Source organism: Juglans microcarpa x Juglans regia, chromosome 6S (assembly GCF_004785595.1).
Source record: "Juglans microcarpa x Juglans regia isolate MS1-56 chromosome 6S, Jm3101_v1.0, whole genome shotgun sequence".
NCBI classification, from domain to species: Eukaryota; Viridiplantae; Streptophyta; class Magnoliopsida; order Fagales; family Juglandaceae; genus Juglans; species Juglans microcarpa x Juglans regia.
The window spans coordinates 16,622,499-16,692,362 of NC_054605.1; the positions used below are offsets into that span (position 1 = coordinate 16,622,499).

At 34.8% G+C, this 69,864-nt stretch overlaps 8 protein-coding genes and 1 pseudogene across 15 annotated transcripts; 5 read left to right on the forward strand and 4 right to left on the reverse strand.

The window, feature by feature from the left end:
- The first annotated feature begins 6,861 nt into the window (after positions 1-6,861).
- Positions 6,862-8,418, forward strand: LOC121236511 (protein DMR6-LIKE OXYGENASE 2-like). The gene is made up of 4 exons (XM_041132954.1): positions 6,862-7,203; positions 7,316-7,563; positions 7,714-8,035; positions 8,122-8,418. Exons 1-4 carry the CDS (start codon positions 6,982-6,984, stop codon positions 8,377-8,379), a joined length of 1,050 nt encoding a protein of 349 aa, XP_040988888.1. The 5' UTR covers positions 6,862-6,981; the 3' UTR covers positions 8,380-8,418.
- Positions 8,419-11,554: 3,136 nt separating this feature from the next.
- On the forward strand, positions 11,555-14,182 carry LOC121237859 (caffeic acid 3-O-methyltransferase-like). The gene is made up of 4 exons (XM_041134763.1): positions 11,555-12,127; positions 12,232-12,545; positions 13,468-13,532; positions 13,756-14,182. The coding sequence occupies exons 1-4, from the start codon at positions 11,700-11,702 to the stop codon at positions 14,056-14,058; spliced, it is 1,110 nt and encodes a 369-aa protein (XP_040990697.1). The 5' UTR covers positions 11,555-11,699; the 3' UTR covers positions 14,059-14,182.
- A 4,267-nt stretch (positions 14,183-18,449) lies between these two features.
- Positions 18,450-20,664, forward strand: LOC121237860 (caffeic acid 3-O-methyltransferase 1-like). The gene is made up of 4 exons (XM_041134764.1): positions 18,450-19,011; positions 19,122-19,432; positions 19,921-19,985; positions 20,210-20,664. Exons 1-4 carry the CDS (start codon positions 18,581-18,583, stop codon positions 20,510-20,512), a joined length of 1,110 nt encoding a protein of 369 aa, XP_040990698.1. The 5' UTR covers positions 18,450-18,580; the 3' UTR covers positions 20,513-20,664.
- A 4,372-nt stretch (positions 20,665-25,036) lies between these two features.
- Positions 25,037-27,583, forward strand: LOC121236662 (annotated as a pseudogene).
- Positions 27,584-28,123: 540 nt separating this feature from the next.
- On the reverse strand, positions 28,124-32,813 carry LOC121237857 (metal tolerance protein 1-like). 4 transcript variants are annotated; one of them, XM_041134762.1, is made up of 2 exons: positions 32,673-32,813; positions 28,124-29,523 (listed from the first exon to the last, which is right to left on the reverse strand). In XM_041134762.1, the coding sequence occupies exon 2, from the start codon at positions 29,521-29,523 to the stop codon at positions 28,282-28,284; it is 1,242 nt and encodes a 413-aa protein (XP_040990696.1). In that variant the 5' UTR covers positions 32,673-32,813; the 3' UTR covers positions 28,124-28,281. The 4 variants fall into 4 exon arrangements, with proteins under 4 accessions (XP_040990696.1, XP_040990693.1, XP_040990694.1 ...); XM_041134759.1 differs by having other exon boundaries at positions 32,354-32,745; XM_041134760.1 differs by having other exon boundaries at positions 32,470-32,732.
- Positions 32,814-34,054: 1,241 nt separating this feature from the next.
- LOC121236663 (heavy metal-associated isoprenylated plant protein 42-like) lies at positions 34,055-35,135 on the reverse strand. Its single transcript, XM_041133098.1, has 3 exons — positions 35,109-35,135; positions 34,929-35,007; positions 34,055-34,779 (listed from the first exon to the last, which is right to left on the reverse strand). The coding sequence occupies exons 1-3, from the start codon at positions 35,133-35,135 to the stop codon at positions 34,055-34,057; spliced, it is 831 nt and encodes a 276-aa protein (XP_040989032.1).
- A 1,472-nt stretch (positions 35,136-36,607) lies between these two features.
- On the reverse strand, positions 36,608-40,104 carry LOC121237861 (50S ribosomal protein L11, chloroplastic-like). 3 transcript variants are annotated; one of them, XM_041134767.1, is made up of 4 exons: positions 40,089-40,104; positions 38,621-39,072; positions 37,207-37,403; positions 36,608-36,881 (listed from the first exon to the last, which is right to left on the reverse strand). In XM_041134767.1, exons 2-4 carry the CDS (start codon positions 38,919-38,921, stop codon positions 36,810-36,812), a joined length of 570 nt encoding a protein of 189 aa, XP_040990701.1. In that variant the 5' UTR covers positions 38,922-39,072; positions 40,089-40,104; the 3' UTR covers positions 36,608-36,809. The 3 variants fall into 3 exon arrangements, 2 of the variants coding, with proteins under 2 accessions (XP_040990701.1, XP_040990700.1); XM_041134766.1 differs by lacking the exon at positions 40,089-40,104 and having other exon boundaries at positions 38,621-39,661; XR_005935002.1 differs by lacking the exons at positions 36,608-36,881; positions 40,089-40,104 and having other exon boundaries at positions 37,186-37,403; positions 38,475-39,661.
- Positions 40,105-41,289: 1,185 nt separating this feature from the next.
- Positions 41,290-44,742, reverse strand: LOC121237862 (subtilisin-like protease SBT3.5). 2 transcript variants are annotated; one of them, XM_041134769.1, is made up of 10 exons: positions 44,387-44,742; positions 44,210-44,301; positions 44,009-44,106; positions 43,766-43,921; positions 43,022-43,680; positions 42,846-42,937; positions 42,518-42,760; positions 42,323-42,437; positions 42,050-42,242; positions 41,290-41,946 (listed from the first exon to the last, which is right to left on the reverse strand). In XM_041134769.1, the coding sequence occupies exons 1-10, from the start codon at positions 44,510-44,512 to the stop codon at positions 41,378-41,380; spliced, it is 2,343 nt and encodes a 780-aa protein (XP_040990703.1). In that variant the 5' UTR covers positions 44,513-44,742; the 3' UTR covers positions 41,290-41,377. The 2 variants fall into 2 exon arrangements, with proteins under 2 accessions (XP_040990703.1, XP_040990702.1); XM_041134768.1 differs by having other exon boundaries at positions 43,022-43,692; positions 44,387-44,741.
- Positions 44,743-52,441: 7,699 nt separating this feature from the next.
- LOC121237842 (beta-1,6-galactosyltransferase GALT31A-like) lies at positions 52,442-65,115 on the forward strand. 2 transcript variants are annotated; one of them, XM_041134741.1, is made up of 13 exons: positions 52,442-52,454; positions 59,849-60,211; positions 60,525-60,583; positions 62,268-62,370; positions 62,451-62,512; positions 62,664-62,875; positions 62,974-63,037; positions 63,138-63,210; positions 63,824-63,944; positions 64,032-64,119; positions 64,204-64,329; positions 64,407-64,516; positions 64,809-65,115. In XM_041134741.1, the coding sequence occupies exons 2-13, from the start codon at positions 60,155-60,157 to the stop codon at positions 64,955-64,957; spliced, it is 1,224 nt and encodes a 407-aa protein (XP_040990675.1). In that variant the 5' UTR covers positions 52,442-52,454; positions 59,849-60,154; the 3' UTR covers positions 64,958-65,115. The 2 variants fall into 2 exon arrangements, with proteins under 2 accessions (XP_040990675.1, XP_040990676.1); XM_041134742.1 differs by lacking the exons at positions 52,442-52,454; positions 60,525-60,583 and having other exon boundaries at positions 59,716-60,211.
- Positions 65,116-69,864: the final 4,749 nt, after the last annotated feature.

Consider the following 69,864-nt stretch of genomic DNA (forward strand, 5'->3'; position numbering starts at 1 on the left):
GGTTGTCAACGATATAAGATAGCGAAGGGATTGCAAGCCACTGATCAGACCAACCTCAGTTACCAAACTTCTACAGCCACTGATGGTACACAGACTAAGAAATTGGTCATCCCTCAATACAGTGAGAAGATGTTGAGGGACATGCTTGCAGAGATGATAATTACTGATGAGATGCCATTTACCACAGTCGAGAAAAGAGGCTTTAGAAAGTTTCTAAATTTTGTTGAGCCACGATTTCCCATTCCATCACGGTATACAGTGATGCGAGATTGTATGAAGAGGCATGCGAAGGACAAGGAGGAGATGAGGAAGATGTTTATTACCACTGGCCAGAGAGTGTCTTTACGACTGACACATGGACTTCCATACAGAACGTCTGCTACATGTGTATCACAGCACACTACATTGACAGTGAGTGGATTTTGCATAAAAAAATTATTGGTTTTAAAGAAATTGTGGATCATAAAGGTGCATCCATTGGAGCGAAGATGGATGATTGTTTAAAGGACTGGGGAATTCGAAAAGTGCTGTGTATTACAGTTGACAATGCCAGTACGAATGAAACAGCAATTGATTGGTTTAAGCGGAACACGACGGTGAAAGATGATGTCATTCGGGCCCACGAGTTTATTCACGTTCGATGTTGTGCTCATATCATTAACCTCATAGTTGTTGAGGGATTAAAAGAGGTTCATGATTCCATAACCCGAGTCCGCAACATTGTACGATATGTGAGGGGTTCCCCTCAAAGGCTTGCCAAGTTTAAGGCAATAGCAGAAGATCTGAAGATTGAATGTTCTAGTATGTTGTGCTTGGATGTTCCGACTCGATGGAATTCTACATACATGATGTTGGATGTGGCACAGAAGTACCAAAAAGCATTCGAGCGGATGGAGGTCGAGGATGGGGGTCTGAGGTATGCTTTGTTGGAGCCAGCAGGACAGGGGCTCGGTGCGCCGGACGCACATGATTGGACCAGTGTGAGTTATTTTGTTGAAGTTTTAAGAACTTTTTATGAGATAACCATGCGGCTATCTGGATCCAAATATACGACTGCGAACTCATTTTTCAATGAGCTCTCGGAGCTTCACTTTCAGTTGGAAAATAGTTGTACTGACTCTGCTGGATTGTTATCTGCTATGGCTACGAGGATGAAGATCAAATATGATAAATATTGGGGGAATATTGAGAAGATAAATAGATTGCTATTTGTGGCTGTGATCCTTGACCCCGAGTTAAGTTGGCCGTTCTAGAATTTTGGGTAAATTCCGTCCTCGGGGCAGTGAAGGCTGCAGAGTTTATTAAATTGCTAAAAAGTGATGTTGATGACTTATATCATCACTACAGTACTAGTGCTCAGCCTTCATCCGCAGTTGGTAGCTCCTCACATTCGAGGCCGACAGGATTGACAGTTTCCTCAGGTGATACTGACCCATCTGTAGGGGTTAGAGGCAATCGTATTATACAGCAGTATCATCAATTCATGTCAACAAGGAATATTATGCATTGTATATCTGAGGTTGAACGATATTTTATGGAAGCTGTCGAGGCACCTAGTGATGTATTTCAGTTATTAACTTGGTGGAAAGTTAATTCCACCAAGTATCCAGTCCTTTCCCGTGTGGCCCGAGATGTGCTAGCCATTCCTGTCACTACAGTTGCCTCAGAGTCGGCATTTAGCACTGGAGGTCGCGTGTTGGATGCTTATCGGAGTTCATTGTCACCGTCAACCGTGGAGGCCCTCATTTGCACACAGAATTGGATAAGTGAAACGCCTATTGGACTAGATACCGTTGGCGTTGATGCCGAGAGTTATAGGCTTGAATCGGGTAAGTTTATATATTTTAAATGATGATTTAATTATTTTTAATGTTTCTAACTTCTAATTTTTATGATTTTATAGATCGAATTGTGAACCCTAACATAATTACCGATGATTGAGAGTCTGGAACGGACGCTACTTGAGAGTTGAGATGGAGTTGGGAGAACCTCCTTTCTTGATAAGAATAAAATTATTCTTTTACCGTATTCAATTTTTTATTATCAATTTTTTTTCATCTATTGATTGCTACTTTCTATCTTCATTTCAGGCTTGACCAATGGAACAAAAAGTATTTGACTGAAATCCGTGTTTAATCGAATTGTAGTTATATTTCAAATTATAGTCATATTGTTATTACGTTATAAATGAGACTGTTATAACTTATGGCTACATCATACATGTTATTTACTTTTTAAACTATTTATATAGTTATATTTATGTAGTTATATCCCGAGCAAAGACGTGAGATAAGTACTCTTTATTCTATAATTTCTATTAGTACTTATTCATCCTCTCTCAAACGTTTAGAATTTATTATCCAACTGAAATTAATCGAATTATAGAAATTCGTACCATCATTCTTTTTTATAAAATTTTAAATTTATGTAATTTTCAACTCATGAGTCATGAGCACTTTTAATGCTAAATTTCAGGCGGACATAAAACAAATTAAAGATATAATCAAAATTCAGTAACAAAATCAGAACGAATATTTAAATTATTGAGAACTCTTGAATAAACCAAATATTTGTAGATCGTTTCACTTTTAAAAAAAATATATATGTTGCTCACTATCTGAAACGAAATTGAACAATAAAATTTAAATAATAATAAAAAAAAGAACAAAATTTTGTTCAGAGTTCGAAAATTTTATTCGGACTCGGATCTCCGAACTCCGATCGGAGTTCCGATCGGAGGTCGGGGCTCCGACCTCCGTTCGGAGTTCCGATCGGAGTTCGGGGCTCCGACCTCCGATAGGAGTTCCGATCGGAGTTCGGAGCTCCGACCTCCGATCGGAATCGGACTCCGACTACGTTCGGAGTCGGAATCGGAGGGAAAATTCGACTCCGACTTTTGTCAGAGTCGGAGGTCGGAAATGCCAACTCCGACTCCGTCGGAGTCGGAGCCCACCCCTAAATGGATATTCATTAGACATAATATGCATTTTCCTTTTGACTTTCTTTTGGAACAAAAAGGGGTACCGGATTGTCAACCCAGGTTTCAGATTTAAAACCCAGTACTTTGATCGGGTGTATCTGGATTTTTCTATGTGGGTATTAGCCTAGATTTATTCCGAGTTGAAACCCAATTATCCGAGATCTGGATCGGGTCGAGAAAAAATCCGACTCGGATGAACATATCTAATGGAATTAATTATCCAACATCCCAATATGTAGTTCGGGTTCTATGGTTCTATCATACTATATCATCCGATTTTGCTATAGATCAGATATCTCAATTTTTAAAACTGATATTATATATATATATATATATATATATATATATATATATATATTATTTTGGCCAATTAGATTATTCCATTGATAAAAACCATCATGCAGATATTTAATTTAATTTTTTATTTTTTTATAAATCAAACCGTATCTTGTAAATATTATATATATATATATATTCATATATCAACTTAAAATAAACTATAATAAATTAAATAGATTAAAAATATAAAAATGATATTTACAGTATTAAGATGTGTACATTTCGTATATTCAAATTGAAAAAAAGTGAATAAACATAAGATCCACATAAAAAAATAAGCGGTGCTATTCTGCCGCCTGAGTAACATCGTTCATTTTGACCGCTAGTTCAAAATTTTGTTTTTTTTTTTTCATATTTTTTTATTATTTTAAAACATTTTTAAAAAATATAAAAAAAATATCAATACATTAATATTCACTTCATTAACTATTAAGTAAAAAAAAATAAAAATAAATATATGAGGTGTCAAAATGAAGGGGCAAATGAAGTGGGCATAGTAGCATTTTTCTAAAAAACATATTTTTTCAATAATAATTTTTTTTTAAAATATTTGTGATTATTCGAAATCTATATCTAGTATTTTTTTTTTTTTTTTTTTCAGAGTTACGTGTAGACGCTTGTTAATGTCCATCAAAGTATTAAGAGCATTGGCATTGACTTTATTAAAGTTATCTCTATAATTTGATAAAAATTACATGATTTCTATAAATCCAAAACATCTCTAGCCATAATCTCACTTGAGTTAGCCATTGAATTCATTAAAATAATAATATAATATTATTTTTTTAATAAAAAAATATTTTTTTTCATATTTTTTTAGAAGTAATTTTTTTTTCATATTTTACAATTACACTAATCATATGTTAATTAATAATTTGATGTGATTCTTACATTATTATTACAAGACGGTTGGATATTAAACGTGAATTAAAAAGACATTTGGAGATTAAAAATGAATAAAAAATAGATTTAATCGGTGAATAATAGTCTTTCAAATTTGAAAAAACTCATCCATTTACTGTAACTCAAAATTTCTTACTTATCTCTTTGACTAATCTAATACAGTTCTATTTTAATAAAATTTATCATATTTTATATTTGAATAAGTTTTTAATAAAGCCAATACGAATGTTCTAGGCACCGTTATTGACAAGTGACAGCCATGTCCGATTTACGTACCATATTTTGGCCGTGTCTTTCTAGCCGCTTCCCTGTTAGTCGACCACGTGTTTGGTGCACCATTTTCTGAATCCGTTTCAAAAGAATCAAAACGCTCTTTCGGTGGAAAAGCCAATTTTAAAACGTACCAACTCAAAAAAGATTATACTTTTAATGAGAAAAATTAATTTTCATACTCTTTTCTAGCAAGTTACGGCTTAATTAGGGGCTGTCTTTCAAGATGAATAAATAGTCATGGAAATCATTATAAATATAAAAACTCTTTTTCTCAAATAATATAAAATTTGGTTCTATTTAAAATTTTAAAGTTTAAAATAGAAGATAGATAAATACATAAAATAAATTCCATTTAAACATAATGTTATTCGAGAAATTCATTCTAATAATTATAAATATTGAAAGATCCATTTTATATATCTATTCTTTTTAAATAGTAAAATCTGGACAAGAAGTCTAAAAGGTTTTCCTACATGTCAAGATGATCGATGGTAAAAGAAAGGTACGTAATAATCTTTAACAAAGTATGTCTTATGAAAAATAAAATTCGAGCTAGATGCGAACCGACCTATGCTATCATGGCCGCCTCTCATTTCCAGCTCCGAGTAGGACCATGATTCTTAATGTCATTTATTTCTGGCTGAATGACGTTTGGATGGTGATGTCAGTACGATGATCTCAAAAAATGTCAACTTCGCATTTCATGTGCACCATGATAATGGTGAGGCAGCATCGTACGGGGCACATCACAGACAAATCATATCTCTGTACTATGTGTAGAAAATAAAATAAAAATAAAAATAAAATATATTTGAGAAGAGAGGAGGGATAAATAATTTGCAGGTTATATTTTTGTTAATTTTATTTGTTGTTGAATATATAATAGGGGTGAAAATCAACTTATATAATGGGTGCGGTTTCAGTTCAAAATTGACGCCACACCGATGAATTTTTCACGTGTTTAAAAGCGACCAAACTAGCCGATTGGGGGGAGCACACTAGTAGCCTCCTCGATGTTGGTGTGATTTTGCTCGACTCTTTTGTTTACCGGGGGCGTTGTGAAGGAGTAGGGGAGCATAGTGTTGTGGTGCTACAAGACTGCATGTGAGAGAGGAGAGAGATTTTAAAGAAAGAAGAAGAACTGAGAAAAAGAAGAAAAGGGAGGAGAGGGGCTGGCATTTTACAAATATAAATATATTATATATATATATATATATATAATCAGCCGGTTCAATAATTTGAATTAAGTTTAAATTGGAACTGAACCGGTTAATATTGATTTTTATATTTTTCTATCGTCAGTCGACCGATTCTTTGTTGGTTTCAGACTTTGGTGGCCAGTTCGTGTCAATAATAGCTGGTGTGGTTGGTTTTTGTACCGTCCTAATATATAATATCTATTCGTATTTATAAGCAAATGAGATTAAAGAAAAAATATAAATATAATAAATAAATGAATATACTAATTGACTTATACAATAAATCAAATATGAGAAAGAATAAGTCATATTATTATAGATGTACTAAAATATTATTCCAAGAATTTGTTGTTAGTATTTCCCATATCGTGGAAAATGCTACCACAGACGGAGATCAGAATCTTCGTGCAATTAAAACGTGAAAATATACAAGTGCCAAAACCTGGCTTTGAGTCCGCAATCAACGAGTTCGATTATTGGTATATCTGCCGTCTTAATTTCTAAACATTAGTATGAGGTGTATAAAAAGAATTAAAAAATTATAAAAAGATAATATTAGATATAGTTTTAAGGTGTGTAAGTTCTGTGTATTATTTTTTTTAAAAAGTAGAATCCGTCAGTTATTAAAAAAATAATTTTTTTTCAAATTTTCAATTTAATTAACTTTTTTTTTTTTTGAAAAATAAAAATTCAAACCTTACATTATAAAACTGTAGGTATCATTTTTTATTTTCCGTTCAATGCAGCTTATAGTTATCTTCTTGCGTAAGCATATATATATATACGTCAGCTAGCAAATTCTCACTTGTCTTAAAAGTATCAAAAGGTACCATCTGTGTTTCCGTCTAAGAAATTAATGAATGAAACACCACGACCACGCATGTGGTTATTAGCATTAGCTCATCCACTCAGAAGCACATCATCATCATGACATGCATGCCACATAAAATAAAAAAATAAAAAAAGAGTCACGATGATATGCATGTATAGAATAACGCTAGATGCAGTTTTTACAAGTTATGCCTATTTTTTTTTAAAAAAAAAAAAAAGAAGTTTATTATTAAAAAATAATTTTTATGTAAATTTTAAATTTAACTATTTTTTATAAAAAAAATACATGAGACTTCCACATTGAAATTACAAATTTGATTTCTCATATATTTAATTGTTGCGTCATTTTGCAATGTTCGTGTATAAATAGAGTGGGGGCACGACCTCAGTTTTCGCCAACTCATATTCCTCATAATACAAGCAGTTCGCAGGTTTTGCTAGCTCGCAGTTGCATTAATGGACACCACTAAGCTCCTGCTGACCGACCTCGCACCAACTGTGAGCCATGTTCCCTCAAATTACATTCGACCCATTTCCGACCGGCCAAATCTCTCCGAGGTTCAGATATCTGATCAGGGCTTCATTCCTCTCATCGATCTCCGAGGCCTGGAGGGCCCCAATCGTAAGGATATTATCAAACAGATTGGCCAGGCATGTCAACATGATGGTTTCTTTCAGGTACCCAGAATTATGTGTGTATAATCCATTGTTTGATCATAAAAATTTATATTTTTCGTGATTTATGAACTTTTTTTCTTACGATTTATTGCATGCAATGCGTTGATCTCAGGTTAAAAATCATGGAATACCAGTGGCAATTATTAGTAAAATCCTGGGCATAGCAAGAGAGTTTTTCCGATTGCCAGAGAGCGAGAGGTTGAAGAATTACTCCGACGACCCTTCCAAAACCACCAGGCTTTCCACTAGTTTCAATGTTAAGACAGAAAAAGTTTCCAACTGGAGAGATTTCTTAAGACTCCATTGCTATCCTCTCGAGGACTATGTGCACGAATGGCCTTCATATCCTCCGTCCTTCAGGTGGGTTAGAGCTAGGATTCATATCCTCCATTGCTATCCTCTGGAGTTTTCTGCTTAAATTGAAAGTTTTAAAGGGCAATTGACATAAAAAGAGAGAAGTTAATCGAGTATTTTGATCAAAAGTGGTTAATTGAGTTGTTTTTTGTGTAGGGAGGACTTGGCTGAGTACTGCACCAGTATCAGAGGGTTAGTGCTAAGACTTCTCGAGGCCATATCCGAGAGCTTAGGCCTGCAAAGAGACTACATTGAGAAGGCATTGGGGAAGCAAGCCCAACACATGGCATTGAATTACTATCCACCCTGTCCGCAGCCAGAGCTTACTTATGGTTTGCCTGGCCATACTGATCCTAATTTAATAACAATTCTTCTTCAGGATGATGTTCCTGGATTGCAGGTTTTAGGAAATGGCAAATGGATTGCTGTCAATCCCATTCCAAATACCTTCATTATCAACATTGGAGACCAAATGCAGGTAGAAGAATTAGTTTGTTTTCTTTGAGATACAGAGTCATGATTCCTAAAGTTGCATAAGATTCTAAGGTTTCCTTTTGTAATCAGGTGATTAGCAATGATCAACACAAGAGTGTGCTGCATCGAGCCGTTGTGAACTGCAACAAGGAGAGAATATCCATTCCAACATTCTACTGTCCATCTCCAGATGCTGTGATTGGACCTGCTAAGGAGCTGATCAACGATGATCAGCCAGCAGTGTATAGAAATTTTACCTATGGGGAGTACTATGAGAAGTTTTGGAAAAGAGGCCTTGCAACTGAATGCTGTTTGGACATGTTCAGAGTGGATCTAGCTAGTGCTTGAGCTATTATAATGCCTCTGCGATGCTGCTAAGCAACATGTGCCGTTCTGCGCGCAGACATGTTTCTTGACATGTTCAATCATTGTCGATCGAGCAATAAAAATCGATGTAAAGTTGATCTTCGAGCAATTCTGAACTGCCTTTTTTATGATGTAATCACAGTATTCCTCTATATTGCTCCTTTAAAACTAGTGAATGGTATTAATAAAATTGGGTATTTTTTTAAAAAGAATGACAATTCTGGACTAACTGGAATAATATTATACCTACTGGAAATATCAGTCAATTATATTCATGATCACCACCATTAACCTTACAAATTTCTCGAGGACTCTTACCAGTTTTATAAATTATGTATAAAAGCTCCAAAGTTTAAAGGAAAATCAAACTCTCAAGCATTGCTCACAAATTTTATAGAGATTCAAGTCTTTTTAAGAAGAGGACCATTACCTTTTTTTTTTTTTTCCCTCAAAAAGAGTAAATCGATGTAATGAACATATATATATGTGTGTATGTATGTATGTATAAGACTCTTGTAAAATGCCCCATTCTCCCTTCTTTGCAAAGAACTCAGCTATATATGCTATTAACCTATCTGAAAACCTAAGTAAAACAAATGCACAAACCAGCTGATTTGAGTACTGGAACAACATCTTCATCACATTCAAAAGCTCCAAATGAATCGAGTAAGCACTATTCAACCAATCGATCACGTATTTTTTAAAGATCATCTTTTGATCACATAATTAATCTTAATTACTTGGTAGTTAGACCCGCTTGGTCCAAATATTCCCTCGGTCCAACTTCCCTATTTTTTTCATTCCCACTGCTTGTGTACATTTACCTTCCTCTCTCTTACCTTTTTATTTTATTTGCTCCTTAAAAATATTATGGCAAGATTTTGTAAAGATTATAGATCAGAATATTTTATAATCATGTATTGATTATATTTTATTACGTGCCCCTAATTAATCACTCTTACAACTAAACACAAGTACTAATTAATCATCATAATAACTTTATTAGGATCCTATATAGTTAGCACCAAAGCTTATTGCATCGGAAATAACTAGGAGTATAGAATCGGATCCAGATACTCGGCCATAGTTGGATCTGGATCCAAATTTTAAAAACCGGGCAGTTATATTCCTGGATAAGCCGGAAAAAATCCAGGCTATAACCCGATGTAAACATAGATATCCGAGTTTATTAGCTTTTTTTTTTTTAAACAAAAAAAAATACTTTTTAAAACTTTTATTTTTTAAAAATTTTTTTGTAGACCTTTTTTTTATTAAAATTCGGATATCAATTATATATCATGTTTAATACCCATATTTAAAAAATATATATATTTTAACACTTTTTAAAAGTTTTTTTTAAATCTTTTTAACAATTAAAAGGCTTTTTTTAATAGGCCATTATATTTATTATTTTCTTTATATAAAATAACTATTAATACATCAACACGTACAATACATTTAATTGCCATTACCTGTTAATTTTCTCTTCACTTGGTAGAACAATTATTTTGGCCACACATGGATCAACTCGATCGGGTGCGTCACGTTGTGTGAGCTAGGAGCTTATGGAATAGTCCTTTGTTTAACTTAGGAACAACGACACAAAATAATAATTTTGACAAAAAAAGAAATTACATTTACAAATTGAAATAAATACACAAATCATATCAATTTAGTATTTTTTTAAATGTAAACCAAACATTTTTATTTTCTTTTATTATATATTTTATTATTATATTTTTTTCTGTTTTTTGATGCACAATTGTGCTTCCACTAATATGAGATGGCGTGGAAGAGGCACTTATATTATGGCCAGATTGTTATAATAGCACACCAAAGCAAGAATATTACAACCTTTTTAATTAAAAACAAAACCTAACACTGAGATTATTTTGATGACTTCATTTTTATAAAGGGTTGGATTTTTCAAGGTTTCACTATTAAAAATGACTGCAACTTCCTTTGTAAAGACGAAGAGATTTTCAATTGAAAGACCCTACTCTGGGTTTTTTATATATATATTTTCCTGTCTTTTCATACGTATTCTCTTAAAAAAATAAAAAACCCAATTACAGATTTGTAATCGGATCTAGATTCTTCTTATCCGCATGGGTCCCAATCTAAGCAGAAATTACCTGATTTACTTGGATTTTTGGGTTTCGGGTTAGACCAAAATTTTTGATGCACACCCCTAGAAAAAGCATCAAAATCGCAGTTAGAAACTCGTTGGGTCTAACACCCTTTTTAAAGGGTGACTGCCAAGAGTAATATTTCTATATATAACCGTAAAATGCATAAACGCGGCGTTTTGAAAAAGAGTATGATCCACTATTAAAAAATTAATTTTTTTTATGTGAGTGCTATATTTTATTCATTTTTTTCAAAGTGATTACGTGGCAGTTACACAATTCACAATTACAAATATATTTTCTTAATTGCCAAATGTAGTAATTAAACACCATGGCGATGAGACGTACAGGTGAATCGATTAGTATGATTAAAAATTATTAATTATGCTTCATTTAGATACAGAAACACTTATAACTCATCTCATTTCATTATTACAATTTTTCAAATTTACATACAAAATATAATAAACAATTCAACCTTTTTAAATCTCAAAATAATAATAATTTTAAAAATTATATTCTAATAATATTTTATTCAACTCATTTAGAGTCATATCATCTATGGGGAGGATGTGCGTGACTGAGTACTCCGCCAATATAATATATGGAGTCAGATTTGCGAGTATGTGTGAAGACGACAATTAAAATAATATTGCATTGAAGTTTGTGAAAATGAATAAATAAAATTAAAAATTGTTCGAATATGATTTTTTAATATTATTTTAATTTTAAAATTTGCAAAAATTGTATTGATTTTGAAAACCATGCTATGATCTTAAAGTTGTCAAGTTTCGGCAGTTCTTTTGAAAAAAAAAAGTAGATACTACATAAAAAAATTTTGATTTTTTTTATGGTACAATCTATATTTTTTGTACGGGACAAATTTATATATTTAAAACTTGTAGAAATCATTTAATCATCTATACTATTCTAAATTTAGTTCTATGCTTAAGCCTTTAGAATGGAATCGAGAATATTCGGTAGTCTTGAAGTTTTCCATTTGGAGGGTTAAAGAGGTCAAACATGTGCTTTGAAAATCATGCTCTAATATCTCACATGGTTTTGAAATATTCAATGGTCTGATTCCTATAAACACGATCCCTGCGGCTACCTAGCATCCTCAAGCTCACTCATCAAATTTATTCACTCCTGTTTGATATCAAAACCACGTACATGAGCTTCAAGGAAAGTCAGATGGGAACATCCTCTACTGAATATCAGGAGAGTATCTCCGAGTATGCTATGCAACTAACAAGTGCATCGGTGCTGCCCAGTGTGCTGAAAGCAGCAATAGATCTTGGTGTGCTTGAGATTATTCGGAAAGCAGGTCCTGGAGCCCTTCTCTCTGCTTCCCAAATAGCATCCGAGCTCTCCACTCACAGCAACGACAACCTTGTTTCGTCTTTGCTTCTTGATTGTATGCTACGCGTTCTAGCTAGCCATTCAATTCTCACTTGCTCTATCACCCACCAGAACGATGGCCACGTTCTCAGGCTTTACGGTTTGGCTCCTGTCTCAAAATACTTTGACCGAAACCAGGATGGTGGAACACTGGCTCCCGTATTAGATTTTATGCAGGACAAGGTCATCATGAGTATCTGGTATTACAAGTTAACAAAAGCCGATTACTTGTGTTTTGATTGTTGACATCACCACCATCTTCTCTCTTTTTTTGCATAATTTTTTAATGAAAACGTCATAACAGGGACCATTTGAAAGACGCAGTTCTGGAAGGTGTACTACCCTTTTACAAGGCTCATGGGGTGAACATGAGTCATGAGTTTATGGGAAAAGAAGGAAGACTCCGCGAAACTTTTCATGTAGCCCATGGAAGTTTCAACCAAGTATTTATGGAGAAGATCCTTGAGACGTACAAGGGCTTTGAAGGTCTGAAGTCACTTGTGGATGTGGGCGGTGGTGATGGCACCATCCTTAACATTATTATATCCAAGTACCCTTCCATCAAGGGTGTTAACTTTGACTTGGCTACCGTTATAGAAAAATTGCCCCCCTATCCTGGTATGGATTTCAATATTTTTGTCAAATAGTTATGTGCATAGAAGCTACTACTTTTCATATCAACTATCTGGAAAAATTAAGGATGGCAATATGTGACATGTGAATAATGATACGAAACTAGTAGATTTGAGTTTTGTACAAATAGGTTCAGGTTAAAATGGGTTGACCCATTAAGACACGAATATTAATAAACAGATTAATCCGCAATAACTCGTTTAAATTTTATTTCAAAATGACAATTTTATTATTGTTATGTTGTAATATTAATATTTTTCAATATGCTTATATTTTTATTATTAGGATTGTAATTCTAGACTTACGCTTATGTTTGTTATTGCTGGATTTGTAATATTGGTTTTATTATAGGTTAAAATTTGAAAATATTGATTTTTTTGTTAGTAGGTAGTCTTATTATTTTTTTTATAGATATTGTGGCATTAATAAATATAGATTTAAACTTTTATGTAAAATTATGTTAATCAAATCAAATAAGTTATGCAAGTTAATTCAACCCCTTTACATAAAACGGGTTGAAATTAGTCGTATTGTGTTAACTTATTTCTAATTACTTATCAAAACAGGTCAAAACAGGTTATACCATGTCACTCGTTATTTAAATAAGTTGTATTATAGTTTGAAAGTCTAATCAATTTAGCTTAACGCGTTGTGTTCCGATTGATCCATATAATTAAATGTTCATGACTTGATATGACATGACACGAACACGACCTACGAATATGAATTGCCACCCCTAGAAAAGTGATGTATGCACTGTGCAATGAGAGCTAGAAATATCAATTGTCATGCTTTGATTTCAAACCCAGCCTTGAGTTATATATGGCATCTGATGAATCTTGGGGTAGTGTATCTCAAATGATTATTTAGCTGTGTTAACGTTTTGAGAAATCGGTTTAATTTGCAGGTATTGAGCACGTTGCAGGAGACATGTTTGTAAACATTCCAAAAGGGGATGCCATTTTCATGAAGGTTAGGTTCAATACTATCAACACCAATTGAAACATTGGCTATGTCGGTCGTAAGACAACTGAGATTCCTCTAAAAGTTGCTCTTTGTATCTTCCATGGTACTATAGAGAACAACAAACATAAATTAACATATTTGTTGGTTGCGTATTTAATTGAATCGGTAATTTTTAGTTGTTCATTATGTATAGTTTCTAACTGACATAATTGAGATGTGAATGAAACAGTGGATGATTCATCAACACGTCGACAAAGATAGCTTGAAGGTACTAAAAAACTGTTATGAAGCGCTACCGAAACGTGGGAAAGTGATAATGGTTGATATGGTGGTTCCAGAAGTCATTGAAACTAGTGCTGCTCATAAAAGCTTGTTTCAGTTATATTTGTTCCTGCTGAATTCTAACTCACAAGGTAAGGAGAGAACAAAAAGAGAATTCGAAAGTTTGGGAAAAGCAGCAGGATTTTCTAGTATTCAGGTGGGAGGCTTTGCTTATGGCTATTCACTCGTGGAGTTCTACAAGAATATGTAGCATTTTGGTCGTGACATGTTCTATGACTGTATCAATACCCCTATGTAATAACAATAACAAAATCCCCCTAAGGAATGCAATGTTCGAACTCTGGCTTATATCAATATAATTTTTAGTTTGTTGACATGTCTGATCCTCTTCACTGTGTTGTGGTGCGATGGAGTTTTTTTAGCTCAGTTTTGGTTCTTGCTAGGAGTGCTACTTGTTGCTGCTATTGCTTTTTGTTGATCAATTTTTGTGATTTTTTTGTTGTCATTCTAAATAGAGTTGTAAAATATTTGTAGACTGGAGTTGTAAAATATTTTTAGAATCCGGATCTGGATCTCGTTATGGTCGGATATCCGTGTTAACGTCATGTTTCACAAGCCTTTAGGCCAGGCCCCAGCAACTCAGGTTTTTAGAGTTGGGCCTCGATCGGTATTGTGTGGAGCCCCCGGCAGTAGTCTTGTGCGGTTGTACGGTGTTGGTGCGTACATTCATACGATGAGCAATATTTTAAATGCAGAAAATAAAGAGAATTAATACACAGATTTACATGATTCGGCACTAAGCCTACATGCACAGGAGAGATTGCATTATAATAAGCTTGTTTACAGTCTCGCTTGTTTACAGTCTCTCAAAGCCTCTCATTTTTCACTGTACAATAGAAGCTGCATATCTATTTGTTGGAGAAAAAGTTCTCTTTGGAGCTCTCTTGCTAAAGAAGAAGTGCCCCCAAGTTCGAAGATATCGAAGTTGTCCCAAAGAAGAGTCTGCAATCCATAGGTTCCACTTGCCTTTTATCTCCTGTCCCGACTCCCCCACTTACTTTAAGTCACTTCCCTATTTTTTCTCTCCTAACACCTTGTTTTTCCTTACTTTATGTCAAATCCACAATTTTTCTCTCCTGACACTACTTTCTCATGCCTCCTAACACTTCCATACCTTAGTCTCTTATTGTCTCCTCTCATTTTCTCACATATTTTTTTACCTCATTATTAGTCTACATGGACAGTTTGGCCGTTTGGTCCAAATATCGACAGATATATTTTTTTAAAGAAGATGACCATTGCCCTTTTTTTATTTTTTCTTTTTTTTTTTTTTTTTGGTTCAAAAAGAGTACATGATCCATTTTTATTGATTACCTTCATTTATAGCTAATGAATATATTGTTCAGATAATAAAACTTGTGAGTTACAAAGAGAAAAACTAAAAGCCCAAAACCAATTTAGTGCTAAAAAAATATAAAGACTTTATATAAATTTTACAAGAAGATTAAGAAAAACCTAAAAAGTTTAGTGCCCAATAGTAGGAAAACTTGCACAACCTAGAGAGAACAGAGTAATCATATGCTTAAGGATTTGAACGAGATATGAAAAACTTACCATATGTCCCATGTCGCCATAATTTGCTAAGTTGTTTGCAAGCACATTATGCTATTACTTTCTCTGTAAACATAATTAATACTGAAGGAAAAATCATTCTTAAAATGTAAAATACCATCCTAAATGTCTGAGTAAATTCATGGGGAGAAGAGTTATTATTAAGACAACTAACCACAATGAGGGAGTTAGTCCCAACAACCAGATCAGTGATGCTCAATTCATAAATATCTAAAGTTAAAACAAATCTGAAAGCTGACAATTCTGCAAAAATGTTAATACCAACACCCAGAAAACAAGAGAAACTAGCAATGATAGAGCAATTATTGGAACAAGCTAAACATACATGTTATTGCTACCAAGGGTGCACAGTACTATTGTGTAAATTACAACTAATATAAGATTAAAAAAGCAACACACTACAATTATCTACATCTAATATACAAGCAGCCAGCCCTTTCTAGGTGAGATATATAGCCTTTGATTTCCTTAAAAATAGACATATTATATATATATATATATATATATATATATATATATATATATGTATATGTATAAGACTGTTGTATATATAATGCCCCATTCTCCCTTCTTTGCAAAGAACTCAGCTATGCAATTAACCTGTCTGAAAACCTATGTAAATCTAATGCACAAACCAGCTGATTTGAGTACTGGAACAACATCTTCTTCATCACATATTTTTGAAAGATCATCTTTTGATCATATAATTAATCTTAATTACTTGGTAATTAAACCCGCTTGGTCCAAATATTCCCTCGGTCCAACTTCCCTATTTTTTTCATTCCCATTGCTTGTGTACATTTACCTTCCTCGCTCTGACCTTTTTATTTTATTTGCTCCTTAAAAACATTATGGTAAGATTTTTTAAAGATTATAGATCAAAATATTTTATAATCATGTATTGATTATATTTTATTACATGCCTAATTAATCACTCTTACAACTAAACACAAGTACTAATTAATCATCATAATAATTTTATTAGGATCCTATATAGTTAGCGCCAAAGCTTGTTGCATCGGAAATAATTAGGAGTGTAAAACCGGATCTGAAACCGGCCATATCCGGATCTAGATTTAGATTTTAAAAATCGAACGGTTATCAGCTCGGATAAGCCCAAAAAAAATTCGGGCAATAACCGGATGTAAACCTAAATATCCGGGTTTATTAACTTTTTATTTTTATTTTTAAAAAGACTTTTTAAAATTTTTATTTTTTAAAAATTTTTTTATAGCACTTTTAAAAAAAAATCAGATATCATGTTTAATACCAAGATTTCTTTAAAAAAATATTTTAAACACTTTTAAAAAGGTTTCTTTTAAAAAGAAATCTTTTTAACAATTCAAAAAGCTTTTTTTAATAGGCCTTTATGTTTATTATTTTTTATACAAAATAAATAATAATACATCAGCACACGTACAATACATTTAATTGCCATTACCTGTTAATTTTCTCTTCATTTGTAGAGCAATTATATAGGCCACGCACGGATAAACTTGATCGGGGTGCGTCACATCGTGTGAGCTAGGAGTTTACGGAATAGTCTTGTGTTTAACTTACAAGGAACAACGACACAAAATAATAATTATGACAAAAAAAGGAAATTACAATTACAAACTGAAATAATTACTCAAATCATATCAATGAGTAATTTTCTAAAAGTAAACTAAACCTTTTTCTTTTCTTTCATTATATATTTATTTATTATAATTTTTTTTCTTTTTTTTTTTTTTTTTTTTTTTTTTTTTTTTGCACAATCGGGCTTCCACTAATATGAGATGGCGTGGAAGTGACTTGTATTATGGTCAGATTGTTATGATAGCACACGAAAGTAAGATTACAACCTTTTTAATTAAAAGAAACACAAAACCTAACACCTTAAGATTATTTCGATGACTTCGTTTATATAAAGGGTTGAATTTTTCAAGGTTTGACTATTCATAAATGATGGCAACTACCTTAATGCAGAGACGAAGATATTTCCAATTGAAAGACCCTACTTTGAGTTTATTATATTTATTTTCTTGCCTTTTTGTACGTCTTCTCTTAAAAAAAAAAATCCGGTTACAGATCCGTATTTAGATTCGAGTTTTTCTTATCCGCCTGAGTCCAATTCAGGCAGAAATCACCCAAATTCCTTTGGATTTCTGGATTTCGGACTGGATCAAAATTTTTAATGGACACCCCTAGAAAAAAATCAAAATCACAATAAAAAACTCATTAGGTCTAACACCCTTTTCAAAGGGTGACTGCCAAATGAAGTAATTAAACACCATGGCGATGAGAAGTACAAGTAAATCGATTAGTATGATTAAAAATGATTAATTAAGTTATTTTCTATAGGGAGGATATGCGTCGTCGTTGAGTACTCCACCAATATAATATATGGAGTCAAATTTGCAAACAAGTGTGAAGACGACAGTTAAAATAATATTGTATTAAAGTTTGTGAGAGTGAATAAATAAAATTAAAAGTTGGTCGAATATGATTTTTTAATATTATTTTAATTTTAATGTTTGTAAAAGTTGTGTTTATTTTTGTGCTAATTAGATAATAATTAGATAAAAGTATTCCATTTCAAATAGAAAATTGTTTTGTATTTGTTTGATGTTCGTGAATGAAGTTTTGAGAAGTTTTGGATGCTACCCAAACATGCCCTTAGTAGCTTAATAAAAAATGCCGGTCACTCAAGTATACAAGCCGTCCGTAGGCTCTTTATAAAAAATAAAAAATAAAATAAACCCCACAAGAAGAAAGTGATTTTTTTTACATTTTGTTCACGGCGAGATGCACTTTCATTTTACAGAAGGCATGCTCCAAATTTGTATACTATTCTATTCCTATACGTAAGCTTGGAATGGAATACGTTATCCATTTGGAAGGCCGAAAAGGTCAGACCCGTGTTTTGAAAATCATGATATGATCTTAAAGTTGTAAGGGATATGCACGAAATTTATATATTTAAAATTTCCACAAATCATTTAATATTCATCTATACTATTTTAAATTTATTTCTTTGCTCAAAGTTTATGAAATATTCAATGGTCTGGTTCCTATAAACACGATCCCTGCAGCTACCTAGCATCCTCAACCTCACTCATCAAATTTATACACTCCAGTTTGATATCAAAACCACGTACATGAGCTCCAAGGAAAGTCAGATGGGAACATCCTCTACTGAAGATCAGGAGAGTATCTCCGAGTATGCTATGCAACTAACAAGTGCATCGGTGCTGCCCAGTGTGCTGAAAGCAGCAATAGATCTTGGTGTGCTTCAGATTATTGGGGAAGCAGGTCCTGGAGCCCTTCTCTCTGCTTCCCAAATAGCATCCGAGCTCTCCACTCACAGCAACGCCAACCTTGTTTCGTCTTTGCTTCTTGATTGTATGCTACGCATTCTAGCTAGCCACTCAATTCTCACTTGCTCTCTCACCCACCAGAACGATGGTCACGTTCTCAGGCTTTACGGTTTGGCTCCTGTCTCAAAATACTTTGACCGAAGCAGCCAGGATGGAGGACCACTGGTTGCCATGCTAGATTTGATGCAGGACAAAGACGTCATGAGTATCTGGTATTACAATTAGCTAACAAAAGCCGATTACTTGTGTATTCATTGTTGAGATCACCACCATCTAATTCTCCCTGTTTTTGAATAATTTTTTGATGACAACGTCATGACAGGGACCATTTGAAAGACGCAGTTCTGGAAGGTGTACTACCCTGCTACAAGGATCATGGGATGAACATGAGTGAGTTTTTGGGAAAGGATGCAAGATTCCACGAAACTTTCAGGGGCTTAATGAAATCTTTAAGCCCAGCACTTATGGAGAAGATCCTTGAGACGTACAAGGGCTTTGAAGGCCTGAAGTCGCTTGTGGATGTGGGCGGTCATGATGGCACCATCCTCAACACCATCATATCCAAGTACCCTTCCATCAAGGGCGTTAACTTTGACATGGCTTCGGTTATAGAAAAGTCAGCCCCCTATCCGGGTATGGATTTCAATATTTGGGTTTCATCAGATAGTTATAAGTCCATAGATACTATTACTTTTCATTTTTCCTCATTGCACGGTGCACGCATCATAATGCACGCACCGTGCAATGAGAGCTTGAAACATCGACTGAAATGCTTTGATTTTAAACCCAACCTTGAGCAGATAAATATAGACCACATGGTGGACAAAATATACAATACATAATATACTATGTTACCCCCAGATGCTCCTAATCGGATCAACAAGTTTCTAACATGGCAAGGAATATTGGCCAAAATCTGAGAAAGGAGCCGTTCGAGGCAAGATTATTTTAAGTTAAAACTTCAAAAAAAAAAGAAAATTAGAGTTGAAGTGGAACACCCTAGCTAGCACAGCAATGAGTCACCTGTATATATGGCATCTGATGAATCTTGGGGTAGTCTATCTCAAATAAATCACTTATTTAGCTGTGTTAAATTTTTGAGAAATCGGTTTAATTTGCAGGTATTGAGCACGTTGCAGGAGACATGTTTGTAAGCATTCCAAAAGGGGATGCCATTTTCATGAAGGTTAGGTTCAATACCATCAATACCAACTGAAACATTGGCTATGTCGGTCGTAAGACAATTGAGATTCCTCTAAAACTTGCTCTTTGTATCATCCATGGTACTGCAGAAAACAAGCAGCATAAACTAATATATTCGTTGGTTGTGTATTTAATTGAATCGGTAATTGTTAATTGGTGTTTCATTCTGTACAGTTTCTGACTGACATTGGGATGTGAATGAAACAGTGGATAATTCATCATTACAACGACGAAGATAGCTTGAAGGTACTAAAAAATTGTTATGAAGCACTACCAGAACATGGGAAAGTGATATTAGTTGATATGGTGGTTCCAGAAGTCCCTGAAACTAGTGCTGCTCATAAAAGCTTGTTTCAATTTTATTTGTTCATAATGAATGCGAACCCACAAGGTAAGGAGAGGACAGAAAGAGAACTCGAAAGTTTGGCAAAGGCAGCAGGATTTTCTGGTATTAAGGTGGCAGGCTTTGCTTATGGCTATTCACTCGTGGAGTTCTACAAGAATATGTAGCATTTTGGTCAGGACATGTTCTAGGTATGACCGTATCTGTAGCCCTATGTGATAACAATAACAAACCAACTTCTGTTTGCTCATGTGATCTTATTGATTTGCTATTTGGTTAGACTACGTGGTGTATTTTCAAAATTTAAATTTGATATAGAAACAAATAAAGGTTGACATATGTTTTCACAAGTTAAAGAAATAAGTGATTCTATGATGCATAAAAGAGTGATTGAAATCCATGAATCAATATAAAGTCTGCAATTTCATCTAATTATCTGAAAAGTATAAAAAGTCGAATGTAAATAAGTCTTGGAGACAAAACTCTGACTTTGGCAATGTTGAACAATGTAAAAGTCATACTTGTAATCAAGTATTTTACTAAAAAATGAACATTGATCAGAAATCGAGGTTTTCTAATAAACCTGAAATGACTCATTTAGAATCACTATAACATTTGTAACTCATTATGGTTAAAAGTTACATCAAATGTATGTAAAAATATTTGTAGAGTGAAAGTTTGAAAACTACAAGAAAAGAATAAAATGACTATTTAGAAAAGGTAAAATATTTTTTGAAAAGTGGTATCTGAGATTTGATAATACCAATACTGTTTTTGGATTTAGGAAAAATATTTATTATTAATGTATATATACGAATGTCAGTGAGAGTATATTTGTATTTATGTATATATATAACATGTTGGCAAGTATAGATCATGGTTTGTAATATGTCATTAAAGTTATGTCTCTAAAAGACTTTAAAATAAAATTTATGAATGAGACATCATTCATAATTATGATTGAATTGTAATACTAAGACCAAGACTATTAGGATTGTCTTAGTAGAGTTGCATAGAGTTTTGAAACACTTGCATGAAGAATTGCTAGTTCATAGATATTTTAAAGACACAATGTGACATGCTCATTATTTTACAATATCATAAAATTGATTAGGTTATTAAATAAATTTTTTATATGTAGGTTATAAAAAACTTAGGGCTTATTTGTTTTCAGATATGAGATGAGTTGAGATTAAAGTTAAAAAGTTGAATAAAATATTGTTAGAATATATTTTTTAATATTACTTTTGTTTTAGAATTTGAAAAAGTTGAATTGTTTATTTTATTTTGTGTGGAGATTTGAGAAAGTTATAATGATGAGATGAGATGTTTCATGAAAACAAACAAGGCCTTAATGATTGCAGAAACTTGTGTAAGGCCTAAAATCTGTTTTTCAGTTGGCATCATTGGTTGTTACCAAAGTAACCTAAAGATGTTTGACCCAAAAGCCGTGAAAAGAGTGTCATGTTATTTGAAAGAAATTAAAGACTATATTGTTACTTTTAAAAGAACTGATACTCTTAAAGGAACTAGATATTCAAATTCTATTTTGCATAATTATTTTAACGAAGAACATACTCTCTTACTACTTCATGTGCAATAAGGGTTGAGTTTGTGACGTGATTTGAAACCACAATGTATGGTATATGAATGAGAAAACTTATCTTAAAAATTGGAATTGTCGACTTTATAGCCAAGCTGCTAAGAATGTATGACAAGAATTCATCATAGTACTTTTCTATGAATGATGAATATTTGATGAAATTTTAAATACCTAAGTGCTTAGGAGAATGTATGAAAACAAATAATATCCATATAATATATCAATATTGCAGTTTAAAGAACATGTTGAAAAGATGGGTCTTATGCCTATACTCATGATTTAAACATGTTAATAAGATAATGGATAGTCTAAGGGTTGGTTTGGAGAGTATATGACAATTTTGTGAATAGTAGTAAGAATTTTGTAAATAGTAAGATAATTGGTACTCCACCAATATAATTTATTGAGTTAGATTTGCAAACAAGTGGGAAGACAACAGTTAAAATAATATTGTATTGAAGTTTGTGAGAGTAAATAAATAAAGTTAAAAGTTGTTTGAATATGAATTAAATTTTGTCTTGAGTAATAATTACGTAATGATTAGATAAAAGTCAAATAGAAAATTATTTTGTATCTGTTTGATGTTAGTGAATGAAGTTTTGAGAATTTGGAATCTACCCAAACATGCCCTTAGTAACTGAATAAAAAGTGCTGACTCAAGTATACAAGTCCTGCATAGGCTCTTTATAAAAATAAAATAAAAATAAACCCCACCAGAAGAAAGTGATTTTTTTACATTTGTTCACGGTGAGATGCACTTTCTTTTTACAAAAAGAATGCTCAAAATTTGTATATTTCAGAATTGTATAAATAATTAGGGGTGTTCAACCGGGCCTTATTTTTTTCCAGTCCGGTCTGAAATCCGGAATCCAGGTGGATCCGGGCGGTTATCTGCCTGGATTAAACCCGGGAGGGTAAAAATACTTTTTTACTTGCCTGAATCTGGTTATGGATCCGGTTTTTAACCCAGTTTCTGTAACCGGTTTTTTTTTTTTTAAACATTGCTTATGATTTAAAACGGCATCGTTTTTGCTAATGGAAAACTACGATGTTTGCACCCTTGAGATTTAATCCTCATTTCTTCGAGTCCTCTACTTTCCTAAGTTTTCTTCTCGTCCATACTAGTTTCTGTGTCTGTCTCCGAAACGGTGAAACCCTAGCCCTCATCTCATTGGTTTGCACCCCTCGAGCGCCTCTCTTCCTCTCATTTCACTCGAGTCCTCGAAGGCTCAGAACCCCTTTCTCTCAACTGAGCTGAAAAGTGAAACCCTAGCCACTAGCCGTCATTGCGAGCGCCGAGTCTGCAAGCCCTATCTCTCTCTCTCTCAACTCCGAAACCTACGGTATGTTCATCTCTCTCGCTCAGTTTGTATAGATATTTTTTTGTTGTGTTTAAAGTTAGATGCACTTTGGATTTGAGTAAGTGGGTTTGGATTTGTGTGGGCTGTTGGTTCGTTTTTGGTTCGTTTAAAAATGGATAAGAGAGTCATTGATCTGCTTTTGGTTCGTTTAATTTGGGTCAAAATAGTATATACAAATCTAATGCTGTGTTTGTTTGTCGAGAATATTCAAATTGGACAATTTTATTGAATCAAAAATAAAATTGTAGAAAATTCTTGTTGGCATTTGTTTCGTTAGTAATTCTTTTTAATTCCCCATTTTCCATTTATCTTTTCTTTTTAATTCTTTTCAGGTTTATCATAAAGCAAAAGTACTGTTTGTTTATTGTGCAATACTTCATAGGGAATACATGAATGCTCTGAAGGGAAAGTACTAGAAAATTTCTAAAAATATATATTAGAAAGTAGAAATATATATTTATTGAATTAATGAATAGTGGGTTTCATTTTTTTTATTAATAATTAATAAATATATATTAGAGAGATGCATGCACACAGAATATATTTATCCAGGTTGTAGATGTTGTTGTAGCCTGATCTTTTTTCCCTTTTATCTTTTCTGTGAGTGTAGTCAAATCAGCCTTTAGTCACCCATAAACTTATATATATATATATGTATGTATGTATGTATATTCAACATGAGAAAATAATATCGGACTCGAAACCATTTTATAAGTCACTTATATATAATATTAATCGAAGATGATCAAAAGTACATTAAAATAAATATTGCATGCAGTGAAATTTTTTTGTAATTTGATTGATAGTAGAAGATGATGATGTTATGGGTACTGAAGTCAATATTAATTGCATGCCATATTGCATGGTCAATCGATCATATATATATATATATATATATATATAGATTAGACAGTACTACTCATTTTATTTGTTTTATACATCATTTTACATTTCATAGTCCTGGACTCCTTATAATATCATTGGACGATGCTGAAGCATATACGTTATTTTTTATGTTTAAAACAGATGGAATGTAGTTTTAGTGATAGTGTTGGTGGATCAGCCCCTCAACAAAACTTCAATCACTAGCTACCCTGAGAAGAATATCATTGTAGAGCAAGTCATAAAGCAGATGAAAACTCCTGTGACTTTCTTGAATATTACTCATTTATGAGTTTTTTTATCTGGATCCATTTTGCAGGCAGCTTCATTTGTATATTCATCCATGTGGTGCCATCAAGAAATAGTTTAATTAGTTGTGATGTATTATTATTTCTTTTGTTTTTTGTAAATTTATGTTTTGCATTGTGATGTAACAACAATATTATTTATTTTACATTTTTATTTATTTTGTTTTTTAATTGATTTTTTTATAAAAATATTTTAAAAAGTGTTTAAATTATTTTTTTAAAACAATCTGGACAATTTAAGCATTTCAGAATTAAAAAAAAAAACAAGTGATATAAATCATTTTTTTAAGTTTTAAAGTATTTTTAAAAAAAATAAATAAAATAAAAACCGGATTTATCCGGTTATAACCCGAATTAAATCCGGTTTTAATCCGGATCCGGATTTTAATCCTGTTATCCACCCGGATTAATCCGGATGGATAACCGCCCGGATTTTAGCATCTGGATCCAGATCCGGTTATGGCCGGATATCCGGATCCAGATGAACATTCCTATAAATAATTACTTATTTATACTATTTTATTCCTATACGTAAGCTTGGAATGGAATACGTTATCCATTTGGAAGGCTGTCAAGGTCAGACCCGTGTTTTGAAAATCCTGCTATGATCTTATAAGGGACATGCACGAATTTATATATTTAAAATTTGTACAAATCATTTAATCATCTATACTATTTTAAATTTATTTCTATGCTTATAGTTTATGAAATATTCAATGGTCTGGTTCCTATAAACACGATCCCTGCAGCTACCTAGCATCCTCAACCTCACTCATCAAATTTATACACTCCTGTTTGATATCAAAACCACGTACATGAGCTTCAAGGAAAGTCAGATGGGAACATCCTCTACTGAAGATCAGGAGAGTATCTCCGAGTATGCTATGCAACTAACAAGTGCATCGGTGCTGCCCAGTGTGCTGAAAGCAGCAATAATGGTGTGCTTGAGATTATTGGGAAAGCAGGTCCTGGAGCCCTTCTCTCTGCTTTCCAAATAGCATCCGAGCTCTCCACTCACAGCAACGACAACCTTGTTTCGTCTTTGCTTCTTGATTGTATGCTACGCGTTCTATCTAGCCACTCAATTCTCACTTGCTCTATCACCCACCAGAACGATGGCCACGTTCTCAGGCTTTACGGTTTGGCTCCTGTCTCAAAATACTTTGACCGAAACCAGGATGGTGGAACACTGCCTCCCGTATTAGATTTTATGCAGGACAAGGTCATCATGAGTATCTGGTATTACAAGTTAACAAAAGCCGATTACTTGTGTTTTGATTGTTGACATCACCACCATCTTCTCTCTCTTTTTGCATAATTTTTAATGAAAACGTCATGATAGGAACCATTTGAAAGACGCAGTTCTGGAAGGTGTACTACCCTTTTACAAGGCTCATGGGGTGAACATGAGTCATGAGTTTATGGGGAAAGAAGGAAGACTCCGCGAAACGTCAAATAGTTATGTGCATAGAAACTACTACTTTTCATATCAACTGTCAGGAAAAATTATGGATGGGAATATGTGACATGCCTAATGTGAATAATGACACGAAACTAGTAGATTTGGATTTGATATAAATAGGTTCTGATTAAAATAGATTGACCCGATAAGATACGAATATTAATAAACAGATTAATTTGCAATAACTCGTTCAAATTTTATTTCAAAATGACAATTTTATTATTGTTGGGGTGTAATATTAATATTTTTCAATATGTTTATGATTTTATTGTTAGGATTGTACTTCTGGACTTATTTTATTGTTAGGATTGTAATTCTGGACTTACGCTTATATTTGTTATAGTTGGATTTGTAATATTGGTTTTATTATAGGTTAAAATTTGAAAAATATTGATTTTTTTGTTAGTAGGTTGTCTTATTATTATTATTATTATTATAGATATTGTGGCATTAATAAATATAGATTTGAACTTTTATGTGGAATTATGTTAATCAAGTCAAATGAATTATGCAAGTCAGTTCAACCCCTTTACATAAACTGGGTTGAAATTGGTCGTATTGTGTTGACTTGTTTCTAATTAATTATTAAACAGGTCAAAACGGGTTGTACCGTATATTTAAATAAATCGTATTATGGTTTGAAAGTCTAACCAATTTAGCTTAAAGCGTTGTATTCGGATTGATCCATATAATTGAATGTTCATGACTTGACACGACAAAAACACGACCTACTAATACGAATTGCCACCCCTAGAAAAATGATGTATGCACTGTGCAATGAGAGCTAGAAATATCGACTGTCATTCTTTGATTTTAAACCCGACCTTGAGTAGATAAATATAGACCACATGGTGGACATAATATACTATGTGACCCCAGATGCTCTGCTTCAGATCAACAAGTTTCTAGCATGCCAAGGAATATTGGCCAAAACCTAAGAAAGGAGCCGTTCAAGGCCAGATTTTAAATTAAACTCAAAATAGAGTTGGAGTGGAACACCCTAGCACAACAATAAGTCACCTGTATATATGGCATCTGATGAATCTTGGGGAGTGTATCTCAAAATAATCCTCTAAAACTTGCTCTTTGTATCATCCATGGTATTGCAGAAACCAACAAACATAAACTAATATATTCGTTGGTTGTGTATTTAATTGAATCGGTAATTTTTAATTGGTGGCTCATTCTGTACAGTTTCTAACTGACATAATTGCATGGGATGTGAATGAAACAGTGGATAATTCATCATTACAACGAAGAAGATAGCTTGAAGGTACTAAAAAATTGTTATGAAGTTCTACCAGAACGTGGGAAAGTGATACTAATTGATATGGTGGTTCCAGAAGTCCCTGAAACTAGTGCTGCTCATAAAAGCTTGTTTCAGTTTTATTTGTGGGAAAGTGATACTAATTGATATGGTGGTTCCAGAAGTCCCTGAAACTAGTGCTGCTCATAAAAGCTTGTTTCAGTTTTATTTGTTCATGATGAATGCGAACCCGCAAGGTCAGGAGAGGACAGAAAGAGAACTCGAAAGTTTGGCAAAGGCAGCAGGATTTTCTGGTATTCAGGTGGCTGGCTTTGCTTATGGCAATTCAGTCGTGGAGTTCTACAAGACTATGTAACATGTTGGTCAGTACATGTTCCAGCTATGACAGTATCGGTAGCCCTATGTAATAACAAAAAAAAAAAATCCCCCCAAGCAATGCTATGTTGGAACTCCGGCTTATATCATATAATTTTTAGTTCGTTGACATGGCTGAGCCTCTTCATTGTGTTGTGGTGCGGTAGGGTTTTTTTGGCTCAGTTTTGGTTGTTGCTAGGAGTGCTCCTTGTTGCTGCTGTTGCTTCTCAACTACACACTAGTTATCTCCCTTTTGTTAATGCTCCTCGTTGAGCACTGCCAAGGGTTGGTAACTACTAGTGGCTGCTCTGCACTATAAGCTGTCACTTTTGCACTAGAGTAGATTGCTCTTTGGTGTTCGAGGGTCTTTTAGTGTGTATATGCTGCAATGTAATTGGTTTGCTTTGGGGTTGATTTTAGATGTGTGAGAGGATTGTAATTTTGTACACACTGTAGCAACTGGTTGCAGAGACGAAGTTAAGAGAGAGGTCGGAGCTTCAAGAAAGGTTGTTGCATGAAGAACTACACTAAGAATTTTCCTGATTAAAATGCATGCATACCAAAAAGGACCAGCCGGAGATCTAGGAGACATGATCATGCATATGGAAAATAAATCAAAACACACAAACCCACGCAATTACCACATCCAAATCCACCCAATTGCAACACCCAACAAATCAGCAATTGCTCTCTCTGGATCTACTGCCGCTCTATCTGAATGGTCACGTGACTGATGTTGTACTCTCTTCTAATGTAGTCTATAACCTTGTTCAGTACCATGTCAGCATCAGCCTCGCGCTTGGTTATAACATGGCAAGCCAATAAGACCTTCCCCACGGTTATGGCCCAAATGTGCAGCTCATGGATAGCAACGACCTCATGCATCTCACAGAGTCCTTTTTCAAGCTTTGTGGCATCAATTTCTCTGGGTGTGCTCTCCATCAAAACCTCCAAAATATTCCTTAGCATCCTAATTGTTGTCCCCAGCACAATTGCAGAAAATACGAGGGTGCATATCAGATCAATAATCTTCCACTCCGGCTTATACCAAATAATTGCCCCACCGATCATAACCCCAACACTTTGAATGGAATCCCCAAGTACATGAAGATAAGCACCCTGTACATTTATGTTCCGTTGCTTCTTCTGTTTAGCTGCATCAATGGACTTCGTTTCACCTTCACTACATGTCTTCAGCAGAGGCTCAGTGTGATCTGCTTCATGGGCATGATGGTGTTCATCATGATGTTTGGCCTCATGATGATGATGATGAGGACGATGATGTGTGGTAATAGTTATCCCATGGTTATGCATTTCATCATGACCCCCATGGCTATGACCATGATCACCATGGCCATGACCATGCCCACCATGCCCATGATCGTGACCATGATCATGTCCCAACAAGAGAGCCATGGCGATATTAACCACTAAACCAAATGCAGCAACGACAAACATAAGAAAGCCCTGAACCTCACCAGTATCATTAATAATTCTAGCAATGGCTTCATAAACAAGGATCCCAGCAAGAAGCCATATCATCTGAATGGAAACAAGAGCACCTAATATTTCAATTCGGAAGAAACCGTACGATTGACGTGGAGTTGCCTCCCATCCTGATGCCCAAAGCGAGAATAGCGATATTGCAAATGCAGCAACATCAGACAACAGATGAGCTGCATCGGTCAAAATTGCAAGACTGTTGGCTTTGATACCTCCAATGACTTCCACACTCATGAAGATGACACAGAGTATAACAGCAATCAAAAGTTTTCGCATGGACGCTGACCGTTCATTGGCATCTTTGGAACTAGTTTTAGCATCTGAAAATCCACATGCAGCTTCCCCACAGATCCTGCTCCCACCCAGGCTCGTCCCCACAGCCGGCACATCTCCACATACTTCAATTATATGACCATGTTTGGAATTTTGCACTTCCATCTGAGAATTTATGAACAATGAAGAACATGAATTCTTTCTCGGATATAGTTAAGTATATGCAAGCATATCATTCTTGTATGAAATAACAAAATGACTTCATAACATGTTGCATCGATGTAATACAGAATACATAATGAGCAGGAAACTATCTCAAAAGCAAGTTTATGCACATTGATAGGAATCCAAGACAGTCCAGAAATGTAAACTTCAATGAATAAAAGATAGCGACCTACAAAGAGGAATTGAAGTGCATAATAAGAATCTGACTACCTTACAAGAGCCTAAGAATGGGCTCTTGGCAACAAACAAAAAATAATACAAGGGAAAAAAGAAAAAGAAAGCAAGCACTGCACAAGGTCAAAAAAGGACAAACTGAGAAAATATTTGTACAAACGTCACCACTACAAGCAAAATCTGATGTCAAAGCCATACAAATAGGTAGGGCCCATAATTCTTCACACACTTGAGAGTCAAATGGGGCAATCAAGTCAGATTGGAGGCAGTTGTGGTGGCCTCCTTTTTCTCAACATCAATTCACCAAATCTAGCAAGCAGCCAAATTAAGGTGATACTTCATGGCATTGTCATCAGGCAGCCAAAATCACTGCTAGCATGCTTCATCACATAAACAAATGTAAATCTTAACAAATAGAAAGATCTTAAAGTGATTTGTTATATGGCAATAAAATCACGCAGCCAAAATTTCACTCTGTCAAACTATCCAAATAGAAAGTAATCCACATATCAATTCTCTTCCCTTCCTTTCATAGAATTGGCTATTAAAACATTCTAGTATTAAAAACTCCTGCCTACAGGCATAGAAAAAATAATCAAAATAAGAATAAGTGAGACTTCAACTTTCAACTCTATTATTGTGTCAGGCATGCTGTGCAACCTCGCAATCCTGTTCCTTGACGCACATAAAATTAATACAGTCAATCACATAGCTTCCAGAAAATGTATCCCACTTCAACAAACAGACAGAAGAATAGAACAAAAGTCTACATGTACACTCCTTAGATTTCCACTCACACAAGTCTTCCAGGCATTTCCAGCAAGGAACAGGGTTTTAACCTGCTGTTGTCTTTCTACATTTTGTACATCATCCTTCATTCTTTCATTACTTCATGTCAGTCACCGATTGAACATTTCTGTCTGCACTACCATTGTAATTGAGTCCTTGGAAACATTATTTTTTTTTTTATCGGTAGTCCTTGGAAACATTTTTAACAGCCCTCTTTTGGAAAATATGTCTGCACTAACATATGGGCGAGCAGCAAAATGTAAACACTCAATGATTGGAAAATACATATTCAATAAAATGCCATTGAGCCCCTAGAGGTTCGCTCAAGTGATAAGGACCTTGGTCTAGGTATACACCCCCAAGTCTAAGGTTTGAACCGAGTGCAAACAATTCGAAGGCCACGTCCCATCAGTGAAAATCCAATGATTTACCTGATCTTTGAGTGTGTGTGCATTACATGGGTCCGGGATTTAACTAAGTAAAAGGCATGTTGCGTTTGTAAGGTCTCTGGACTTTTCATCACAAAAACAAACAAATAAATAAATAACCATTTGTTAACTGTGCACCTTACTATTGACTGTTACCTTACATATTGCCAACACATGCTAAATGGCTTCAATGACAACAGTAATTCTTTTTTGAACCAACAAAGACAAAGATACCCCAATGACCAATTCATGCAACATTGGTTTAATCATACTTGTATCTGCAGAGTTCGTTGACCAAAATAAGAGTGTCACTGTTCCCCTACTTACATACCAAACTCCACTGTCCTAAGATCGGAAACTTAATCCCAGCTAGTTATTTCTTAAGCGGAACAAACTCTAATAACCGATCCAAAATTGATGTAGCATGATAATAGTGAAGCCTTGATTAAATTGTAAGGAAATGGAGTCTCAAATATTTTGCACTCTTAACTTTCACAAAATTTTATTCTTTAAACAGACAAAAACACCAATGATAGCATACCGACGGGCAGTTTGGAGACAAGGAATAAAATTGATATGGGTCGGTGACTGGGGTATAAAAAACAGAAACCTGCAATTTAAAGATTCATTTAAGATCCGTAACCATGGCATGCTAATTTCAAATACCTATCAAGACTCAACATGCATATGCATACCTCAATCAGCGATTAGAAATAAAAAAATATGACAAATTGGAAACCGTCCAACAAGGCTCATTGTTGCAAAACGAAACCCAGTCATCCATGAAGAACACAATAACGAACTATGTCATCAATCCACACAAGAATCCAAGAATCACGAACATGCATATGCATACCTCAATCAGGGATTAGAAAGCAAAAAATATGACAAATTGGAAACCGTCCAACGAGGCTCATTGTTGCAAAACGAAAAAACCCAGTCATCCATGAAGAACGCAATAACGAACTATGTCATCAATCCACACAAGAATCCAAGAATCACGAAACCCATAAGCAAAAATCTATTAAACGAGCTCAAAACAGGTTAAAAAACAAAACGAAATCCACACAAGAATCCAAGAATCACGAACATGCATATGCATACCTCAATCAGGGATTAGAAAGCAAAAAATATGACAAATTGGAAACCGTCCAACGAGGCTCATTGTTGCAAAACGAAAAAACCCAGTCATCCATGAAGAACGCAATAACGAACTATGTCATCAATCCACACAAGAATCCAAGAATCACGAAACCCATAAGCAAAAATCTATTAAACGAGCTCAAAACAGGTTAAAAAACAAAACGAAGAAACGTGACTTTCTCTACCAATGGATTTGAGAGGGTTTTATATGAACAAAAACAACATAGAAAACATACTGCCTCATGAATCATGATCTGGGAAATCAAAGGGGCATTTGATCCCAGTGGATGCTCCAAAAAACAAATGGAAAATAATGGAGAGAGAGAGAGAGAGAGAGAGATGCTCCTTGAACCTTCAATTTGACGCGTATGGTTCGGTCGGTAAGGGAAAAGGAAAGGACTAAAGCAGCACAAAAAGGAACTTTTGGGCGCGAATGGAGGAATGGGTGTTACGTGGTCTTCAGATTCTGATAAGTTTCAGGGCTGTGATTCTATATATTCATAGTACAAGAAGTCTAGGACTTAGAAGACAAAAAAATGGTAAATTTATAGGTACGAAGGAGCGCAGAAAGGAAGCATTCAGAGAGATTTTAAGGCCATGGTTTTGTTATACACTGTGAGAAAACCTTTCGTCTCTAATTCATATGAAGAAGACTCTGGCCTGTTTTCTGTTTGGTTGTTAATGATGTCCATTAATGACTTTCCATTTTGACCCTTTTACCCTCTTTTGGCCGCCACCATTATTGTCACCAAGAATTTCTTTGTCTGGAATTATAATCATTATGTTCAGCAATATTTAGTAATTGATATACGTTTAACATGTGCACTGTACTCAATTTTTAGATTTTTGTTCACTTTTCTCTTTTATTGTCTTAAAAAAATCTAAATATTTACTTGTTACATAATTTTTTTAATTATTTAATTAAAAATAAACGTATAATATAAAGTCATAATAATTTATAAATTTAATTTTATGAAATTTCTTTGTAGCCGTAATAATTTTGACCTATTTTTGTTCATACATAATACTGTATATATTTAAATATGAAAAATCTAATCTACAAAAAAATCTTATACAAAAAGGTTTACAAAGGCTTGATGTGATTCATCGTATTTATTTTATAATAAAAAAATTACACTAAGCGTTGGTATAGATCATCTAGGCGCTAACACATTTTTTAAATAGTACTAAATAATATAAAATTCAAAATATATCTATTTACTAATTATATAATATAGTTTGGATAAAAGAATATTTGATGATTGAGCGCTAGAGCTTTGGTCCAGTTGGAATATACCACTTTCGAATTGGCAGAAGAATACATACACTATCTTACAAAGAAAAACCAGTTTCGGTATTCATGTGACTTTCCGCCATTTAAATATGAGAAAAGATATTTATAATTGTGAATTGTGTAATCGCAACGTAATTATTTTTAAAAAAATGAATAAAATATGAGCCTCACAATGAAAAAAATTAATTTTTTAATAATAAACCTTATTCTTTTTCAAAAAATTACGCGGTGTTTACGTACTTCATGATTACACGTAAAATTACTCTTTAAATATATTATTCTCGTGGGGATCACCCAGCTCTGGCCTCTACGTGTTTGATCTTGAACCATCCTTTTCAATACTGAACCTATGTTTTACCCCTTTCATTTTTTATTTTATTTTATTTTATTTTTTGTCTATGTTTCAGGCTCTTTGTAAAAGTAAATAAATCGGATGAACTTAGACTGGGTACTGTTCAATGGAATCGAAAGTAACCTGTTTGGATAGAAAGAAAAACAAAAATATTCCAAGTGAATCAATAACCTGTTCTAATTACACAAATATCATGTGTATATTTGGAAGTTTGTGATTAAAATTTAAACTTCGTAAATGTATACCAAAAGGCCAAGAAAACGCATGATTAATGTAGCAGCCAGCAGCAGTTCAAATTATAGTGCAGGCCTCACTGTTATCATCGCTAAAGTAGTGGAAGATCGAGTTGGAATTTGGTGGATCCCGCCGTTTGTAGTAAGGAGTATAGGCAGGCTGCATGATCAATGCTGCCCCTGGTGGTGGTGGCAGATTAATTTGCCTATAACGATCGTGATAAGCAGGCAGTAGTGGGGGCGGCGGCGGCCGTGGCGGCCCGGAGTACATCATTGTCGGATACCAATCATAGCCTTGATATACATACGGCGGTCTAGCTGGCGGCAATCCTGCTGGAACATGCTCGTAGCCTCGGGTTGCAGCAGCAGCAGAAGGATTAGCAAAGACCCTACCTCTTATATTAATATTCTCTGATCCTTTTCCATGCACGTTGTAATGGTGGTGATTGTCATGTCTGTGAGACCCACGACCAGTACGCTTCAATTTATGAATTGTATTGTTATTGGAAAATTCACAACTTTTGTCATGAATATCATTGTTCTCTTCGTTATCTTCAGCATCATCAACCACATGAGTATCAGAATCTTCGCAATGGGTGCCACTTATCTTGTTGAACAGGTGGTTTAGCTTTTGTGGGACGAGAGAAGGATCCTTTTCATAGAACAGAACCTCTGCATTTTTTTTCCCAATCCTTTTGATTGCATCTACGAGCTTTGTTGGGTCTATGTTGCCAGAAACTATAACCAAGTCTTTTTCTTTATCTACAAGTATGGAATTCACTCCTAGGCCAAAAAAAAAAAAAAAAAAAAAAAACAAGAATAGAGCAGAAATCCGTGTATTAATACAATTAATTCAAAGAAAATGGGAAAAATTGAAAAAAAAAAAAAGAACAACTATTCTAGAAAATAAACAAATGTGTCTAGATCATCACCAGGGCTCTTTTGCAACTTCTTCCTTAGTTTCACAGGACATGCCTTGCAACACTTAACATTTATTTTAAGCACACATGTCTGCATGAAATACATTGATCAAAGAACAATATCTCGATAAAGATAAAAATATATGAATAAATGAGAAAGAAAGTGGATGATGGATCGATCGTAGGTAGTACCGGACCAAGAAAGCGGTTGGCTTCCATTGGCAAGAACTCGAAGATGACTCAAAGTCAACCACTCTAATGGAGATTAGATCAATAGGAGAGATTGGTTTCTGAATGACAAGTTAAAATGCCTTTGCAGTAAATATATATAAATGTATATATCATGGAGATCACATCGACCAGACAGTATGCTTGCATGCATGAGGCTTGAGCTATTCTAGAAATGGAAATGGTTTTCATTTTATAAGCAAGCCAACAATTACGTGAAGATCGCAGAGAATTGGGAATCTGAGATTTTTTTTTTTTTTTTTTTTTGGTAAGCGAATTACTCTTATAAGATTCATCGGCAGACAGCAAGCAAGTTCTTCGTAATCGTGGATATGTATTTAATTTTCTCTTGAAGTATTCGAGAGAGAGTTTGTGTCATCCATGATCCATTTTTAAGGAAGTCCGAATTATAATATATGAATATGGAAAGAACTCAAAATTCATTGTAGAATTCAAAATTATGGGAGTACGGCAAGATTGATGGGAAAACTAGGAAACGTGACATTTTATTGTCTTTTGCTAAATAATATATGTAATTACATTACCATTATTTGCGTCATCATCCAATAAGTATAAAATTTAATTGAGAAAATCTCAATGCCTAGCACTTAGCAGTCTAAGGTCTTCTCTCCCTTTGCTGATCTTCTTATATTTGTATCATAGCGGTAGGAAATCTCGCAAAGTTTGCATAATTTGAGGGAGGAGTCGGGAATCGTTTATAATTTGAATAACACTATATATAAACCTTGAAACGTGCAAGTCTCAAGCACTATATTTGAGGAAAAAATAAAAAAGACACGTTAAAAAATCGAAATATTATATCCATCGTTCTTACACACTATACACAACATATATAATTTTTTTAATTTTTAATTTTTTTTATTAAATATACAGTGTATAAATGATAAGTAGAATAAATGAGAAGAGAAAAAAAAAGGTGTGTCCATGTGACGTGATGAATAGCAAAACTTTAAAATGGGTTTCTCAATACACGCGCCATGATCACCAGGGATCCAGTACAAAAAATGATAAGGACCCGACCATGGTTTCCACGTCAGGCCGATATCGATGACTTGAAACGTTGCTATCCATTAGAACTTCTTGCAATACCAGTTGTTTTAACTTTTAACGTTAGACGGTACTCATTTCTTGCTGTTTTTCATCAATAGCAGGTCATGTGCGACTCCGCATGATTGGTAAAGCTGTAGTGATAAAGAAAGAATTGTCTGAGAAAAAGCTATATTCGGTATTTCGACACATTACTTATCGTGGGATCCCTTATAATTATAAAAAATATATATATATATAAATATAAATACTTTTTTATTATTGTGAAACCTAGTTTAATGGTGTTTAGGATTTATGAAAAAGTACTTACAAAAAGATTTTTTTCGTCAAAGTAATTTACGAAATTCAGTTAGTTTTTGTAATTGGAATTTAAGAGGCAAGGCAAATCAGAACTACAGAAATACAACCTTGTTTGTCATGTCAACTTGGTTTACAGGCTGGCAATTTCATGTGGGCAAGCTCTATTTCAGTTTCAATTTAAGAGGAAGACCGCTGCCTTATCCCTGCGTGTCTCTAGCATAGAGATATTCTGTCAGTTTTGAAGCAAGGCTGATTCTTATGAGTTATGACCAAGTCCAAATGGCATAGAGATACCACTTAACAACAACAGTAATGAGGAAAACCAAGTCCAAATGGTAGGTAAATGTTCCATCTAGCTGATGCCGAACCCTGCAAATGCACAAAAGGAACCAATCTCACCTTGTTGCCCACTCGCCAGATAAACAAGCTTAAGCGTGCAAGCTCTTTAAAAAAAAAATGTAAGAGCCACCATATAATTTTTTTTTAGATAGATTCCACTTTTTGTTACGCGACCCTAAATACCAACATAAGAGGTAATTGAAGATTCGGTCAATGGATTCAAGAAATCCTACTCGCACAAATATAAGACCAAAAATAAAATGCATCATATCAAGAATTAATCGATGCTATTACACGAATATAATTTCTTAAAAAAGTTCAAGGGAACAAAGAATGAACAGGTCTAAACAAGTTCCTTCTTTTTCTGTTCAAGAACTGGAGGATCAACATCAATTCCCATATTAGCAGCAGTGCCTGCTATAATTCTTATTGCTAATTCAATACTCGTGCAATTCAAGTCTGGCAGCTTTTCAGCAGCGATTGTGTGCAACTGATTAATGGTGATCTTGCCCACTTTCTCCATCTTTGGGTCTTTAGAACCTTTCTCAACACCTATGGAATTAAAATCAGAGAAAAATAAATCTGTAACCATTTGGACCTATGATAACAAGTCAGTATCGATATTTTTACAGATAACACCGTATAACAGGTTACTATAAAGCTTCAAGCATGCCATTAATGAATCACCAAAGTAACGACCTTGAAGCTGAATTCTCTATAAGATGAATATTTATCACCATAATTTCAATAAATATGGCACATATGGCAGAGACAACCAAAACCAATACATCTTGCAAAATGGAAAACCTGTGCCTAGCCTAAATTCTCGAGTTGAGTTTTGGTAAAACGCATATAGTTGGTTCAATGAAAAGTTCAATTTAATCAGTTCTTCCATTTTCATCATAATTAAAACACACTTGGTGTCATAACTGCTCTTCTCGTTCGACTAAAACCGACTCAACTTGTGTTTCTCTTTTACTAGATCTATGAACCTAGTTTCTACTGATTCAAACCATATTCTGATAAGCAAACTTGGATGATTATCGTTTAATTTATGGTCAAAAGCCAATAACAGCGTCAAATGTTTCGTTGAACACTTTTTGCACCCTAGATTCAAGTCTCATTGCATATACCTGAAACAATTTATTGCACCCTCTCCCCCTTTTGATGTTCAGATCTTGGGGATATCAGTGTTGCTCTAGGATTTAAAAATCTTGGAAGTTTTGGGATGGGGCCACTGTCAGGTGCTCGTGTATGTGAGCAGGTATTCAGGTTGAGGCCTTTTAAAAGTGCAGTATAATTTCCTTTCAGGTTCCCCTTTCTCAGCATTCCAATACACATAGCAAGATAAAACCTGTTCATTTTTTATTAAGCACTATCAAAGTCTAATGCCCAAATCGACACTGCAGACCTTCCCAAGTTCTCAAAGAAGTGTTGCTAGTCCGCAAATACATTCAAAGAACATAATTTCCACTCAAATTGGTACGTTGAGTGATAGTCTATGTACGTTGAGAATCTAATTCGAGGCATTTAGCACTGTTTTTTACCCGATAAGCAGATAAAATAAATAACAATAAAGAGGTAAAATATCAAACATATAATGGGCATTGTTAAGCAGTATACCTGCTGCCTTAAGGAGCAGAACCGAAACAGGCGGTGTCTTCAGTATTGAAAGTAAAGCTTCTGTCCTATATGGTTACACCAATCCAAATGCAAGAAAAGGAAAAGAAAACGATTTTAAAAGGAATATAATGAAAGAACTGAACTACCGTCGTAGACAGGAATAACGTAACCGGCTTTGTCGGCGGTCCGGGCATTGTAATCCTTACAGAAAGCCATGATGTTTACACCCTTGGAACCAAGTGCTGGCCCTACTGGCGGCGCTGGGGTCGCCTTCACTGCCTCCAGCGCCAGCTTTATCAATCCCACCAATGGTTTGTGTGAGGCACAGTGGGAGGTAGAGCTGTCAAATTTGCTGTAAGAGAGGTAGGGGGTGGGCTTTGGTAGGACTGATTGAACCGATGGTAGCAAGAGAGGGCTGTATGCCCAGGCTTTTGACAAACTTGACATAATGGGCCACCATCAGATCGATTGGAGAAGTAGTTGAGGCCACGCCCACGGCCCCTACGACCACCTCTTTGCATATTAGTTCTTCCTCTGTTTGGGTAACCAGATGATGATGGTGCCCGTGTGCTGGTCGCATCAGCTGCAAAATTAGTACCTGAAAGCAGTGATTGAGCTTGGTGAGCCAAACGAGATTCATAATTAAGCAGGTAACTATAGATTTGATGAGATGATAAAGGTTCTGGGCGTGTGGTAATGGAAGTCACTATGGCTTCATAATCTGAACCAAGTCCAGCCAAGAGATAGATGGAAAATTGGGAGGTTGATAAAGGGTGGCCGGCGGCTCCAAGAGAGGCAGCTAAGGATTGTGCTTTGTGATAGTACTCAGAAATTGACTCAGATCCCTTCTTGAGGGTTGCAAGTTGGTACTGATTTTGGATAAAGTGTGCTGAAGATTGAGCCGAGTAAAGATTTTGGAGAGTAGTCCACACCTCACGGGAGGTAGTGCATTCAAGGACTTGGGCCAAAACAGTGTGAGATAGGGAGGAATAAACGGTGGAGATGATGAGTTGGTCTTGTAAGACCCATCGAGTATAATCAGAATTTATATGGCCATCAGGCGTAGAAGAAGGAGGTGGAAGCACAGTCCCATCCACGAAGCCGAAGAGCTGATGTCCCTTTAGGAAGGGAACGATTTGAGCCTTCCATAGAAGGTAATTGTTAATAGTAAGTTTGAGAGTAATTGTTAATAGAAAGAGCTGGTGTGGGCCACGAGTGTTTGAAGAAATGCCTTAAAGAAGTTTCCGTTTCTCACAATTGGTATAAATGGTTTTTCTTCTTACATTTACAAGTGACCTTTTACACACCCATATATACAATCTGCTCAACGGCTACGGTAAGCAATGTAAGCATATTACACGCTTGGGACCACACAATTACACATCACCAATTCTGTTATTTGGAATCATTCTAGACTCTTCCAGACTTAGTGGAGTATTACAATTCTGTTATTTGTGCTGTAGCCGATTCTTCTTGATTTTGTGTTCTCTCTGGTATGTCAGTAACCATTGCTTTAACACTGCATAACCATCCCCATCACAGGAAATTACACTACTTTGAATTTCTCAAACTCATACCCAGTTAGCCAATTAGAAAAAGATATACGAGATAAACCTTTCGCCACCGGGCTTAGGTGGAGCCGATTACTGTGAGACGCCTTGGTTTCGGATTAACAAGTCGGGGCTGTTTGTGAGTAAGGACTTGGAGAGAAATGTTGCCTGGGCTTTGAAGAAAAACCACTAAGGGCGACAGGTGAAGCGAAAAGAGAAGGAAATTTCAAATTGTCTTTCGAAGAAGAAGTAAGAAGGATAGAGGAGAGAGAGCAACGTTGAAAACTGGACGCCATTGGGGACCTAGTTCGCGATTTGAATCTGGCCTGTTTTCTGTTTGGTTGTCAATGATGTCCATTAATGACTTCCCTTGTTGACCTTTTCAGTATTCATTATGTTCAGAAATATTCATTAATTGATATACGTTTAACATGTCCACTGTACTCAATTTTTAGATTTTTGTCTCCTTTTCTCTTTTATTTTTTTAAAAAAATCTATATATTTACGTGCCACGTAAATTTTTTTTTTCGTTTAAGAAAATGAATGTAATGATTTTAGAATATAAAAAAAATATTTATAATTGTAAATTGTGCAACTATCACGTAATCGATTTAAAAAAAAATAAAATATAAAATCTATATAAAAGAAATAATTTTTTAATAGTAGATTCACTCTTTTTCAAAATGATTATATAATGTTTACGCACTTTACGATTATATGGAGAATTACTTATCCCCCGGACTACTATTTGCTTCAACTCCTCTAGCGCCAGCATTAGAATGCCAACACAAATAATGCAACACCCTGCGCTTTAATAGCCATACATAGAATTATTTGCTACATTTTAGAAAGTTTCTGTTAACATCAAAGACTGTAGCTGGCTAATAATGCCGTACAAATATTTTCAGAAATCACTCTTGGGTAACTTTTCTCTGTTCTTCGAGGCACCGATAATCTGCATATATAGCTTTTTAGTTTCAGGAATAATGCTTCTTATATATTACTCATATTTCATTCTCATGGCACTGATGACTGAGCCGTCCTACTATTGCACAATTGTAAATGATGTTGCTATGGGGGTGCGTGTTCTTCAATGTTTTATCATCTGAGATGTTTTCAATTGCAGTTAAGTTTTATGTTCTTTCCTCTACGTATACATTCACCGACAACGCTCTAGTATCTCGAGTTTATGATCTTATGCTGCTTCCAAAGTTCAAACCACACTAGCGACAAGGGCGTTAAAATGTAATAGTTCATTCATCAAATGCACGAATAGTTCAATGCTTGTCGTTTTATTTTTCCCATGTTCCTTTTTGCAATCACTGACTGAAACTTTTTTTTTTTCCGTTCATATCACACATATGCATACGATTCAAACTCGATAACACGTACAGCTATAGGAATCCTAACAAGATGCTTACCATCAGTCCAAGTTAGACTTCCGAATTTGTAGTCTCCACGTAGTTTTTGCGTTGAGAAGAAGGTAACTTTGAAAGAATGAATTTGGGTGGTTGAATTGAAACTCAAAGTTTGAGGCTTAACAGTCATTTTTATGCCATATGGAGCCTGCACTGCAACTTTATACACCGAAGTAAAGTATCCTACATTTGTCACCCTTCTTGTTACTGTTACTGTTCTTTTCAGGTTTGGGATTGTGATAGAAGGGAGGTTGAGATTCAGTCCAAAATGCCTCTCCTCCGCACAATTGATTGTGGTCTTGATTAAACTTGTGATGGAGGCACTGCTGTATCCCATGGAGCAGAGGAACTGAACATAATCATTTGCGCTGATATTGTAAATCAGCCCTGGATCCACTGCTTTGTTGGGATTAACATGCCCACCGCCAATGTCGAAGGGATCGGTTGCCTTTCGATTAGGACCATCTTCATATATACTTGTTCCATCTGTTCCAATCTGGGAAGCTGCGATTTGCATAAATGTTGATGGTCACTGTTAACAACAAAATGCATGATGTTAAACTTGTAATGGTAGTAACTAGTAAAACAAATGTTGGTTTTGACTTGCCGGTTGTGACCAGAGCTGATCTAATAGCTGCAGGAGACCAATTCCCATGTACTGATTTAAGTAGAGCTGCTATTCCTGCCACATGGGGGCAAGCCATTGACGTTCCTGATAGAAGTGCAAACCCATCGTTGTGATTTGTTTCAGATGGTCGAAATGCAGCTAAGATGTCAACACCAGGTGCTGCAATGTCAGGCTACATACAGATTCAAAGGTTGCCCTGGTTAATGGAAATGGTTCAAGCTATAAAATAGGAATGCAGTTTCTTGGATTTACCTTTAGTACTGATGGGGACATGGAACTTGGTCCTCTGGATGAGAAAGATGCAACTCGTGGAGATGCCCATTTCCCAATGACAGACCTTGGCATACTTAACTTTACAGTTGGAGACCTTCACTAAGAAGTGGATAAAGTAAATATTCATACAATTGCGTGACCATACATTTTGTTACTCATTCCATTTCTCCTTACCTTGCCTTTCTGATGTAGGAAAGTATTTGTGCCCCTACTTCATAATCGACTTTAATACATGGGATTATATTGCATGACTGAAGACCATCATTATCAAAATGTGCAAATATGATTCCAACTCCTCCTGCCTCCAGCACAGAAGTTGAAGCAGAGGCTATATCCTGTTCGTTTGATTTTGAGAAACAAAGTACAATCTTCCCTGCCGCCATCGTTGCATTGAGACTTCCACGTTGACAATCCTTGCTTGAAGTTCAAACAGCATATGAGAAGAAAAAAAGAGAAAACAAAAAACAAAAAACCAACGAAGAAAAAACAGAAAAGCTCTCACGCTAAATCGTCTGTGGAATCTATAGCTATGCGTTCTGAATATGTAAGGCTAGTGAAATTGTGATGATGTTTCCCAATATCAATAGATTGACCCTGAATCAACAAAACATTTGCAAAAATCTTAGAAACTGATTACATTATTTGCCTGATAGGATTTGTTGTGTTTAACTACTTTACCCATATGGTGCGGTTATTTCCGAGTGTAATGCCTACTGGAAAGGCCCTGTCTATTGTGGTGGCTGCGATGGTGATGAGCCAGGGTGCAGTGTTCGATACTGTTTGCGAGATAGGGCCATCATTTCCCGCAGAACAAACTACGATGATCCCTTTTATGGTTGCATGAAAGGAACCAATTGCAATCGTATCACGCAGATCGACGTAGGAGAACAATGGAATCTCATTGCCAACAGATATGGATAGGATATCCACTCCGTCGTGTATGGCTTTATCAAATGCTTTTAGAAGGTCTGCATCTGTGCATACTTCAGTGTCAAATGACCAACAAGCTTTGTAAATAGCAAGGTGAGCAAGAGGTGCTCCACCTCTGGCTATACCAGAAGCTAGTCCTTTATAGTTTGCATTTTTAACAAAATAGCCAGCAGCTATAGAAGCTGCATGAGTTCCATGTCCAACTCCATCTCGTGGTGATAGAAACTCTATGCTGTCAGTTTCATTACTAGGAATTTTGATTTTATCCCTCACTCCTTTTATAAACCATCGAGCTCCAATAAGTTTCTTGTTGCAATTTGTGGAGTTGAAGCGCTCTCCTTGTTGGCAAATTCCTTTCCAGTGTGATGGAACTGGACCCATGTCTTCATCATTGAAACTCTCAGACTCTGGCCAAACTCCTGCAAAAAATTAGTTTCTTTAGCACTCGATTACATTTTTCATGCTACTGTTGTATATTTGACTACATATTACCTGTATCTATCACACCAATGATAGTTCCTTCACCCATGTTGCTTTTTGTTAGGATATTTGCTGGAGAATAATGATTGATCCCAATGAAGTCCCAGCTTCTGGTTGTATGAAGCTTGTGAATGCGATTCGGTATCACTTGGACAACTCCAGGAAAGTCTACAATTTTATCGGTGAAATTTACCAAATTTAGGCGCTGCAATGGGCTGGCTCGTGATGAAATTAGTTTTATGTATATAAGCAAACCTGCAATCGCTTCTGCCTGAGATTCTGTCAATCTTACAGCAAACCCAGAAAAGCCATGCTTATAGCTATAAAGTATGGAGCTTTTTGCAGCTTCTTTGCTTCAATACACAGAATAAACTTTGATAAATTTTTGCATCTCTGGGTGCTAACACTAGCCACATTTAGAGTTTAACAGCAAAAAGTATCGATCTTTAGCCATACCTTCCTAGCAAGCTTGATAGAATTTTATGGTGAGATTTTTTGGTTGTTGCTGGATCATCATCCCTATTCCATCCCATATATACAACATGTACCTAGTAATGTTCCCAGATAAGTACCTGTGCCAAAAGAAGGGGGAAAATATGGAGCCAAAACTTGAAGTTGCACATATACACTTACACTACTTTTGGCCTGAGCAAATATCACTGAAGCATGGAGATGGTATTGCAGTAAAATGAGAGAGAAGATCGCTAGCAAGTGGTTTTTTCTTGCCCATTTCCAGTTCTGTGAAATGGTATACATCATCTAGACATATAGAGAGATGCAAGGACTCGAAGATTTTGCTTGTGTGTTTTCCTTTTAGGCGTTCCCTATGTGTATTTAGTTCCTCTGGTTCAAATTTGCATAGGTGCTACAGTCTTAATAGACATGAGGATAGAGAAACATATTTTGCTGTTGCACTTTTGGTGTCTAGTCACAACCAATAGTAAAGCAAGTACAGTACACTGTTACTAGACGGTTTTGAGAACTTTTGTATACACAGATTGCTTGAAGAATTGAATTGATTGCTTCGTCTACTTGTCCAAAGACTTTTATTCCATCAACTTGAACAAGTGCCAACAAAAGCTCTTTGATGTATAGCTGTCTACCATTATTGTCAAGTACCCTAAGCAGGGAGCATATTGATAATGCTTCTTGTTTATCAACTACATTGTTTTGTGATTTGTCTCAAATCTCACTTCGATTAATAGGAAAATGAGAAATATTTTAGATACAAAGATATCTCAAGTAAATTCACAAACTAGCGTAGCTTAATGTTATACATTAAATTGTAAAACTACTTGTAAGGGATTTTTCTCCCTCTGTCTTAGCGGGCCTGAGAATGGCTACTAAGTATTAGTTGGAGGGGCGCCCACGTGGGGCTGACCCCTCCTGCTAGGTAACGCATGGCTTTAGCCATGCGTTACTTGTAACGTATCTTGTGTAACGCATGGCTTAAAGCCATGCATTATACAAGACAATTGAAGGCTGGCCTTTAAGGCCAGCCGTGCATAGGAGGACTATATATAGTCCTCCTCAATTGTGTTTTTTGGTACCCATCTAAAAAAATAGAAAAAGACTCTCTCTCTTTTTGTTCTCTCTTGATAAAATATTTAGGCTGTAGATTTGTAAGTGTTACTCTAGTTCCATACTACGTAGTACACTTTCGCCACTAAGAGGAAACGCTTGGAGTTTATCAATCTGGAAAAACTTGTGGAGCAATTCTTTAAGCTGAGCTTGAGGTACTTTTCCGCTGTGCACTCTAACATTGGTATCAGAGCCATTTTTTGAATTGCTTCCAGTTTTATTTTTTTTTTCTCGCATATGCTTGAGATTTGTATGGTGTTTTTTTTTATCCCCTTTTTTTCTGTTAAAAAAAAAAAAAAAAGGCGCAGCAGGTGGTGCTGCGAGCACCAACGCAGTGGTGCTGCGCGCACCACCGCAAGGCGCTGCTGCACCACAGTGGTGCAGCGCGCACCTGCGCGGTGCTGCGAGCACCTGCGCGGTGCAGCGCGCACCACCGCGGTGCAGCGCGCACCAGCGAGGTGCTGCGCGCACCCCCGCTGTGCTGCGCGCACCAGAGAGGTGCTGCCCACACCACGGAGGCGCAGCGCGCACCGGCGAGGTGGTCGGCAGCACCCTGCTGCTTGGACCGATCACTTCCGCCGCCTGCGGTGCTGCGTGGGAGGCTCCAGGGCGTGTTGCTTCGAACGGCTACTGTTCACGTGAACAGTAGCCGAATGGGAGGAAGAAGATGACCCTTAGGTCATCTGATTTCCATGGGCTGGGCTTGGGCCTCATGGCCCGGCCCACTCTTCCTTTTTTTTTTTTTTTCTTTTCCTTCTTTTTAAATATGGGCTGGGCTTGGCCCAACATTTTTTTTTACTAGGCATTTTTTTTAAAACCCAACTTTGTTCTAGCCCATTTTTTTAAAAACAAAAAATAAAATGAGGGGATGAAATTTTTGTTATATTAAATGTGATTTTTTATTTAATTGTTTTTAGATTAAATGTGATCACATGTGAATATATAGTTATATTCATGCTATTTTTTTATTATGTTATATTACATGTGATCTTTTTATTTAATTTGTTATATTAAATGTGATAACATGTATATGTGAATTGAACATGTGGATATGTGATTATTTTTATCATCTATGAATGTTAAGCTTGCATGTTTATACATTAGTCTTTATTGATAAAAACAGAAAATTCCCACTAAGTAGTCTTAGTTAGAAATGTCAGTGTAGATGATAGACTAAAAAAAAAATTGCAGTGACCCCAGTAAGAACTGTAAATGCACTGTATAGCCAAAAGACCACAGTGACCCCAGTAAGAACTGTAAATGCACTAATGGAACAAGAAAAATGGACTGTAATGGTCTTATATGAACCATCTTTGTAGACTGGCCCAACAGGTTACTGTGGTTGGAGTAGCTGTCCTTGTAGACTGGCCCAAAAGGTTACTGCGATTTTAGTAGGTTATGTCTTTACATGTGACTAGGACTAGATGACTACTTAAGATAGTGGGAGTATGGTTGAGAATTATGATTAATTCTCCCATATTTTTTTTGAATTTGCGCGGAAATTAGGTTAAAAATTTAATAATTGGATATTGTGGCGCAAGAGATGATTCTGAAGCCTAGCGATTTTTCGATCTTGCGACATGTCTAAATTATTTTTTTTTAACTTGGATAGACGCAGCAGATTTCTTAGGTGTGTGTGTAATATCCCTTCTTTACGTATTGTAGTGAAATGGCATCCAAGAGTATAGTTGCCGATTTAAACAAATGGGAGAAATTGGATGGGGAGAACTACGACATTTGGCATCGCAAGATCCAATATGTTTTAGATGAGCAAGAGGTCTTGGAGGCCTTATCTCACTCCCTTACTGAGCCCGGGGAAGGGACCTCGGAACAACACAAAATAGATCAACTAGCCTATACTCAATGGGCTAAGAAAAGTCGGTGCGCGCGCATAATAATGTTAAGCAGCATGCACAATGATCTAATGTGTGAGTTCGAGATCTATGACACTGCCCAAAGCATGTGGGAGGCTTTGAAGTTGAAGTTTGGTGGAACTTCAGCCACTAGGTTGCGTGGGTTAACCATGAGGTTTGACTCCTATAAGATGCGCTCTGACCACACGATGAAGCAGCATCTTAGGGCTATGTCAACCATGATCCGCGAACTTAAGTCGGCAGGAAACAACCTGACTGATGAACAGCAAGTCCAGGCAGTGATAAGATCACTGCCGAATTCTTGGGAGAATATGAGCCAGAACCTGACGCATAACGAGAATATCAAAGACTTTGATGATGTCTCGCGTCACTTGGAATTGGAGGCTGAGCGCCTAGAGGCTGCCAAGCCCAATCACAAGGCCTATGTGGCTGATTCTGGTTCGCGTAAGGCATCAAGGCCTAAGCGTAAGAAGTCTAAGAATGGAGTAGCTGCTGGACAAATTAAGAAGGTGTCAGGAACTTCTCAGCGCAGCAAGAGGGGCAAGCGCGGGAAGAACAAGTCGAAATTAGAGTGCTTCAACTGTGGAAAGAATGGCCACTTCGCTCGTGACTGCACTGAGCCGAAGAAGGTACACTCTGACTTTTCTCGCATTGTTTTTGTAACTAGCCATGTGATGGTTGCTCACTCCTATCCTGTGTGGACTGTTGATTCAGGAGCGACCGAACACATAGCGCGAGATAGAATTGGATTTGTTGAGTATCGCCGGATTCCAGCTAGGAGTCGTGATATCAAGGTGGGGAATGGAGCTAGCGTTGAGGTACTGGGACTTGGTACCTACAAGCTAGACTTGCGGGGTGGCCGCACTCTTTTCCTTCACAATGTGCTATACGCTCCCGAGATTCGACGAAACTTACTTTCTGTAGTCACTCTATTAAGACTTGGTTTTCGTATTGTATTTGAAAACAATTATGTTTCCTTTTATTTGGGCTATGTGTTTTATGGCAATGCTTTTCTACAAGACGGTTTTATGATATTGAATTTAGATTATTCAAATATAAATGAGTCAATTGCTTTTCTTTCTACATCTGATAATTTGGATTCATATAAATGGCATGCTAGGCTTGGCCATATAGGGCAAGATAGAATGACTAGGTTAGCTAGAGAAGGCCTTATAGGCAATCTCGCTAAGGTCATCTTACCCACATGTGAACATTGTCTAATGGGAAAAGCTAAGAGAAAACCGTTTGGAAAAGCCACAAAGGCATCTTTTCCACTGCAATTAGTCCACTCAGACATCTGTGGTCCAATGAGTGTGAGGGCAAGACACGGAGGTGTCTACTTCATCACATTTATAGATGATTTTTCACGTTACGGTCATGTCTACTTAATCTCCCATAAGTCTGAAGCATTGGAATGCTTTAGGCGATATCTAAGAATGGTTGAGAATCAGCTAGACAAGAGTTTAAAAGCTCTAAGAACAGACCGAGGACGAGAATATCTCTCTGAGCAATTTAAAAGGCTCTGTGATGAAAAAGGAATCAAAAGACAGTTGACGATGCCGAATACTCCCCAGCAAAATGGCGTGGCGGAAAGGAGAAATCGAACACTGCTTGAGATGGTTAGGTCAATGATGGCGCAAGCAAACCTACCAATTTCTTTTTGGGGGGATGCAATTTTGACTGCTGCCTACATCCTTAACCGAGTGCCCTCCAAATCAGTAACTTCCACCCCATATGAACTATGGACCGGCGAGAAACCCAATTTGAGTAACTTGCGGCCATGGGGTTCAACGGGTTTTGTTCACAATCTTTCTCATAAGTATGGGAAGTTAGGCCCTAGAGGGAAGAAGTGTATCTTTATAAGGTACTCAAAACACTCTAAAGGGTATGTATTAATAGGTGAACAATCTGATGGAAGTGTGACTGAGATTGAGTCACGAGATGTGGATTTCATTGAAGATGAGTTTCCAAGTAGAGGTGAGGTTGATAGGAGTTTAGAACTTCATGAGATTGTAGAACAAGAAGAAAGTGCTCCAAGGAATTTAGTTGAGAATGAGGAAGAAATTCTTCAAGCTCCTACAAATTATTTGAATCCGAGTGGGAGCACATCACTTGTCAATCAATCACAACAACCTCAGCCGCGTAGAAGCACACGCGAAAGTATTCCCCGTCGTCGTTTTGAGATTGAAGGGAAAGCTTTTATGGTAGCTCCGCATGATGATGACGAGCCTAGGACAATTTATGAGGCTCTCTCATCTTCTACAAAAGATGAGTGGATGAAAGCTCTTAATGATGAGATTGAGTCTATGAAGATTAACCAGGTCTGGGATCTGGTTGATCTACCAATAGGACGTAAGACTATTGGGAACAAATGGGTTCTTAAGGTCAAACGCAAGTCGGATGGATCAATAGATAAGTACAAAGCTCGCTTAGTGGCGAAAGGATATACCCAACAGGAAGGTATAGACTATGAGGAGACTTTTTTACCAGTGGTGAGGTTTGCCTCAATTCGCCTGATTCTAGCTATAGTAGCAAACATGGATTTGGAACTCTACCAGATGGACGTTAAGACAGCATTTCTCAATGGAGAACTAGATGATGAGATCTATATGGATCAACCAACTGGTTTTGTGGTCAAAGGTCAAGAGCGCAAAGTGTGCAAGCTCAAACGATCTATATATGGCCTAAAGCAATCATCTAGACAATGGTACCTCAGATTCCATCGAGCCATTCTCTCGAATGGGTTTACGATGATCACAGAGGATCATTGTGTTTATGTCAAAAGGTCTAAGAAGAGTTTCATTATGTTGTCATTATATGTTGACGACATACTACTAGCTGGAAATAATAAAGGGTTGATAGTCGCCACAAAAGAGTGGTTATCCTTCAATTTTGAGATGAAGGATATGGGTGAAGCAGAATACATTTTGGGAGTTAAGATCTACAGAGATCGCTCAAAGAGACTTTTGTGTTTGTCTCAACAGACTTACATAAAGAAAGTCCTCGAGCACTTCCTAATGAATGGATATAAACCCATTGACACCCCTGTTGCAAGGAGCGAGAACTTGTCTAAAGTGATGTGTCCTAAGACTCAAAAAGAAAAGGAAAAGATGGCTCGTGTCCCTTATGCTAATGCTGTGGGTAGTCTGATGTACGCAATGATGTGTACTCGACCTGACATATGCTATGCAGTTGGCTTAGTGAGTAGATTCCAATCAAACCCCGGACTAGCTCACTGGAAAGCGGTCAAAAGGATTATGCGATATCTCAAGGGAACTGCGGACTATGTGCTGTGCTATCAGGGTTCAGATTTGCAGCTAAGAGGTTACAGTGATGCCGATTGGGGCAGTGACCTTGATGAGCGCAAATCAACCACTGGGTATGTCTTTCTGCTCAACCAAGGCGCCATTACATGGAGCAGCAAGAAACAACCCTGTATAGCTTTATCCACCATGGAGGCAGAATACATAGCTTGTTCTGCAGCAGTTCAAGAAGCTGTTTGGTTACGGAGGTTCCTCAAGCATTTAGACATTGGCACGGATACTTCAGATCTGGTGACAATATTCTGTGACAGCATGGCAGCTCTCGCATATGCTAAGGACTCAAAGTATCATGGAAGAACCAAACACATAGATATCAGATATCACTACATCAGAGACATGATAGCGCAAAAGGAAGTGGTTCTGAAACATCTTTCTACGAGTCGCATGGTTGCTGATCCCTTAACGAAGCCTATAGCAAGAGATGTCTTCGAGGCTCATGTTAGGAATCTAGGACTGCGTAGACTATAAATGTAATTTGTGTTTCAAATGACATAAAGATGTAACATTTCCTTTGGGATATTAATACAATATGATTCAGTTCTTGTCTTTATCGTATTGTTTTTAATACACATACACAAGATATGTCAACAGGCTTAGATCGGCTCACTCACACGAGCGATCGCCTCTAGCCCTTAAGTAGCGAGTAGAGATGAGACATTGTGTCCCTAGGTACTTGTCCAAAGGGATAAGTTGGTTGACACAAAGTTATGTCGCCTTAGTGGGAGCTAAGATGAGGTCCATTGATAGGACTATGCATGGGTTACCCCACCATCCATGTAACCTGTAGTAAGCCAGATGCGAATTCCTCTTTGACGCCTTGGAGACGTGCAAATTGAGGAATTCGGGTTAGACGCTTAAGGAGCGGCTAGACTAAGATCTGTACGGTGTTGATATAGACATATGCTCTTTGAGAAAGAGAAATCCACCGTAGCATGTGTTTCATACTATATGTGCTTATATGACCATATGAGTAAGTGAGTAAAATATTTCCCTCTTTCTCACTGTGTGAGTCTCATTTCTTAAAAAATGTCCTTTACTTTTGACTATGTCACGAGATGGAGGTTGTGATGTTTGCTACTTTGACATGCTGTCTATGGCCATGATTGATACGGTCTAAAGAGGCATTGTTGGGAAAGCAGTTCGACCAAAATTGAGTGATATGAGTGTAAAGGGAAGACTATTCGATATCGTATCTTCGATAGTGTTTGCTGACGTCATACAAATGACGCTACATCTTGGTAGCGGCTAAAGGTTGTGAACACATTGAAATATATGGAGGTAGTCAAGCATTGTTCTGAGTTTTTTTTAAAAAAACTCAAGAGGGTTCGAAAATGCTTGATCTTGATGCGATCGAATAAGTCTAGGACATGACCAGACACTTTAGGGATGTTACTATGCTGGTCTTCTCTAGGAGAGATTTGGTGTATGTACTCCCTCCTTTCTACAATTGTGCTTGGTGGTCGCACGGCCTATTTATTTGTATGAACAAGATTGAGAACATTAGAGAGATGCTGACCTGGGGTCATGCCCACTGTGTGCGAGTGGGAGATATTAGTTGGAGGGGCGCCCACGTGGGGCTGACCCCTCCTGCTAGGTAACGCATGGCTTTAAGCCATGCGTTACTTGTAACGTATCTTGTGTAACGCACGTTACACAAGACAATTGAAGGCTGGCCTTTAAGGCCAGCCGTGCATAGGAGGACTATATATAGTCCTCCTCAATTGTGTTTTTTGGTACCCATCTAAAAAAATAGAAAAAGACTCTCTCTCTTTTTGTTCTCTCTTGATAAAATATTTAGGCTGTGGATTTGTAAGTGTTACTCTAGTTCCATACTACATAGTACACTTTCGCCACTAAGAGGAAACGCTTGGAGTTTATCAATCTGGAAAAACTTGTGGAGCAATTCTTTAAGCTGAGCTTGAGGTACTTTTCCGCTGTGCACTCTAACACTAAGGGAATGAGAAACGAAGGCTCAACCCAAAAAAATAGACCCTTATGCCCAGCCCACGAGTAGGCCCCCCTAAACGCAACTTCCATAAGGAAGCGTACTATAAGGAGATGAGACTCGCCGTCCTGGAGACCTCTCAAACAGCGTCCAACCCTTAAGTACCTGTCCACGTAAATATGTGGGAAGTAAGGGAGACCATCAATCCTCTGACAATGAGACATCGATGGACCACCAAGGACGCCAGCAGGGTGAGGCAAATCAGAAAATCAAGCCGCATTAATGGTACTACTACCCAAGCTACACTCCATATCAACGAAGTCGTCGCAGAGGTACGCCGCATTAAAGGACCCTGACAAAAGAAACAGGAAAAAGACACAGACTCCATGGAGACAGACACGATCTTTCCCCCCAGACTCCCGATATAAATAGCAACTTACAAGTACGAGAAAAGCTCTTTGATCCCTAAACTCTTTCATTATTTATAAACTTCCAAAAGACAATACTAACTTTGGCATCGAAGACTCCCCGGCCTCAAGGCCACTCTCTCCTAGTTGTCTTATTCTCTATATTTGCAGGCCCAGTTCTGAATACCTGAATTGCTGAAACTTGACCCAAAGGCATATGAAACACTCCGTTAACACTACTTGTATTGTAAAGTAGATACTGACCTATTATATGAAATCATATCAATTTGTGAGTTTACTTTTATGATATATCTTTGTGGCATAACTGTTTATACACTATATATACTTTATTGGCCTGCCCTTGAAATTGAATTATCTATACGAGTGATGGTGATGTTGCACTATGTTGGTGTAGACCCTTATCCCCACATTCGTCAATACCTCTCTTTTTTCCTGAAAGCTCAGCAACAAGAATCCCATCCCACAATTTCCGAGTGGTGCTTTTGCTTTTCTTGTTTGTCCATTGTCATCGGTGGGACTTTTTCTTTTCAAGGAAAAGTAGGATTGCCTTTGTGAAAAAGAATAACAGTAGTGAACCCCCACAATGCTTTAGAAAAAGATGTCAAAGAGGGATGATGACATCATGCAGCAAATGAGATGATCTCATGATTAAATAAATAATAATTTTTTTTAAAAGGGATAAATTAAGAGGATGATCATGATTCATTTGAAAGTTGTGGTCTCAATTACTAAGAAGTTGTTAATTATATCAACCATTGGATGCAAATCTCCGACATCCTCTAAACAGTCCATCCATATCAGGAGTGTCCCTTTAAACTTGGTTGATTCTGCATTAATCCACAAGGTTGCAAACTTGCATCTACATTGAGTCATAATATGGGATGTTAAGGACTAAAGGACTAAACCAAAATTGCTGAAAAGTTAGCATTCATCCATTTAACTGTTTGTTTAAGAGGAATCGGCAATGAACAAGATGCCATAAATCATTACCCTGCTGCAAAATAGACAAACAATGCAAGTAAGTTTAAGGAAATGGCAAACAAGACTATTAGTAAATGATGCCAACATCTTATGCTCAAAACCTCTGTCATGCAAGCGTTGCGCAATTGTTTTAAAAAATAATGAGATCTATTATTAAAAAATTAATTTTTTTTTTCATGTGAGTCACTTATTTACTTACTTTTTCAAAGAGATTGTGTGGCGTTTACATACTCTACGATTGCAAATATAATTTATCCTTCTCAAAACATTCATAAAGTTTTTATAGTCTGAATAATGTTAAGAGAAATGTGTAACTAGTTCATAACCAATTCGCAACCAAGTCAAATAAATTTTGACAAAATTAGTATTTTATTATGTAGTTGTTAAAAAAAGTTGTGATTTAGGCATTGTTTGGATAACGAGGTATTTTTATATATTCTCAAAATTTATCATAATTTTTTTCTCAAACATCATTTAGATACAAAACACTTTTTAATTTTTAAATCTTAAAATCTTAAATTTTTTTTTATCTAATAAATACGTAACTATCATCTAAACACAAAATTCAATACAATTATCTCAAACTTCCAAACAAAACATACAATAAATATATTCTTTTCAGATTTTAAAATAAAATTGATATTCAAAAATTATATTTAAATAATTTTTTAATTTATAATATTTTATTCAACTTTTTTCTCACTCATTTTCTAAAATTTAATAAAACATTTTAACTCAAATTATATCACTATTATACACAAATTATTTTACTTTTATTTACAGAATTTTAAAATATCAACCTCGTCTCCTTTAATTCGTGCGATGTTGACATACCTTATAGGGTTTTTTTTTTTTAATTAACATATTTTATAGTTAATGCTTAAAAGCAAGAGCATAAATCCTATTTAGATAATGCATGAGAGTCTTTTATTTCATCACGTTTTATTATTATAATTTTTTTAAATTTTTATATAAAATATAATAAAAATTTTAACTTTTTTAATTTTTAAAATAAAAATAATATTTTATTTCACTTTCAATTTTTATGTCAAACTTATTTCATTTTAACTTACTGTTCAAATCGAATGTGTTGAGAAGCTTGTCTGCAGCTTATCCTATATGACTCGTATGAGTACATGACCGGAGTCTTCAACCTTTCTTTTCTTTTTTATTTCTATAAATAGAATATTCTTTCCTCGAGGTTTGAACGAATGTCTTCATCCTCTCTTTTATTATTATAAAAATTGTAAAAGTCAAATCAACGATTTATAATTTAACTTTGAGATAAGCAGAAAATTAAGTTAAAACATAAAATTAAGAAGAGATGAGATAAATTAGTTCAGACTTTTAAAAGAAAAAAGATTTAAGTTTTATGTATTTTTACAATTATTCTTATCTTATTTTATCTAATTATTATAATTTTTTTAAATTTTTATACAAAATAAAATAAACAATTCAATTTTTTCAAATCTCAAAATAAAAATAATATTAAAAAAATATATTCTAAAAATATTTTATTCAACTTTCAACTTTTATATAAATTCATATCATTTCATTTTATCTGTGAAAATAAATGAGGTCGACTCCTAAAAAGAAAGAAACTCAGACTTTTAAAAGGAAAATGCTTCACAAGGCAAGTTGAACTCAATCACTTCAAGAAAATAGATATCTATATAAAGAAAAGATCTCCAACAAATCGAACGGAAGAACTCTCCACAGACTCTCCACAGACTCTCCAGAGGCTCTTCACAAAAGCTCTCCACGTACAAAACTCCACTATACATAACACTTCCACCAGATTTTTTTCAAGGGAGATATTATCTTCAACTTCTCGAAATCTTAAATTATTTTATTGTATTGAGCGATATGTGAGGTTATGAGAGATTGTAAAATACCAATCATACTGAATTTTGCCTCCAAACAATCTGTAGACGTAGACTTTTATGCTGAATTACGTAAATCCATATGTCTCTATTTATTTATTCTTATTTACTTATTTATTATTTATTTCATGGATGAACATAAATAGTACCGTATCGAAACTCGAACTCGAAACCACTATCGTTGGTTAGGATGATTCTTTCTTCTCTTCCGATTAGTTGTGCAAATTAATGCACCAACAAAAATAAAAAATACTTTTTCAACTACAAAAATCAACCGGTATATATTGTATTTTTGAATTAATATTATAATTATAAAGAAATTTTATATTTATAAATTGACTTGATTTTATTAAATATATTATATTTATTTTATAATAAAAATAATTTTACAATTTAAAATATTTTATAAATTTATTTTATGACTGGAATATGTTTTTTAAAAGAGTAACCCATTCCTATCACTATTATTACGTTAGACGGAGAGACATTAGTAAAATTATTATTTAATTTTTTATATTGCTCTGAAAATGAATATATATTTACATATATATTTTTTTGGATAGGGTTATTATGCCGTTTCAATTTGTTTATTTGATGTGTTCTTAGTAAAAGTTACATCTTTTTTTTTTTTTTTTTGCTTTTTATTTAAAATATTTTTAAATATTAAAAAAATATATATTAATACACTAATACTTACTTAATCGGTTAATAAAAAAATTAAATATATAAACAGTTAAAATAAGGAGACAAAATAAAGAGTATACTAACATTATTCTGTGTATTTATATATAAATATCTTTAGTAGTGAAAATATTTAGGTGGGTGGCGGGTGGGTCCAGTAGATTTTATCACGTTGGGTTGTCTCGTCTTCTGGCGCCATTGTTTCATGCGCAGACGTGCACCTTCTTGTTTCTGATTTGACACCCTAGCACCAGATGACCATACTACCCTCCCCTTCAACCCCGACTTCTACTATTGCCTCCCTCTGGAGTCTGCACCGAACCCGCTTTTCAATTTTGAAACTTGCATCGCTGCAACGCTAAAGTATAAGCCCCTTTTGCATTTGGACCAAACTGCCCCTTTTTCTTATCTTAAAACCACTTTACCTATTTTCTATTAAATAATTACTATAACGTAAAAATATATTTATAAAGTATAGTGATTTGATCAATGACATTAACTTATAAATTTATTTCTATAATAAAATAAATTTAATGAATCACGCGAAATTAGATCTCTTTTTATTATTATTAAAATTATTTCCGAGTCATTTATAATTGTTTGGTCCAATTCATTCTTTGTTTTCTTTTGTACCTTTGTTGTGTGTCATTGATCTAATTAACACACTTGTTAAATGAAACCGAGTAGCTCTAGAGACAACAACTTTCCAAGAAAAGAGAGAGAAACAGCCAAAGCTAGAGACAAGATGATGTCGTTATTGTCCCTCATTATATATATATATATATATATATATATATATATATATATATATATATATATATATACTGACTTGCTTCTTAAAGAGTGATCAATGTTATTCATCTTTAACTTAGTAAATGTTGGATACAAGGAGAGACTCCCTCCAAAGAAATGCTCTCCTTAGAGAGTTTTAATACATCCTTAACTAAACAATGAGCAATACAATTGAAATTTCTAGAGACATGCATGATAGACTAGGATAGCCTGTTCCTGAGTTTTGCTTTGATGTCTTGAATGATCAAACCTGCAATGCTCCAATCCCTAATCTCTCTGTTAAGATCTTGAACCACATTGAGTGCATCCCCTTCAAGAATTACTTTGAGTAAAATTAAGTGTTTGCATAATATTACAGCTTTGAATGTAGCCACAGCCTCAGCTAGTTTAACATCAGTGAACAAACTTCTTTTAGATATCAATGTTGCAATCACTTGGCCTCCACAGTTCCTGACCACCACCCCTATTCCCACTCTACACCTTACCCCATCGACAACATCATCCCAATTGGCTTTGAAAACATTCACAGGCAGATGAGTCCAATTAATTACTTGAGGCCTCTCTGATTCCAATCTAGCTTAACAACATTCATTAGCTGCCTTGTAGTCTCTAAGTTGTTGACTATTTTGAGCCAGCTTAGAAGGATCCTCAAATTCCTCTTCAAATACAAACAAATTCTTTCTCTTCCACACATGATAATAGTAACAGCAAAGAGATGAATATCTTCCTCATTTAGTGATGAAACCTTTCTCTAAACGATGCAAAACTGACCTACATTTTCTGTAAGCTATTGGAACACACTCCCCACACATCTTGCACTGATGCACATGACCATAAAGCATGTATAACAGATTCAGGTTCCAAATTGCATACAGGACATAAAGGAGATTTCCTTATTTTCCTCTTATTGAGGTTGAGATTTGTTGACAATGAGTCATGACAAGCCCTCCACAAAAACATTTTGCCTGTATTTGGAACCTTAATTTTCAATATAGTGGACCATATCTCCTTATGATTTGGTCGAGAAGACGATTGTCCAAGTGAAGTATGTTCCATTTCGCCAAAGAGAAATAGGCACTCTTAATTTTCCATATAGCGGACCAAATTTCCTTATGATTTGCTTCTTATTGCTGCATATTCAAATAAGAAAATCTAATACAATCTTTTTTGCAACCTTTTATATAATTAGGCTCTAATTTACAAAATATGACCATATGACATACTTCATGTTCATGATTGATATGTGCAGTTGAACTGTGATAGGTTTCCTGTTAACTGAATTCTATTTTTCTGGAATAAATACTTTAGTCACAAAGAAATTATATAAAAATAATATCACAAACTAATGTGGATTCATGTAATTTATCAAATTGTAAAATTACTTTTATTGTAAAGTAGATCTAAAGGATCACATCAAACTACGTCAACTTGTAAAATTATTTTTGTGTAATTTTTTTGTGATTGTAATAATTCTATTCATCAACTATTATAAATAAGAAAAATTTTATTAATCATTCCCCACACCACACATCACATTTTTTTTTATTTTTTTCTCTTGTTAAATGTATAATATTAGAATGATGAGTTAAAAAATTCAATAAATTTAAGAAAAATAAAACTCAAAAATAATTTAAAAAAAAATACATAATGCGTGATGATAATAAATAACAAAATTCTATAAATAATTATATAGCTCTTAACTGACCTGTACGAGAGAGAACATCACTGTACAGAAAGTTAACGCGTCTCTTTCATATACGAGACATATAGGTACATGTCTTGTTAAAGAAAATAATTGCATCCTATAATCATTACAAGAAATAGCTCTTGGATACTCTTGCATATAGCACAACAATAAGTTTGATAAATAAATTTTATACAAGTAAGAATATAAATTAATATGATATATATGATCTGTTTTATAAATTTAAAAAATAGCATATCATGTCATCCTATCATGATATGATGTTTACCATCAAAAGAATTTATAAAATAATATAGATCTATTTTATAGAAAAAAAAATTGAGCGGTGCTACTCTGCCGTCCGAGTAGCACCGATCGATGTTACCGCTAGTTGTAAAATTAGTTTTTTTTTTCTATTCACATTTTTTAATGTATTTAAATATTTTTAAAAAATTAAAAAAATACATCAATATATTTAAAATCACTTTCTTCGTTATTCAATAAAAAAAAAACGAACAGTCAAACGAGCAGTATGATTTGGGCGGCATAGTAGAGTTTTTCAAAAAAATTAGCATATCATGTCATCATATCAATTTATAAATTTTTTTATAACATACTTTTATACATCAAATATTTCTCATTTTTTATTAAAGGAAAAAAAAGATGCTTGATAATTAAGTTTAATCTTTATATGTAAAGAAACATATAGCAAATTCACTATTTTTTTTTTTTTTTTCCACTCAAACGAAAGTTATTACGAAAGCACAGAACAGCAAATGGCCATAAAAATTCAAAGCAAAAAAGAAACAATTCCATAATGTCCCAAAGAAACAGAAAAAGCTGTCAGCTCCGGACAGAAGAAAAAAAAGGAAAGAGCACAGAACTGCGCACAGACGCAGACATGAGTCCGTGCTCTAATTGAGCATAGCATTATTAGCAGGCGAGGCTGTCGCTACTTAAAATTTCATGTTTTTTTAACGTCACCGCGTGAGAAAACAATGAACCTGAACGTAATTTACAAGTGAAGCCCATTCCCAAGTGATTTCGAACATTGTCGCTTTTTCTTCTTGTTTTCTATGTAGTTCGGTGCTTCGCAATTCTCTAATGGGGTCCCTTGCTTTATCTAATTTGTAACGAGGAGGCCTCCTTATAAGCTGAAGCTTTTTTGAAGATTGAGATATGGGTCTGAGTAGACCTCACAAAGCTGCTGGCAATGGGGTCTCCACCAGATGGGTTTCTATCCTCTGCATCGCCAGCTTCTTCTTGGGTGTTCTTGTTGTCAACAGGTACTCTCTCTCTATCTCTCTCGGGACATGACTAAGATCTTGTGTTGAAGTGGTCACCGTTCAGATTTTCCTCTCTTTCTAATGGAATGAGAAGCTTTCATTGTAATGATCTTTTATGCAACTGGGTAGCGTCCCTTCTGCTTCATTTTCCTTTTTCTTTTAGATTTGACCCTCTTAGTTTCTGGATTTGAGTATTTGAATTCTGGGGTCAAGATTGACACTTTTACCGTTACTACTCTCTCTCTCTCTCTCTCTCTCTCTCTCTCTCTCTCTCTATTTTTTTTTTGTCCTGATGCTGTCTCTACTTGTTGAGGTGATGGGGATTGTAAATACTGAGACGCATGAATTCGTAAACGCAATAAGTTGTTGGGGGTAAAACCTCTGGTGCTGATTTTTTTTTCCCTTGTGTTTTGGGATCTCTTGGCACTTTAGTGAAGGGAGGTGTAAATTTGATGACGCTTAGCTTTGGGACAATGGCGAACTTAGATTAATTTCCCTTATGTTTCCTAATGCAGGGAACTTGTTACTGCATTAGTTTAGACGTCATTTAAAGTTCGATTTCAGGATATTGTTCTCAACTCCGAGATCAGCGATGGGCAGAAATGGCACAATTAGTCGAATTACTGATTTTATGCTTGATTGCAATGCACTTGAAAATGGGTTCAAAAAATGATAATTTGGACATCTTTCAATAAAATTGTAAAAACATATAGGTCTACTCTTAGATGAGAAGTGTTCTCTCTAGTGAACCAAAGAGGCTGTGCAATCACAATGTAATAATAGTAATTCATCAACCTCCACAAATTGTGCGTGGAATTAAGTATCATTTAACTCCACACCTATAGCCAACACTAAAGCACTAATATCTGATTATGTGGCATCTTGTGGTTCAGATTCTTGCATCATATTGATTGCTTTGTAGGCTTACAGATTTTTCAACACTTTGTGTGCCAAAATGCTAATAGATGGTACATATCAGTTAATGAACTGTATCGTTTACCCGTCAGGATGCAGCCTAGTGGTCAAAGAATGGACTTTGTTGAGTTGTAGACTCAAATGTCTTGGATTTGATTGCACACTAAGAGTTTCCATGGATTACTTGATATATGGTTCTGATGTGCGGGGTCATATATAAGGGTCTACTCCCCCGTGGTGGGTTCGAAAGACCCTGCCTTGTTGAGGTTCCATGCCAAAAAAAGGAAAAATGAACAGATAAGTATTGAGTCTTAAGGATCTAGTTGAAACTTTCTGAGTTAACTTCTGAGGAGTGGGGAAAGTCAAAAGTGGGGGCTCACCACCTTGCACTGAACTCCTTGACAGGAACATTGCCCCTTTTCTTGGTCTTCAATTGTTTCGGCACTCCATCCCTTTGTTGCAAGTTGATGAACTCCTTCCCGAACTCCAAAATGCTTGCTTCCCAAATGATTGGCAGCGCTAGTTTATTATTTTATTGAATCGTATTGAGTTTGTAGGGGATGCTTGGTAAATAAGATGAGATGAGAAATCTGTGAATGGTAGTAAAATGATTTGTGAATAGTAGTAAAATGGTTTGAGTTATGATGTTTTATGGGAATTTGGAAAAAGAGAGAAAATGTTAAATAAAAATATTAGAAAGTTAAAATATTATTATAATATAATTTTTAATATTATATTTGTTTTGGGATTTGAAAATTTTGAATTGTTTTTTATATTTTGTTTGAAAATTTGGAAAAGTTGTAATGATTATTTTGAAAGTGTTTGTGTTTGAGTGATGTTTGAGATGGAAATGAGATGAGATTAGATGAGATGATATGAAAAACATTACCAAACATCCCCTAAGGGTACCATGTCCCACTAGACAAGATGTCAGGTGCATTTTCCTTTATTTGTCAGTCTACCTATAAAAAAATTCCTTTATCTTCCAGTCTATATGGGTTTGTCATCAATATGATTAAACTTGTTTGAGTTTCTGTTGAAAGTTGGCTTTTTCTAATGTCAGTTGAAGGTTGATTCCTTTCCAAATTTTTATTATCCTTTTTTCACATTCATCGATGAGTTGCTTATGTTAATTACATAGGCTTTGGGCTATTCCCACTTCAGTTACAATGGATGAGGAGGCTTTGTCAGTGGAGAAACATCAATCAAGCGCTCTCCATCCCATAGAGAACTGTGAGAGGAAGGCAAGTCTCAACAATATTTTCATAATAAGCTCCAGTTCCTTTATTAACGCATCCTGATAAAAACTTTCATGTCGTTACAGGATTCTTCTGTTCAGGCAGGGGACATCCTTTCTCAAGTTTCACAAACACATGACGTAATAATGTAACTTTCTATATCCTGCTGAGTAATGCTTTATAGAATTCTGGCTATAATACTTATAAAAAATAATTCTGGCTATACCTTATATGTTCCAACTTTGTTACTTTCAATATCATGTAATTGATATGTATCCCACTTTCATTTCTTGATACAGGACCTTAGACAAAACAATCTCCTCGTTGGAGATGCAGCTGGCTGCAGCAAGAGCTTCCAAAGCTCACGATGCGGATGGATCTCCAGCAGTTACACAATCAGGAAGTGAGCAATTGAAGGAGCGTCAGAAAGTTTTCTTTGTTATGGGAATCATTACTGCATTTAGCAGCAGAAAACGAAGAGAGTCAATCAGGGAGACATGGATGCCCCGAGGTTCATTCAAAACTTAATCGCCATTCTTTCTGATTTTATGCTTAATAGATTTTGGAATAAACTTATTACTGATACTCTTTGGTTGTTTTTCATTTTAGGAGAGAAATTAAGGAAGTTGGAAATGGAGAAAGGAATTATAATACGGTTTGTCATAGGACACAGGTATTTTTCTTGAACTTTCGAGATTGTTGCATGCTACATTTGCTTCCTTCATAATGATAATCTTGACAAAATATATTGGTTTATATTTGGTGGTCGCTAGTGCTACTTCAGGTGGTGTATTGGATCGTGCTATTGATGCAGAAGATGAGCAACATAAGGATTTCTTACGATTGGTATGGTAAACTGCTTGGGACCAAGCTGACCTGTTATCTCTAGTCATGATATTATTAAACCAAGAGCAGACAATGATCTGGTCAGTGGTCACCTAGTTGACTCACTGGTTCAATAGCGGGTCAGTGATTGAACAGGTGGCTTATTTAAAACAGGAAAATTGGAAATTTTGATGAAATTTGGGAATTCGATTTCAAAAATGTGGTAAGAAAGTTATAATGCATACAGGAAGAAATGTACGTATAAAAAAGTGTGTATTTATGTAAGTACAATAAAAGTACTGAGGCACTATGATCAAATCTCATTTCAGTCATTCTTATTTGTCCCAAACTAGGAGGACTTGAAAAATCGTTTTATGACATTGAAACTCAATCTTAGTTTGCTATAGGGCTTCAATGAATATATTTGAATTCAATGTTAGGTTTCTATTTGTATGTGATGTTGGGTTCCTTGCCATCGAGGATGCAATATTTTAACATAATATAAGAAAATAAGGGCCGGTAGATTTTCAATAAGCTGTTATAATCCGCTTTCCATAGTGGTTAGAATTACCAGGTTAGCCTTTGATTAAAATATCTGCTCTAAGTTTATGCAGAGTTACCTCTTTACTTGCAGAATCATGTAGAAGGATATCATGAATTGTCATCAAAAACTCAAATATACTTTTCAGCAGCTGTTGCTAAATGGGATGCTGACTTCTATATAAAAGTTGATGATGATGTGCACATAAATCTTGGTTGGTGTACACTGTCCTAAACTGTCTCTATCTTGAAAAAATAGCTGCTGTATCGGGGTATGTGATTGATATTAAAATATTTGATAGGTATGGTTGGTTCTACCCTTGCCCGCCATAGATCCAAACCACGGGTTTATATTGGTTGTATGAAGTCTGGGCCTGTCCTCTCACAGAAGTAAGCTGTCATTTTATTTTTGTTGAGTTTGTTGAGTTCTTAGAAATCATCATTATCAGATGTACCTTTGGCTTCTAAATGCAGAGGGATCAAATACCATGAACCAGAGTACTGGAAATTTGGTGAGGAGGGAAATAAGTACTTTAGGCATGCTACGGGGCAAATATATGCAATCTCGAAAGATTTGGCAACATATGTTTCTGTTAATCGGTAAGTTCTTGCAGTAAATCATTCTATTCCCTTTTGTGCAACTTAAAACTATCAATCATAAATGTTTTCCCCTCCAGGCACATACTTCATAAATTTGCAAACGAAGACGTCTCTTTGGGTTCTTGGTTTATTGGTCTTGACATTGAGCACATTGATGATAGGAGCCTCTGTTGTGGGACACCCCCTGGTAAGATGCTTGCAGATCTGCCCGTGAGTTTGCAAATAATGAAGTTCCTTTCTTTGTTTCCCTCCAATTATTACTTGTTTTTATAGTTACAACTTTTGTATCACTGGATGAAGTAAAAAAGCCTTAGCCAATATCAAAGTTTAAGCTCACAAACGCCACAATATCACAAGCTCATTGATTTGGCTGAAACATCACATTCCATTTGCAAAGTTCTGAACAAGCTCTATAAGCCCGGCTCCAAAGAACCACAGGTTGAATTCTTTCATGCTAAAAGTTTGATTTCTGCTGACAGATTGTGAGTGGAAGGCTCAAGCAGGAAATCCTTGCGCCGCATCCTTTGACTGGAGTTGCAGTGGCATTTGCAAATCAGTGGAAAGAATGGAGGAGGTGCACCAGCACTGTGGCGAGGGTGATGAAGCTATCTGGCACACCAGTTTCTGAAACAGCTCTCCATTGGTTCTAACGTGTCTGAAACAACTCAATCTGCCCCATTTTTGTTTATTGATGCCTTGGGACAGTTGGTATATGATTGATTGAATTAATCACTGCACATAGAGATTCTCCAAGTCAGGAAATATAATGCTAATTCTATTGTTCCAGGTTCAAGTTCTCGACTGCTTGTCCAAATACCAAACATAGTTGCAGTTATTTGGATGCACAAGAATCACCTCTAATTATATCAACTCAAACAAATACAATTAAAGGTCCTTTTGTGCATTGCAGACAAGGAATAAAGGGAATTGGCCCAAAAAATCCCCAGTAGCAATCCAGTGGAATAGGTTATGGGCAAGCCCCCATTTGGTGTCCTTTGACTCCTTTCTACTCTTTGTTTTATATTGTCTTTTCAGCTGTGGCAAGGGCTGGTTTGGTTACAAAATATCTTATATCATCTCATATAATCGTTATAACTTTCTCAAACTCTCACATAAAATAAAATAAAATAAATAATCTAATTTTTTCAAATCTCAAAATAAAAATAATATTAAAAAGTCATATTATAATATTATTTTATTCAACTTTCAATAAACATCTCATCTCATCTACATTAATGCTTTGACTTCAAAAGAAAGAAATTATAGGTGAGAACACCAAATGGTGACATTTTCCTACCAAGTGTGAACCCGAACTCTGATGGCTTTGTTTTCTGATCTGACCCGGCAAGAGTTAAAACAAGAGAAATTCTTCGACCCCATTCGAGTTTTAATGCAGGTTTCTTCAACGCAGTGTTCGATATTTTTAGTTTTAACGATTCTTGATATTGGGAGGGAGTCTTAACAATTTATAATAACAGTCAATAGTCTAAAATAAAAAGATCAATGCTGTGAACTATTTTCAAACAATTTACAGATCTAGACCTTCTGAAATCCTTTCAAATCAAGAGTCAAGACAAGGAAAATAATAATCTAAAACTTGTTAAATTCTTATCATATTTTGCTATAAGGCTATATCTTAATTTTCAAATTGATAAAGAGTAATAACTCTCTCTTTTTTAGACTAATGAGATTTCATTAATCGCCCTTTTATATTCAATTCAGGATATTACAGTTTACCAGTTTCATGTGTCCAATGTGATCAAGAGTAGAATAATTTTTAAGTTGAATCTGACCAAATTAGAGTCAAATGAAGAATTTGGTCCAAATCCAAATGAAGGACGCGGTTGGTCGGTGTAGTGCGTGAGAAGAATATCGGCTGTCTAGTTCTCACTTGCATCTACACCATGAATTGTATAGTGTAATTGTATGGGTTGCATAAATAATTCTTATACGAGGAATATATGTAGATTAACTCATTTTTTGAGGACAAGAAAAATGATATTTATAGTTTTATTCTGTATTTTCTTTTAAAGTGAATAAATTTATAATTTACATAAAAAATTATTTTTTTAATAATAAATCTCACTTCTTTTAAAAAAAAAAAGAAAATTTTACATATTTTAAAATTGTATCTAATATTACTTTAAAATTAAATATGAAATACTTATGATTAGAGACCACATTTTTTAAATGTATGAACTTTAGATCTCGTTTAAATATAAAAATAATTTTATCTCATTTCATATAATATAATCATTATAATTTTTTTAAATTATTACATAAATATAATAAACAATTTAATTTTTTTAAATTTTAAAATAATAATAATATTAAAAAATAATATTATAATAATATTTTATTTAATTTTTATCTAAAATTATCTTACTTCATCTTACTATTATCTAAATTAGTCAAAAAATTTTGATGGGATGTTTTAATATCACGAATCCCATCGATTACGCGAATTATTGCGAATGGAATCAAGTAAAAATGATTTTTTTTAATGATTTTATTCCTTATTTATCAATGTGGTGTTTGGATAAGATTCAGACGTGGCAATATGAGAACCGTATAAAATCGACCAACGAGGATTTTTATCCCATTGAAAAGTAATTTCAAAATTTTCAATTCAACTCATCTTATTTTATTAATATAATTTTTTTAAATTCTCATATAAAATATAATAAATAATTCAACTTTTTCAAATTTTAAAACAAAAATAATATTAAAAAATATTATTCTAACAATATTTTATGGGACGTGCTACGTCCACCGCTTCCAACTCTCACTGGGAGCTACCGTTAGGCAAATTGTATTTTTTTTTTCTTTTTTTACATGTATTTTTTAACACTTTTAAATATTTTTTAAAAAATAAAAAAATCACAATATTATTAAAAAAACACTTCCTTAATTACTAAAAAAAATAAATAAAAAAATAAAAAATCATAATGGTAGAATAGAGCGGTAGAAAGGAGCGGTAAGAATAGTATTTTTTATATTTTATTTAATTTTTAACTTTTATTTCAACTCATCTCATCTCTAAATCCAAACGAAACCTACAATCACATTGAATTTCCAAATTCTAACTTGATGATCAGTCAAAAGACTCAAAATACAAAATCCTCATAGACAACTCCAGCGAAAGACTCGGAAGAGATATTTTATTCTTGAGTCGGTGTAAAAAGTATACAATTTATATTATTTAAATTATAAGATTTAATTTGTATTAAATTTCAAATTTTTTTCTCAAAATAAAATTATATCATATGAGTATTTTATTACGTGAATTATACACACCTTATAAATAAAATTTTTTTCTGCATAAAGTAGTTTTTCTTTATTACAAGGGGTGATTGTAACAAAAAAGTGTGTAGTGCGGGAGAAGAATATCGGCTGTCTAGTTCTCACTTGCATCTACACCATGAATTATATGGTATAATTGTATGTGCTTGCATAAATAACTCTTATATGAGGATTATATGTAGATTAACTCATTTTTTGAGAATAAGAAAAATGATATTTATAGTTTTATTCTGTATTTTCTTTTAAAGTGAATAAATTTATAATTTACATAAAAATTTATTTTTTTAATAATAAATCTCACTTCTTTTAGAAAAAAAAATACAAATTTTACATATTTTAAAATTGTATCTAATATTACTTTAAAATTAAATATGAAATACTCATGATTACAGACCACATTTTTTAAATGTATAAACTTTAAGATCTCGTTTGAATATAGAAACGATTTCATCTCATTTCATATAATATAATCATTACAATTTTTTTAAATTACTATATAAATATAATAAATAATTTAATTTTTTTAAATTTTTAAATAATAATAATATTAAAAAATAATATTATAATAATATTATATTTAATTTTTATCTAAAATTATCTTATTTCATCTTATTATTTAAATTAATCAAAAAATTTTGATGGGATGTTTTAATATCTCGAATCCCATCGATTACGCGAATTATTGCGAATGGAATCAAGTAAAAATGATTTTTTTTAATCATTTTATTCCTTATTTATCAATGTGGTGTTTGGGTAAGATTCAGACGTGGCAATATGAGAACCGTACAAAATCGACTAACGAGGATTTTTATCCCATTGAAAAGTAATTTTAAGATTCTCCACTCAACTCAACTCAACTCATCTTATCTCATTAATATAATTTTTTTGAATTTTCATATAAAATATAATAAACAATTCAATTTTTTCAAATTTTAAAATAATAATAATATTAAAAAATATTATTCTAACAATATTTTATGGGACGTGCTACGTCCACCTCTCTCAGCTCCCGCTGGGAGCTACTATTAGGCAAATTGTATTTTTTTTTTTACTTTTTTTACATGTATTTTTTAACACTTTTAAATATTTTTTAAAAAATAAAAAAATCACAATATTATTAAAAAACACTTCTTTAATTACTAAGTAAAAAAAAATAAAAAAATAAAAAATCATAACGATAGAATAGAGCGGTAGAAAGGAGCGGTAAGAGTAGCATTTTCTATATTTTATTTAACTTTCAATTTTTATCTCAACTCATCTCATCTCTAAATCCAAACGAAACCTACAATCACATTGAATTTCCAAATTCTAACTTGATGATCAGTCAAAAGACTCAAAACACAAAATCCTCATAGACAACTCCAACGAAAGACTCGGAATAGATATTTTATTCTTAAGTCGGTGTAAAAAGTATACAATTTATATTATTTAAATTATAAGATTTAATTTGTATTAAATTTCAAATTTTTTCTTCAAAATAAAATTATATCATGTAAGTATTTTATTATGTGGATTATACACACCTTATAAATAAAATTTTTCTCTACATAAAGTAGTTTTTCTTTATTACAAGGGGTGATTGTAACAAAAAAGTGTGTTAGGGATTTTTTTCCAACCTATAGAATGTCCTAGGTCCAATCACTGCAGGGGACTCAAAAAGAGACAAGAGATGAGGGGACAAGAGGGGAATAAAGAGTGAGGGTATCATGAAAGGAAAATAGGGGATTTGACATAAAGTAAGGTGTAAGATGTCACAAGAGAAAAAAAATAAAGAAATGACTTAAAGTAAGTAAGGGGCAGGCAATAAAAGGCAATGGAAACCTACGAATTTGGGACGGTTGATCTGATCTCCTTTACACACTTGGGTTTGACACACTCTTTTTGGGGGAGATGACTTTAACTTCTTCATACTTGAGAATTTCTTCTTGATCTAGATAGCTCCAGAGATAACTTCTTTTTCATAAAATAGCTTTACAGCTTCTATTGTACAGTAAGAAACGAGATATTGTAAACAAGCTTATTATAGTGGAATTTCCTCTCTCCAAAACCCCATGGACGTAGGCCTAATGCCGAACTACATAAAATTTGTGAGTTCATCTCCTTATTTTCTACATTTAAATATTGTTCATCATCATGGACGTACGAAACGATACGGTACAGTCGTATTGGACCACATCTGGGAGCTCCATACAGCATCGATCGAGGCCCAACTCTGAAGCCCCAAGTTGCTAG

Excerpts from the sequence above, each read along its gene's own strand:
- LOC121236511 (XM_041132954.1), top strand. The coding sequence starts at position 6,982 with ATGGACACCACTAAGCTCCTGCTGACCGACCTCGCACCAACTGTGAGC. Across the intron at positions 7,204-7,315 it reads AACATGATGGTTTCTTTCAG|GTTAAAAATCATGGAATACC; the intron begins GTACCCAGAATT and ends CGTTGATCTCAG. Across the intron at positions 8,036-8,121 it reads ACATTGGAGACCAAATGCAG|GTGATTAGCAATGATCAACA; the intron begins GTAGAAGAATTA and ends TTTTGTAATCAG.
- LOC121237859 (XM_041134763.1), top strand. The coding sequence starts at position 11,700 with ATGAGCTTCAAGGAAAGTCAGATGGGAACATCCTCTACTGAATATCAG. Across the intron at positions 12,128-12,231 it reads AAGGTCATCATGAGTATCTG|GGACCATTTGAAAGACGCAG; the intron begins GTATTACAAGTT and ends ACGTCATAACAG. Across the intron at positions 12,546-13,467 it reads AAAATTGCCCCCCTATCCTG|GTATTGAGCACGTTGCAGGA; the intron begins GTATGGATTTCA and ends TTTAATTTGCAG.
- LOC121237860 (XM_041134764.1), top strand. The coding sequence starts at position 18,581 with ATGAGCTCCAAGGAAAGTCAGATGGGAACATCCTCTACTGAAGATCAG. Across the intron at positions 19,433-19,920 it reads AAAGTCAGCCCCCTATCCGG|GTATTGAGCACGTTGCAGGA; the intron begins GTATGGATTTCA and ends TTTAATTTGCAG. Across the intron at positions 19,986-20,209 it reads GGGATGCCATTTTCATGAAG|TGGATAATTCATCATTACAA; the intron begins GTTAGGTTCAAT and ends TGAATGAAACAG.
- LOC121236663 (XM_041133098.1), bottom strand. The coding sequence starts at position 35,135 with ATGGAAGCCAACCGCTTTCTTGGTCCG. Across the intron at positions 35,008-35,108 it reads CCAACCGCTTTCTTGGTCCG|ACATGTGTGCTTAAAATAAA; the intron begins GTACTACCTACG and ends TATTTCATGCAG. Across the intron at positions 34,780-34,928 it reads GAAGTTGCAAAAGAGCCCTG|GAGTGAATTCCATACTTGTA; the intron begins GTGATGATCTAG and ends TTTTTGGCCTAG.
- LOC121237861 (XM_041134767.1), bottom strand. The coding sequence starts at position 38,921 with ATGTCAAGTTTGTCAAAAGCCTGGGCATACAGCCCTCTCTTGCTACCA. Across the intron at positions 37,404-38,620 it reads CGTTATTCCTGTCTACGACG|GTGTTGAGAAAGGTTCTAAA; the intron begins GTAGTTCAGTTC and ends TTAATTCCATAG. Across the intron at positions 36,882-37,206 it reads TTCTTGAACAGAAAAAGAAG|GGTTCGGCATCAGCTAGATG; the intron begins GAACTTGTTTAG and ends GTGCATTTGCAG.
- LOC121237862 (XM_041134768.1), bottom strand. The coding sequence starts at position 44,512 with ATGATGTATACCATTTCACAGAACTGGAAATGGGCAAGAAAAAACCAC. Across the intron at positions 42,761-42,845 it reads GATTCCACAGACGATTTAGC|CAAGGATTGTCAACGTGGAA; the intron begins GTGAGAGCTTTT and ends TTGAACTTCAAG. Across the intron at positions 41,947-42,049 it reads ATCAGCTCTGGTCACAACCG|CTTCCCAGATTGGAACAGAT; the intron begins GCAAGTCAAAAC and ends TGCAAATCGCAG.
- LOC121237842 (XM_041134741.1), top strand. The coding sequence starts at position 60,155 with ATGGGTTTCTATCCTCTGCATCGCCAGCTTCTTCTTGGGTGTTCTTGT. Across the intron at positions 62,371-62,450 it reads TAGAGAACTGTGAGAGGAAG|GATTCTTCTGTTCAGGCAGG; the intron begins GCAAGTCTCAAC and ends ATGTCGTTACAG. Across the intron at positions 62,513-62,663 it reads CAAACACATGACGTAATAAT|GACCTTAGACAAAACAATCT; the intron begins GTAACTTTCTAT and ends TTCTTGATACAG.